Raw genomic sequence first — 72,089 nt, 5'->3', positions numbered from 1 at the left:
TTTTCGATCAATTTATACTTATAAGATTAATATTTACATAAATTAAACCTTACCAACATGATAAGAAATCTAAATTGTTGAGACTTATGTTTTTGAAAAGAGTTTTACACAACGTTTGACCGTCTAGTTGACCGATGATATCACGAACTATATAACATATGATAATTATACGTTTGTGTATATATATGTATATATACATATTTAACATGATCTAAGAATGTTGTAATACCTCATTTTTTATTAATAACAATAAGTTATAAGTATATTTTGAAACTAATAATTTAAGTTTTCAAAACAATAACCATACGTAACGTTATTTGACATAAATACTTATGACCTATAATGTTTATACATATATCGTATATGTAACGTATTTAATCACTTTTTAAGGACTTAAATACATAAAACAATATAAGTGTATTCACAAAAGATAGCTATATTTGAATCTTCGTTCCGTTTTCACAAGATTTCTATACGTATATCTAGAGTATATGTACTCGTATCATACCTAACCTCTATACGTATTTACAATTGGTATATACACATCAAATCACCACCAACCAGCCCTTGTTCATGCCTTATGTATAAGGTAATTACTTTTGTATGATTGTATGACTAATTAACAAGATTACAAGCTTGAAACTTGTCTTTGTCTCCCCCCCCATTCACGTTTTTAATGGGCTAGGAGTACTCCATTCTTGATTCATTTTTACTTCAATTTTCTAGCCAAACCACACACATACTTAGAAGCCTTAAACCCCTTAACCATCTCAGCTCACAACCATGAAGATCTAGTTTCAAAAATATCACTTAATCATCATAAGAAAACCCTTACAAAAACACTTCAAGAATCCTTCCAAGAACACAAGTTTACTTCCAATCTTTAATCCAACTTCACCACTCTTTTGATTCTAGGTTTTACTTCTCTTTTACAGCAACCTTGTCCAAGTAACTTGAGGTAGTAACTTTGTTCATAACCTTATTCGATTCATATATATATAGTTATCTTATTTTATGGTATAAAATTTTAACAACAAGAACATAGTTTGAATGTTTTCAAACTTGTTTGCAAACTAAATAGATCCTTCTAACTTAACTTTTAAAATACTTCAAGACCTGTAATATATCATAAATATATGCTAATTTAACAAGGTATAACTTGGTTTTTCAAAGAACACCTTAAAAACTGAATTTACGACGTCGGAGTGCAACCGGGGGCTGTTTTGGGTTGGATAATTAAAAACCATCTTGAACTTTGAATTGGAGGTTTATATTCTGGAAAAATGATATTTCTTATGAATATGTTAACACATAAAAATTTCATGATTTAACTCAAAGTATAAGTATTTTTAGAAAAATAATCATTTAATGTTGTTTACATAAGGGAAAATGATTAACTTCATAAGTTTCACCAAAATTTGACCTATGACCTGTGATTTTGAATACAAACTAAGGTATTTACAGTTCATATTCTTAAAGAAGGACTCGATCCAAGGAAGTGGCAAGTTGAATCAACGAAAACGGAGTTGTAACGAAGAAACTATGACTAAAACAAGATCGGATATCCAAAACTAGTTTAGCCACGGAAATAATTGGAGAAAAATTAAATAAATCACATCTTTCTAAAATAACATGATATTTTATATATATGTACTCATAATTTAATTTTATATATTTCAGGATCACCCGTAAACAACACGAGAAGAATAATCATAAGACCTCATGTACGTACGCAACACGTCATTTGACAACACCGGTACTTTATGTACGCAACACGTCATTTGATAACACGGTACCGTGGGTCAAGATTAATCCCAATCAATACGAATACGATGGAGGATTATATGGGGGTTTTATTTATTTATTAAACACCTAAATATGAACCATTAAAATTGAATTGCTAACTACGGACTAAGAAGACATTAAAAGTATTATAAGTATATATATGTGACGATTGTTTAAAATGAAAATATATTGATATATTATATATGGATAGGTTCGTGATATCAACCGGATACCAAGTCAAAATATATATATCTTCAAGGCAAAAGTGAGTATATAGTCCCACTTTTAAACTCTAAGTATTTCGGGATGAGAATACATGTATTTTATGTTTTACGTTATGGACACAAGTAACTGAAAAATATATTCTACGTTGAGTTGTACCACTGGCATACTTCCCTGTAGCTTGGTAACTACTATTTACAGCGGTATTGTAAACGCGAATCCTGTTGATAGATCTATCGGGCCTGACAACCCCAACCGGACTGGATGACCAGTATTCAACGGTTGCACAGTACTTCGTTTCATGACTACACTTGGTACGGTGTAGTAAGATTTCATAATAAAGGGAATATGCGACGTGATTAAATGTTAAGTATGGTTACCAAGTGCTCAACCACTTAGAATATTTTTATTAAAATGTTTACATATGAAATCTTGTGGTCTATATTTATATCGCTGCCGGCATTAAACCTATATCTCACCAACTTTATGTTGACGTTTTAAACATGTCTATTCTCAGGTGATAACTAAATGCTTCCTCTGCAACATGTTGAATTTAAGCAAGATCTTGTGTATGCATATTTGTGTCAAAAACAAAACTGCATATCCGAGGAGTTGTAATGTAAAATATGCTAGAAATCGTATTGTTATCATCACATGTAAAGTTTGTAAGTCTAAGATTATCGCTAAACGATAATCATCTTTATATTGTCTAAAGCTTGTATTATCATAAGAGTTATGGTTTGTAATGTAAAATAAATGCAGTTGTTCTTTTAAAAATGTCGCATATAGAGGTTAATACCTCGCAATGAAATCATACGTTATCTAACTTGTTCTTATGGTTAAGGACGGGTTTTGACAGTATTCGAGACCCAAGAGGCTTTGTTAATATCCCCTACTGTGTTGGTTTTTATTTATCTAAGATGGTTGAAGGAATACAGGAAAGGGGGATAATTGGAGGAGGTATTTTTGTTACTCTCATTGGAGAGTATTTAGGTGTAGATAAGGACCAAGGGGGTCCACTTTTGGAATGTAGGGAATAGGTTGAGCTTTTAGGATTGAGGGTTTATGCGGGTGCTAAGGTATTGAAGAGTAGACGCAACCAGGCAATACCCTATGTAGGTAGTCATCCGCAGGTAGAGAGAGGATCAGACGAGGAGATGGAGGAAGTAGATGACATTAGGGATGTCATTCGGGAGGCTATGACTGATGTCTACCAGCGTGTAGAGTAGGTAGATATGACAAACGCAGAGAGATTTCGTCGGATGGAGCAGTGGCAAGCCCGGAATGATTACGAGCATTCCAGGCAACGACAGCATGATAGATGGGACTATCATCAGTGTCAGATTATGAGCCGGCTGTCACCTCAGGATCACTACGTTCTGACCCGACCAGCTTACTATCCTCAACACCAGCCCGTGATGAGACCACCTTATACGCTCTACGACCCTAACCAGGCATATCAGTACACCTATCACCAACCATGGAACCCGGACGATGACATGAACTAGAACCCCTATCCATGATTGATATAGTTCCTGTTAGTAATTTTTATGATTGTTATCTTTTTATTATTTCTATTTATTTATGTTAAAACTTATGATATTGTGATACTTTTATTGTAACATTTAATATTTTTAATTGTTGTACTAATGTTTCATATTTGATTTGAAAGTGGGATTTTAAGTCCCATTTCAAATTACCATGCATGTTTATATTTGTATTGTATGTATATTGTCGATTGTACAAAACAAGATAAAACAACGCATTTTCAAATACTGGCATTAAGTTCAGCAAAAGCTAGTACTTTTGACGACAAAACGAAAAACAAATGTGATGTAACAACAAGACGGAATGAACAAATGATGTGCACCATTTATCATTCAACAAACAGACGCCAATATGTTTGGAAACTTTGGTAAAATTTAATCATTTTTCTACGCTAATCACCCTCAATAATTTAAATTGTTACCGATTTCTTGCAAATGAGGGCATTGCAAGATCTTAAGTGTGGGAAGGGGTTAAATTCTTTCGGATTTTTAAAATTTTTTATTTATACACTTGGTTACCATTAAAAATACTAGTAAAGCAGTAGTTGTATTAGAATCTAGTGCTCTCTGATAATAAAGAACAGCCCTAGTCTTATATACTGACTACCCAATTCTAGTAAAATTTTTCAAAATTTTCAATTAAATGAACTCAAAATCATGTTTATACATATTTATGAACAATAAAACTAGGTGTTAACACCGAAATTATTGTTACCTCGAAAAGGACATAAATTGAGAAACAAACCAAAATGTTAGAATTCATTTAAAATGGAATAGAGGACAATAAAAAGGCAAATAAAAGAAAATAAAAGCCAAGTGTGGGAAAAATTTACCAAGTTATTTTGAACATATATCACATATTTTTGTACAAATAACTGAAGATACTTTTGCTTTAGACTAAACTAAACAGTTTTACCCAATTTACTGTAATATATTTGAAAGAAAGATGGATCTACACGATGAATCAATTCCATCATTAAAAGGAAGTAAAGTCTTCCGCAAAAGAAACACGCTTCTTGATTTAGGTAATGAAGTTGTCGTCCAGACCAGCTGTAGGTTGACGAAAAATCTAGAAAAGTCATCTCTAAAATCAGCAGGAAATCCACGGACCTCAGCATCAAACAGGGTCACCAAGTGGTCGGACTTATCCTAACCATGAGAGGATCTGTCTTGTAAAATGGGGAGGACGCCGTGCAAATTAGCTGGATAAGACTAATGAATCAGATTCTCAGAAAGGATAATCTCCTTAAAAGATCAAAAATCAGCTTTTAAGACTGATATTACTCAATCCTAGAGATTGATCTTAAAGATTGAGAATTACAAACTCATGGAATTCGATGATATCTAAACTCGAGCTTGAACGAGAAAATATTTTGATCAAAATTACAAACCGATTTGTTTTCTGAAAACCCATTTTCAATGCGTTCATTACCATTGAACGTAAAATCCTAGGAATTCACCTGGAATTCATTAGGTCACCTGAACTAAATCGGGTGTCAACCGTAAGAACGGTGGTTGCATAGTATGGTCGAAGACAGGACCTTGTGCCAAACATAAAAACCATAAGGGTGAGCTTTACTATTGCTCCTACCAAGGATAGTAATTGCATCCGACACGTTATAGACCATAATTAAAAGCATGTCAGGGGACATTGCCTTAACAGTTGCTTGTTCAACGCTTTCCTTTACAACCGGACGGTAGTTTATTGAAAGGTAATATACGGAGCAAGTATACTGGACGTGTTGCTTTCCCAATACAAGGTTAGCAAGTGGGTGACACAAAACCACAAGTTTTGAGCTAAAATTTTCAAATCTGAAACCCACCAAGCCCACAAAAACAATTTGTAAACACCGGTGAAGGGTTATTCCGGAAAACTTATGTAGGGTAAAAGCTAGATTTAATTTTCAAAAGATCAAATATTTTCATAAAGATCCAATTTCCTAAAAGATCTAAATTTTATAGTCATGTGGGACTGTAAACCACATCGTTACCATCATTGTTCATAACCGCCGTATTAAAATCACTGATGTACAAAGTGTGAAGAATAAAGAAGTGATTCAAGTATGTTTTTATTTCAAGACTATATTGCTTGAGGACAAGCAATGCTCAAGTGTGGGAATATTTGATAATGCTAAAAACGAACATATATTTCATAGCATTATCCCTCAAGAAAGACAAGCTTTTAGTTGCAATTGTTCTATTTACAAATGATATTCGTTTAAATAATAAAAGGTGAAGACAAAAGACAGATTCGACGAATTGAAGATGCAAACGACCAAAAAGCTCAAAAGTACAAAATACAATCAAAGTGGTTCAAATTATTGATGAGAAACGTCTCAAAATTACAATAGTACAAGACGCGAAACGCAAAATACACGATATTAAATTGTACGCAAGGACGTTCGAAAATCCTGAACCGGGACCAAAGTCAACTCTCAACGCTCGACGCAACGGACTAAAAATTACAAGTCAACTATGCACACAAATATAATATAATATTTAAATAATTCTTATAATTATTTATATATTATATTTATTTATTAAAACGTCGACAAGCAAAGAAACAACGTCTTGTGAGCTGGAAAAAGGGGACATACGATCGCATGGCCTGGAAGGCAAAAAGCCATGCGATCGCATGGCAGTAGGTGACAGGCCTGATGCTATAAATTCGCGTATTTTGGCTCAGTTTTAAACATATATCCATCCATCTCTCTATCTATACACGTAAATATATATATATATTTTAATTTTAATTTTAATTTTAATTTTAATTTTAATTTTAATTTCTAATAATAAGGGTATGTTAACGAATGTTGTAAGGGTGTAAGTTGAAATTCTGTCCGTGTAACGCTACGCTATTTTTAATCACTGTAAGTTATGATTAATGTTATTTTTAATTTAATATCTCGTAGCTAAGTTATTATTATGCTTATTTAAGCCGAAGTAATCATGATGTTGGACTAAAATATTTAAAATTGGGTAATTGGGCTTTGTACCATAATTGGGGTTTGGACAAAAGAACGACACTTGTGGAAATTAGACTATGGGCTATTAATGGGCTTTATATTTGTTTAACTAAATGATAGTTTGTTAATTTAATGTAAAGATTTACAATTGGACATACCTATAAATAACCATATACACTCGATCGGACACGATGGGCGGGATATTTATATGTACGAATAATCGTTCATTTAACCGGACACGGGAATGGATTAATAGTTAATAGATTTATTAAAACATGGGTGAAATTATGTACAAGGACACTTGACATAATTGATAACAAAGTATTAAAACCTTGGGTTACACACAGTCGATATCCTGGTGTAATTATGAAACAAAGTATTAAGACCTTGTTACAGTTTAAGTCCCCAATTAGTTGGAATATTTGACTTCGGATATAATGATAATTTGACGAGGACACTCGCACTTTATATTTATGACTGATGGACTGTTATGGATAAAAATCAGACTGACATATTGAATAATCCAGGACAAAGGACAATTAACCCATGGGAATAAACTAAAAATCAACACGTCAAACACCATGATTACGGAAGTTTAAATAATCATAATTCCTTTATTTTCATATTTAATTGCACTTCTAATTATCGTACTTTTATTTATTGTCATTGTATTTAATTGCACTTTTAATTATCGTACTTTTTAATTATCACACTTTTATTTATCGCAATTTCATTGTTGTTATTTATTTTACGCTTTAAATTAAGTCTTTTATTTATTTAATATTTTACATTAGGTTTTAACTGCGACTAAAGTTTTAAAAATCGACAAACCGGTCATTAAACGGTAAAAACCCCCCTTTTTATAATAATAATATTACTTATATATATTTGTATTTTTATAAGATTAAAACTAATATAGCGTTAAGCTTGTTTAATTTTCCCTGTGGAACGAACAAGACTTACTAAAAACTACACTACTGTACGATTAGGTACACTGCCTATAAGTGTTGTAGCAAGGTTTAGGTATATCTATTCTATAAATAAATAAATAAATATCTTGTGTAAAATTGTATCGTATTTAATAGTATTTCGTCGTAAAAATAATACTATTTCCTAGTACACCTCGCACACATCAGATAGTTTCTGCTGAAGAATTATGTCTTGAGATTAAAAGCTTAAAACAAAAGATAATTCAACTGAAACAGGCTAACACACTTAAGCAATCGTCTAATGTTGAAACCAATGTGCTTGAATATATTGGTGGGATTACTAAGAAGGGGAAGGGAACAACGACATCTAAGGATGTAAAACCCATTACTATTCTTAAAAATCCTCTACGTTCTCAATTTGGCAATCTGTAGTGACCCGAACTTTTCCATGTTTATATATATTAATTGAGATTGATATTTACATGATTAAATGTTTCCAACATGTTAAGCAATCAAACTTGTTAAGACTTGATTAATTGAAAAATGTTTCATATAGACAATTGACCACCCAAGTTGACCGGTGATTCACGAACGTTAAAACTTGTAAAAACTATACAATGACATGTATATGGTTATATATATAGTTAACATGTTTTTATTATAAGTATGTATCTCATTAGGTATTTTAACAATGAGTTATATACATAAAAATGAGACTATTAATTTAAGAAACTCGAAAACGATATATATAACGATTATCGTTATAACAACGTCTTACTAGGTACATATGAATCATATTAAGATATTGATACACTTGGTTAATTATGTTAAATGATAAGTAAATATATTATTAAGTGTATTAACAATGAAATACATATGTAAAAATAAGACTACTAACTTAATGATTTCGAAACGAGACATATATGTAACGATTATCGTTGTAACGACATTTAACTGTATATACATCATACTAAGATATATTATATATCATAATATCATGATAATATAATAATTTAACATCTCATTTGTTATAATAAATAATGGGTTAACAACATTCAACAAGATCGTTAACCTAAAGGTTTCAAAACAACAATTACATGTAACGACTAACGATGACTTAACGACTCAGTTAAAATGTATATACATGTAGTGTTTTAATATGTATTCATACACTTTTGAAAGACTTCAAGACACTTATCAAAATACTTCTACTTAACAAAAATGCTTACAATTACATCCTCGTTCAGTTTCATCAACAATTCTACTCGTATGCACCCGTATTCGTACTCGTACAATACACAGCTTTTAGATGTATGTACTATTGGTATATACACTCCAATGATCAGCTCTTAGCAGCCCATGTGAGTCACCTAACACATGTGGGAACCATCATTTGGCAACTAGCATGAAATATCTCATAAAATTACAAAAATATGAGTAATCTTTCATGACTTATTTACATGAAAACAAAATTACATATCCTTTATATCTAATCCATACACCAACGACCAAAAACACCTACAAACACTTTCATTCTTCAATTTTCTTCATCTAATTGATCTCTCTCAAGTTCTATCTTCAAGTTCTAAGTGTTCTTCATAAATTCCAAAAGTTCTAGTTTCATAAAATCAAGAATACTTTCAAGTTTGCTAGCTCACTTCCAATCTTGTAAGGTGATCATCCAACCTCAAGAAATCTTTGTTTCTTACAGTAGGTTATCATTCTAATACAAGGTAATAATCATATTCAAACTTTGGTTCAATTTCTATAACTATAGAAATCTTATTTCAAGTGATGATCTTACTTGAACTTGTTTTCGTGTCATGATTCTGCTTCAAGAACTTCAAGCCATCCAAGGATCCGTTGAAGCTAGATCCATTTTTCTCTTTTCCAGTAGGTTTATCCAAGGAACTTAAGGTAGTAATGATGTTCATAACATCATTCAATTCATACATATAAAGCTATCTTATTCGAAGGTTTAAACTTGTAATCACTAGAACATAGTTTAGTTAATTCTAAACTTGTTCGCAAACAAAAGTTAATCCTTCTAACTTGACTTTTAAAATCAACTAAACACATGTTCTATATCTATATGATATGCTAACTTAATGATTTAAAACCTGGAAACACGAAAAACACCGTAAAACCAGATTTACGCCGTCGTAGTAACACCGCGGGCTGTTTTGGGTTAGTTAATTAAAAACTATGATAAACTTTGATTTAAAAGTTGTTATTCTGAGAAAATGATTTTTATTATGAACATGAAACTATATCCAAAAATTATGGTTAAACTCAAAGTGGAAGTATGTTTTCTAAAATGGTCATCTAGACGTCGTTCTTTCGACTGAAATGCCTACATTTACAAAAACGACTTGTAACTTATTTTTTTGACTATAAACCTATACTTTTCTGTTTAGATTCATAAAATTGAGTTCAATATGAAACCATAGCAATTTGATTCACTCAAAACGGATTTAAAATGAAGAAGTTATGGGTAAAACAAGATTGGATAATTTTTCTCATTTTAGCTTCGTGAAAATTGGTAACAAATCTATTCCAACCATAACTTAATCAACTTGTATTGTATATTATGTAATCTTGAGATACTATAGACACGTATACAATGTTTCGACCTATCATGTCGACACATCTATATATATTTCGGAACAACCATAGACACTCTATATGTGAATGTTGGAGTTAGCTATACAGGGTTGAGGTTGATTCCAAAATATATATAGTTTGAGTTGTGATCAATACTGAGATACGTATACACTGGGTCGTGGATTGATTCAAGATAATATTTATCGATTTATTTCTGTACATCTAACTGTGGACAACTAGTTGTAGGTTACTAACGAGGACAGCTGACTTAATAAACTTAAAACATCAAAATATATTAAAAGTGTTGTAAATATATTTTGAACATACTTTGATATATATGTATATATTGTTATAGGTTCGTGAATCAACCAGTGGCCAAGTCTTACTTCCCGACGAAGTAAAAATCTGTGAAAGTGAGTTATAGTCCCACTTTTAAAATCTAATATTTTTGGGATGAGAATACATGCAGGTTTTATAAATGATTTACAAAATAGACACAAGTACGTGAAACTACATTCTATGGTTGAATTATCGAAATCGAATATGCCCCTTTTTATTAAAGTCTGGTAATCTAAGAATTAGGGAACAGACACCCTAATTGACGCGAATCCTAAAGATAGATCTATTGGGCCTAACAAACCCCATCCAAAGTACCGGATGCTTTAGTACTTCGAAATTTATATCATATCCGAAGGGTGTCCCGGAATGATGGGGATATTCTTATATATGCATCTTGTTAATGTCGGTTACCAGGTGTTCACCATATGAATGATTTTTATATCTATGTATGGGATGTGTATTGAAATATGAAATCTTGTGGTCTATTATTATGATTTGATATATATAGGTTAAACCTATAACTCACCAACATTTTTGTTGACGTTTTAAGCATGTTTATTCTCAGGTGATTATTAAGAGCTTCCGCTGTCGCATACTTAAATAATGACGAGATTTGGAGTCCATGCTTGTATGATATTGTGTAAAAACTGCATTCAAGAAACTTATTTTGTTGTAACATATTTGTATTGTAAACCATTATGTAATGGTCGTGTGTAAACAGGATATTTTAGATTATCATTATTTGATAATCTACGTAAAGCTTTTTAAACCTTTATTGATGAAATAAAGGTTATGGTTTGTTTTAAAATGAATGCAGTCTTTGAAAAACGTCTCATATAGAGGTCAAAACCTCGCAACGAAATCAATTAATATGGAACGTTTTTAATCAATAAGAACGGGACATTTCAGTTGGTATCAGAGCGTTGGTCTTAGAGAACCAGAATTTTGCATTAGTGTGTCTTATCGAGTTTGTTAGGATGCATTAGTGAGTCTGGACTTCGACCGTGTTTACTTGAAAAATGATTGCTTAACAAATTTTGTTGGAAACTATATATTTTTAACATGTGAATATTATGTGATATATTAATCTCTTAACGCGTTTGATATTATGTGATAGATGTCTACCTCTAGAACAAGTCCCATTGACTCACCTAATAATAATGAAGAGTCAAATGTAAATTGGAATGATTCGTGGACGGATTCACAAGTTCCCGAAGAGGAACCGGAAGAAGAGTCAGAACCGGAAGAAGAATCGGAACCGAATGAAGAATCGGAACCGGATGAAGAAATAGAACCGGTGGGGGAAATAATAAAACGGTTAAGTAAAAGAAAATCCTCAACCAACCGACCAAGGTTAATTATGGTCAATGGTGTTTCCGCCAAGGAAGCAAAATATTGGGAGGATTACCAATTCTCCGATAAATCGGATTCCGACGAGAATTCCGATGATGTTATAGAAATTACCCCAACTGAATTTAAAAAGGCAAAAGAAAATAATAAGGGAAAGGGCATAAAAATAGAGAAATCTAATTCCAACCCCGATGAACTTTATATGTATCGTCAACCCCCGAAGTCCTTAAGTTGTAACAATGACCCGGGAACCTCTAAACCACCAGGTTTTTCTAAACCAATGTGGAAAATTACGGCTCGTATTAGGGGAACATCATATATCCCTAGAAACTTGGCAAAACGAACCAAAACCGAAGAAGAAGAAACAAGCGAGTCGGAATAAGATAGTTGTATTCGTGTGGTGTAATATATGTAATATAGTGTGCTTATGCTTTATGATATATGTAAAAATTGCTTGTATTAAATAAGTATTTTTTTTTATGAAGCTAACTCTTGTCTATTTTACAGTATAAAAACACAAAATGGATAGACAACCCAATATTTTAAGAGACCTACCCGGAGACATGATTGATGAAATCTTGTCTAGAGTCGGTCAGAATTCTTCGGCACAACTATTTAAGGCGAGATCAGTTTGTAAGACATTCGAAGAACGTTCCAAGAATGCCTTGGTTTATAAAAGGCTTTCGTTCGAAAGATGGGGGATATCACATTGGGAAATCCATAAGTTACGATGTGTTTACTTTGACGCATATATTGCGGGGAACCCAAATGCTATTTTACGCAATGGGTTAAGAAATTATTTTGACTCAATATATCCGAATATTGGACTTCGTGATTTAGAAAATGCGGCTAACATGCAACATAAAGAAGCATGTTATGCTTACGGATTAGTAATGTTCGCTTCTCACCAAAGTGAGAACAAGAACATCGGCCTACAACTATTAAACAAAACGTTCCACAAGTGACGGAGTCGGTAATTGGGGTAAGAAATGAGGTTTTTAGATTGTTACGGGACTGTTGGACATTACGTAACCCTCGTCCCTTTGACGACGTTACAACACGCTGTCTTATCAACGGCCATAACGGTTATGTTCCACAAGACCAAGGATAGGAAGTAGTCCTAGTAAAACCAGAATGCATGACTTGTTTCTGGACGTATGAATTACGTGTCTTTATTGCCTTTGCTGAACGAGTTGTGTACTAGCTAGCATTATCTTCACAACCATCTTGTATCAAATTTATTGTGTGCTATATTTCATGCTATATGTAAAATAAGCGGTATTGTAAGTTTGTAAAATATTGTGTAAAAGTTTGAACGCAAAATATTATTATAATTAGTTTTTCATATAGAATTGTAGTAGTTGAATTGTATATTAGCTACTAAGTATGAACTTAACGGGTAGGTACTACCCGAATTTAAACTTATAAAACGCTAATATGAAGAAAAAGCTTTTATAAATGAGTTCATATTATGCTACGAAATACTATTAACTACTCTTAATATTCTGTATGATTAACTTGTTCCATTTGACTATTTTGAAGGAAATGGCACCAACTACTCGACACACCGTGAATATGAATGAAGAGGAATTCCGTACTTTTCTAGCTTCAAACATAGCCGCAGTACAGGCTGCGCTACATACCAACAATAACCTTGGATCTAGCAGTACAGGAAATCGTGTAGGATGCACCTACAAAGAATTCACTGCCTGCAAACCTTTGGAATTTGATGGAACCGAAGGACCGATCGGATTGAAACGGTGGACCGAGAAGGTCGAATCGGTGTTTGCCATAAGTAAGTGTACTGAAGAGGACAAAGTAAAGTACGCTACGCATACCTTCACAGGTTCTGCGTTAACATGGTGGAATACCTATCTAGAGCAAGTGGGACAAGACGATGCGTACGCACTACCGTGGTCAACATTCAAGCACTTGATGAACGAGAAGTACCGTCCCAGAACCGAGGTCAATAAGCTCAAGACAGAACTTAGAGGGTTACGAACCCAAGGATTTGATATTACCACGTACGAAAGACGATTCACAGAATTGTGCCTATTATGTCCGGGAGCATTCGAAGATGAGGAAGAGAAGATCGACGCGTTTGTGAAAGGATTACCGGAAAGAATCCAAGAAGATATAAGTTCACACGAGCCCGCCTCCATACAACAGGCATGTAGAATGGCTCACAAACTAGTGAACCAGATTGAAGAAAGAATTAAAGAACAGACTGCTGAAGAGGCCAATGTGAAGCAAGTCAAAAGAAAGTGGGAGGAAAACGGTGATAAGAATCACCAATACAACAACAACAACAGTAATTACAACAATAATCGCAACAATTATCCCAACAATCGCAACATCAATCGCAACTACAACAAACGGCCCAACAACAACAACAACAACAACAACAACAATAACAACAACAGCAACTACAACAATCATCCCAACAACAATAATAACCGCAACAACAACAACAATCAGAAGCAGCTATGCCAAAGGTGTGAAAAGTATCACTCGGGGTTCTGCACCAAATTTTGCAACAAGTGTAAAAGAAATGGTCATAGCGCGGCGAAGTGTGAGGTCTACGGACCAGGGGTTAATAGAACGAAAGGAACAAATGGTGTCGGAACGAGTAATGGCGGAGCAAGTAGTGTCGGAGCAAGTTATGCCAATGTAGTTTGTTATAAATGTGGAAAACCGGGCCACATTATTAGAAATTGCCCGAACCAGGAGAACACGAATGGACAAGGCCGCGGAAGAGTTTTCAATATTAATGCGGCAGAGGCACAGGAAGACCCGGAGCTTGTTACGGGTACGTTTCTTATTGACAATAAATCTGCTTACGTTTTATTTGATTCGGGTGCGGATAGAAGCTATATGAGTAGAGATTTTTGTGCTAAATTAAGTTGTCCATTGACGCCTTTGGATAGTAAATTTTTACTCGAATTAGCAAATGGTAAATTAATTTCAGCAGATAATATATGTCGAAATCGAGAAATTAAACTGGTTAGCGAAACATTTAAGATTGATTTGATACCAGTAGAGTTAGGGAGTTTTGATGTGATAATCGGTATGGACTGGTTGAAAGAAGTGAAAGCAGAGATCGTTTGTTACAAAAATGCAATTCGCATTATACGAGAAAAAGGAAAACCCTTAATGGTGTACGGAGAAAAGGGCAACACGAAGCTACATCTTATTAGTAATTTGAAGGCACAAAAACTAATAAGAAAAGGTTGCTATGCTGTTCTAGCACACGTCGAGAAAGTACAAACTGAAGAAAAGAGCATCAATGATGTTCCCGTCGCAAAAGAATTTCCCGATGTATTTCCGAAAGAATTACCGGGATTACCCCCACATCGATCCGTTGAATTTCAAATAGATCTTGTACCAGGAACTGCACCAATAGCTCGTGCTCCTTACAGACTCGCACCCAGTGAGATGAAAGAACTGCAAAGCCAATTACAAGAACTTTTAGAGCGGGGTTTCATTCGACCAAGCACATCACCGTGGGGAGCTCCTGTTTTGTTTGTCAAGAAGAAAGATGGTACATTCAGGTTGTGTATCGACTACCGAGAGTTGAACAAACTTACCATCAAGAACCGCTACCCACTACCGAGAATAGACGACTTATTTGATCAACTACAAGGCTCGTCTGTTTATTCAAAGATTGACTTACGTTCCGGGTATCATCAAATGCGGGTGAAAGAAGATGATATTCCAAAGACTGCTTTCAGAACACGTTACGGTCATTACGAGTTTATGGTCATGCCGTTTGGTTTAACTAATGCACCAGCTGTGTTCATGGACCTTATGAACAGAGTGTGTGGACCATACCTTGACAAGTTTGTCATTGTTTTCATTGATGACATACTTATTTACTCAAAGAATGACCAAGAACACGGTGAACATTTGAGAAAGGTGTTAGAAGTATTGAGGAAGGAAGAATTGTACGCTAAGTTTTCAAAGTGTGCATTTTGGTTGGAAGAAGTTCAATTCCTCGGTCACTTAGTGAACAAAGAAGGTATTAAGGTGGATCCGGCAAAGATAGAAACTGTTGAAAAGTGGGAAACCCCGAAAACTCCGAAACACATACGCCAGTTTTTAGGACTAGCTGGTTACTACAGAAGGTTCATCCAAGACTTTTCCAGAATAGCAAAACCCTTGACTGCATTAACGCATAAAGGGAAGAAATTTGAATGGAATGATGAACAAGAGAAAGCGTTTCAGTTATTGAAGAAAAAGCTAACTACGGCACCTATATTGTCATTGCCTGAAGGGAATGATGATTTTGTGATTTATTGTGACGCATCAAAGCAAGGTCTCGGTTGTGTATTAATGCAACGAACGAAGGTGATTGCTTATGCGTCTAGACAATTGAAGATTCACGAACAAAATTATACGACGCATGATTTGGAATTAGGCGCGGTTGTTTTTGCATTAAAGACTTGGAGGCACTACTTATATGGGGTCAAAAGTATTATATATACCGACCATAAAAGTCTTCAACACATATTTAATCAGAAACAACTGAATATGAGGCAGCGTAGGTGGATTGAATTATTGAATGATTACGACTTTGAGATTCGTTACCACCCGGGGAAGGCAAATGTGGTAGCCGATGCCTTGAGCAGGAAGGACAGAGAACCCATTCGAGTAAAATCTATGAATATAATGATTCATAATAACCTTACTACTCAAATAAAGGAGGCGTAACAAGGAGTTTTAAAAGAGGGAAATTTAAAGGATGAAATACCCAAAGGATCGGAGAAACATCTTAATATTCGGGAAGACGGAACCCGGTATAGGGCTGAAAGGATTTGGGTACCAAAATTTGGAGATATGAGAGAAATGGTACTTAGAGAAGCTCATAAAACCAGATACTCAATACATCCTGGAACGGGGAAGATGTACAAGGATCTCAAGAAACATTTTTGGTGGCCGGGTATGAAAGCCGATGTTGCTAAATACGTAGGAGAATGTTTGACGTGTTCTAAGGTCAAAGCTGAGCATCAGAAACCATCAGGTCTACTTCAACAACCCAAAATCCCAGAATGGAAATGGGAAAACATTACCATGGATTTCATCACTAAATTGCCAAGGACTGCAAGTGGTTTTGATACTATTTGGGTAATAGTTGATCGTCTCACCAAATCAGCACACTTCCTGCCAATAAGAGAAGATGACAAGATGGAGAAGTTAGCACGACTGTATTTGAAGGAAGTCGTCTCCAGACATGGAATACCAATCTCTATTATCTCTGATAGGGATGGCAGATTTATTTCAAGATTCTGGCAGACATTACAGCAAGCATTAGGAACTCGTCTAGACATGAGTACTGCCTATCATCCACAAACTGATGGGCAGAGCGAAAGGACGATACAAACGCTTGAAGACATGCTACGAGCATGTGTTATTGATTTCGGAAACAGTTGGGATCGACATCTACCGTTAGCAGAATTTTCCTACAATAACAGCTACCATTCAAGCATTGAGATGGCGCCGTTTGAAGCACTTTATGGTAGAAAGTGCAGGTCTCCGATTTGTTGGAGTGAAGTGGGGGATAGACAGATTACGGGTCCGGAGATTATACAAGAAACTACCGAGAAGATCATCCAAATTCAACAACGGTTGAAAACCGCCCAAAGTCGACAAAAGAGCTACACTGACATTAAAAGAAAAGATATAGAATTTGAAATTGGAGAGATGGTCATGCTTAAAGTTGCACCTTGGAAAGGCGTTGTTCGATTTGGTAAACGAGGGAAATTAAATCCAAGGTATATTGGACCATTCAAGATTATTGATCGTGTCGGACCAGTAGCTTACCGACTTGAGTTACCTCAACAACTCGCGGCTGTACATAACACTTTCCACGTCTCGAATTTGAAGAAATGTTTTGCTAAAGAAGATCTCACTATTCCGTTAGATGAAATCCAAATCAACGAAAAACTTCAATTCATCGAAGAACCCGTCGAAATAATGGATCGTGAGGTTAAAAGACTTAAGCAAAACAAGATACCAATTGTTAAGGTTCGATGGAATGCTCGTAGAGGACCCGAGTTCACCTGGGAGCGTGAAGATCAGATGAAGAAGAAATACCCGCATCTATTTCCAGAAGATTCGTCAACACCTTCAACAGCTTAAAATTTCGGGACGAAATTTATTTAACGGGTAGGTACTGTAGTGACCCGAACTTTTCCATGTTTATATATATTAATTGAGATTGATATTTACATGATTAAATGTTTCCAACATGTTAAGCAATCAAACTTTTTAAGACTTGATTAATTGAAAAATGTTTCATATAGACAATTGACCACCCAAGTTGACCGGTGATTCACGAACGTTAAAACTTGTAAAAACTATACAATGACATATATATGGTTATATATATAGTTAACATGTTTTTATTATAAGTATGTATCTCATTAGGTATTTTAACAATGAGTTATATACATAAAAATGAGACTATTAATTTAAGAAACTCGAAAACGATATATATAACGATTATCGTTATAACAACGTCTTACTAGGTACATATGAATCATATTAAGATATTGATACACTTGGTTAATTATGTTAAATGATAAGTAAATATATTATTAAGTGTATTAACAATGAAATACATATGTAAAAATAAGACTACTAACTTAATGATTTCGAAACGAGACATATATGTAACGATTATCGTTGTAACGACATTTAACTGTATATACATCATACTAAGATATATTATATATCATAATATCATGATAATATAATAATTTAACATCTCATTTGTTATAATAAACAATGGGTTAACAACATTCAACAAGATCGTTAACCTAAAGGTTTCAAAACAACATTTACATGTAACGACTAACGATGACTTAACGACTCAGTTAAAATGTATATACATGTAGTGTTTTAATATGTATTCATACACTTTTGAAAGACTTCAAGACACTTATCAAAATACTTCTACTTAACAAAAATGCTTACAATTACATCCTCGTTCAGTTTCATCAACAATTCTACTCGTATGCACCCGTATTCGTACTCGTACAATACACAGCTTTTAGATGTATGTACTATTGGTATATACACTCCAATGATCAGCTCTTAGCAGCCCATGTGAGTCACCTAACACATGTGGGAACCATCATTTGGCAACTAGCATGAAATATCTCATAAAATTACAAAAATATGAGTAATCATTCATGACTTATTTACATGAAAACAAAATTACATATCCTTTATATCTAATCCATACACCAACGACCAAAAACACCTACAAACACTTTCATTCTTCAATTTTCTTCATCTAATTGATCTCTCTCAAGTTCTATCTTCAAGTTCTAAGTGTTCTTCATAAATTCCAAAAGTTCTAGTTTCATAAAATCAAGAATACTTTCAAGTTTGCTAGCTCACTTCCAATCTTGTAAGGTGATCATCCAACCTCAAGAAATCTTTGTTTCTTACAGTAGGTTATCATTCTAATACAAGGTAATAATCATATTCAAACTTTGGTTCAATTTCTATAACTATAGAAATCTTATTTCAAGTGATGATCTTACTTGAACTTGTTTTCGTGTCATGATTCTGCTTCAAGAACTTCGAGCCATCCAAGGATCCGTTGAAGCTAGATCCATTTTTCTCTTTTCCAGTAGGTTTATCCAAGGAACTTAAGGTAGTAATGATGTTCATAATATCATTCAATTCATACATATAAAGCTATCTTATTCGAAGGTTTAAACTTGTAATCACTAGAACATAGTTTAGTTAATTCTAAACTTGTTCGCAAACAAAAGTTAATCCTTCTAACTTGACTTTTAAAATCAACTAAACACATGTTCTATATCTATATGATATGCTAACTTAATGATTTAAAACCTGAAAACACGAAAAACACCGTAAAACCGGATTTACGCCGACGTAGTAACACCGCGGGCTGTTTTGGGTTAGTTAATTAAAAACTATGATAAACTTTGATTTAAAAGTTGTTATTCTGAGAAAATGATTTTTATTATGAACATGAAACTATATCCAAAAATTATGGTTAAACTCAAAGTGGAAGTATGTTTTCTAAAATGGTCATCTAGACGTCGTTCTTTCGACTGAAATGACTACCTTTACAAAAACGACTTGTAACTTATTTTTTCGACTATAAACATATACTTTTCTGTTTAGATTCATAAAATAGAGTTCAATATGAAACCATAGCAATTTGATTCACTCAAAACGGATTTAAAATGAAGAAGTTATGGGTAAAACAAGATTGGATAATTTTTCTCATTTTATCTACGTGAAAATTGGTAACAAATGTATTCCAACCATAACTTAATCAACTTGTATTGTATATTATGTAATCTTGAGATACCATAGACACGTATACAATGTTTCGACCTATCATGTCGACACATCTATATATATTTCGGAACAACCATAGACACTCTATATGTGAATGTTGGAGTTAGCTATACAGGGTTGAGGTTGATTCCAACATATATATAGTTTGAGTTGTGATCAATACTGAGATACGTATACACTGGGTCGTGGATTGATTCAAGATAATATTTATCGATTTATTTCTGTACATCTAACTGTGGACAACTAGTTGTAGGTTACTAACGAGGACAGCTGACTTAATAAACTTAAAACATCAAAATATATTAAAAGTGTTGTAAATATATTTTGAACATACTTTGATATATATGTATATATTGTTATAGGTTCGTGAATCAACCAGTGGCCAAGTCTTACTTCCCGACGAAGTAAAAATCTGTGAAAGTGAGTTATAGTCCCACTTTTAAAATCTAATATTTTTGGGATGAGAATACATGCAGGTTTTATAAATGATTTACAAAATAGACACAAGTACGTGAAACTACATTCTATGGTTGAATTATCGAAATCGAATATGCCCCTTTTTATTAAAGTCTGGTAATCTAAGAATTAGGGAACAGACACCCTAATTGACGCGAATCCTAAAGATAGATCTATTGGGCCTAACAAACCCCATCCAAAGTACCGGATGCTTTAGTACTTCGAAATTTATATCATATCCGAAGGGTGTCCCGGAATGATGGGGATATTCTTATATATGCATCTTGTTAATGTCGGTTACCAGGTGTTCACCATATGAATGATTTTTATCTCTATGTATGGGATGTGTATTGAAATATGAAATCTTGTGGTCTATTATTATGATTTGATATATATAGGTTAAACCTATAACTCACCAACATTTTTGTTGACGTTTTAAGCATGTTTATTCTCAGGTGATTATTATGAGCTTCCGCTGTCGCATACTTAAATAAGGACGAGATTTGGAGTCCATGCTTGTATGATATTGTGTAAAAACTGCATTCAAGAAACTTATTTTGTTGTAACATATTTGTATTGTAAACCATTATGTAATGGTCGTGTGTAAACAAGATATTTTAGATTATCATTATTTGATAATCTACGTAAAGCTTTTTAAACCTTTATTGATGAAATAAAGGTTATGGTTTGTTTTAAAATGAATGCAGTCTTTGAAAAACGTCTCATATAGAGGTCAAAACCTCGCAACGAAATCAATTAATATGGAACGTTTTTAATCAATAAGAACGGGACATTTCACAATCGTGGTTTAAAAGTTGTTTCTACAACTCAATTTGTTGTCAAAAAGGTTCATTCTCCCGATGGTTCTGTGTCAACTGAAAAGATTCCTATGATTCTAATGACAAAAACTTCAAAAGCGAGTCTTTTAACGACATCAGTTAAGTCCACACAACATACAAGTCCTAAACCTGATTTAAGTGAGTATGATGCAAAAGAGTGTAAAATCAAATTGGAAATTTTGCAAAATCAATCATCTCATGTGTCAACTGAAAAGTTTGGACGTCTAACTAACAAAGGTGTTTTTCGTGTCACAGGTCATAATCCAAACTTGAATTACAAATCTGTATGGGTTCCTAAGTCCACGACTAAGAAAGTAGCAACCAAACCAACGCAATCTGCTAGTCGGCCTAGGAAATCATCTCATGTTTTTCAATTTTCGTCTGTGAACAAAAACTTCTACTTGGAATAATTTGTGTGTTAAGACTTCTGATAACGATGTAAAACTTGATATTGCGTATGATGCTTCATGTAATGTGGTTTTAAATGATGCTTTATTGTCTAAACTACATGATGCTTTACGTGATTATCTTGTCATTGATCCAAAGTTTATTGTTGGTACTAACCGTAGAGGACCCAAGAAACTTTGGGTACCTAAACTCTAGGAAATTCACATTTACAGGGTTTCGACGTCTGTGTTTTGTATATCAATTCCGGTTATTCTCCACACATGACGGGCGATAAATCCTTGCTTGTCAACTTCATTGACAAATTCCTAGGAACGGTTACTTTTGGAAATGATGAAATTGCAGCGATAACGGGTTACGGAGATTATGTGCAAAATGGCATAACAATCAAACGGGTTTCATATGTTGAAGGTTTGGGGTGCAGTTTATTTAGTATGAGTCAATTTTGCGATGGAGATCTTAAAGTTCTGTTTGAACGTCGACAATGCTCGGTGCAATCCACCGAAGGAAATGATCTTCTTGTTGGTAAACGTTGTGCTTCACTATACACTATTGACCTCAATGATGCACCTTCTCATGCAACCATGTGTTTGGCTACTCGTTCTACCAAAGAAAATTCATGGTTATGGCATCATCGGATGTCACACCTGAATTACAAGGGTATCAATCGACTAGTCTCTAAAGACTTAGTTGATGGTATTCCAACCTTTCACTATGATAAGCATCATGTGTGTACATCATGTGCGATGGGTAAGCTGAAATGGACTAATCATCCGCTTAAGCAAAACCCTAGTACTTCATCGTCTTTGCAATTATTGCATATGGACTTATGTGGACCCATGCGTATTTCTAGCCTTGGTGGCAAGAAACATGTGCTTGTCATTGTCGATGACTATACCCGGTTTACATGGATTTTTCTTTTGCGAACTAAGTCAGAAACCCCCGCCATTATCATTGAGTTCATTAAAAAGACTCAACGCTCTTTTAACAAACATGTTAAGAGCATTAGAACTGATAATGGGACGGAATTTAGGAATACCCCGCTTGATAGTTATTTGAAAGACCAAGGCATTGAACATCAGTTCTCTGCTGCTCGGACCCCCCACAGAATAGAGTAGTTGAATGACGTAATCGTACGTTATGCGAAGCAGCTCGAACGATGCTTGCTTACTCCAAACTACCTCTAAAAATGTGGGGGGAGGCCATTTCAACTGCATGCTATACCCAAAATCTATGTATTGTTAATAAACGTTTTAATAAAACTCCATATGAGTTATTATATGGTAGATGCCCGAATGTCAAATATTTCCGTGTCTTTGGTTGTATATGCTATGTGCTTAACGATTTTTACAGCCTCGGAAAGTTTGATCCAAATGGCGATCAAGCCATATTTCTCGGTTATTCTTCGAACAAAGTTGCTTATCGGGTTTATCACAAACGGACAAAATCGATTAAAGAGAGCATAAATGTCAAGTTCGATGAATTTTCGGGAATGGCTTTTGAACAACTCAGTACAAAACCCGATCCTAACCTGGCTACTTCTTCCGCGCAAAACTCAATTTTCTCGACGAAGGATGTTCCTACGGTTACATCAGAGGAACTGGATATCTTGTTTGATAGTCTTTATGCTCCTCAATGGAATTCAAATGTTTAAGCCGTACCGGTTACACCGTCACAGTCAACTACTGTAGAGACTCAACAAAGTCTTTTTGATGAAGATACAACACCAACTGATTCACCTGTTGCTTCTTCATTCTCCCTATCACCTCCTGTTACTGATAATCTTGAACCCATTCAAGATTCATCAGTTGATACAACTCCAGCTGTTTCTCCAGATACTCAACTGAATCCATTAGATAATGTTACATCAGATGAAGCGGATCAAGGCTCAACGTCAACAATGGTTGATGTTTCAATGGATACCACTGATGTACAACCTCTTCCACAAAACCGATGGACTAAAATTCATCCAATAGATCTTATTATTGGTGATGCATCTGCTCCAGTCTCAACTCGAAGGGCTACTTGGAATATGTGTCTATACACTGCCTTTTTTAGTAAGATTGAACCAACAACAGTTGCTCAAGCTTTACTAGATCTGAACTGGGTGGTTGCAATGCAAGAAGAGATCAATCAATTTGAACGGTTGAAAGTATGGCGATTAGTTCCAAGACCAACGGGTCAACGACCAATAGGGGTTAAGTGGATTTTTAAGAACAAGAAGGATTCTGATGGAATTGTGGTTCGGAATAAGGCACGTCTTGTGGCCAAGAGATGTCGACAACAAGAGGGTATTGATTATGACGAAACGTTTGCTCTGGTTGCTAGGATTGAGGCTATTCGTCTTTTCCTTGCCTTTGCTTCTTTTATGAAGTTTACGGTGTTTCAAATGGATGTCAAAACTGCTTTTCTGAATGGTCATCTTCAAGAGGAAGTCTATGTCGATCAACCAGAAGGCTTTGTCGATCCCATTCATCCAAATCACGTATACTACTTGGAAAAGGCTTTGTATGGTCTGAAGCAAGCACCGCGTGCATGGTACGAGACCTTAACAAAGTATTTGCTGGACAATGACTTCTCTCGTGGAACGATTGATACAACGCTATTCATCCGTAAAAACCACGGTCACATTCTCTTGGTTCAAATTTACGTTGATGACATTATTTTTGGTTCCACGTCCCCGGCCTTATGCAAAGAATTTGGTGACCTTATGGCCAACAAATTCGAAATGAGCATGCTTGACCAGTTAAATTTCTTTTTGGGGTTACAAGTAAAACAATTACCAAACGGGATTTTTCTCAGTCAAACAAAGTATATCAATGATATGCTAAAACGTTTTAAAATGACTGCTTTAAAACCAATGACAACCCCAATGAGGACTTTACTGGATGCTGATACTAATGGAGAACCCTTTGATATTACGCTTTATCGAAGCATGGTTGGTTCTTTAATGTATCTGACTGCAAGTCGACCTGACATTACACTTGCTGTAACTGTCTGTGCCCGCTTTCAGTCAAACCCTAAGAAATCTCATTCCAAAGCGGTTGTTAGGATTTTTCAGTACCTTAAAGGTACACCTAACCTTGGGATCTGGTATCCTCATGGATCTGATTTCACTCTCACTGCTTACACTGATGCGGATCATGGCGGTTGCCATATTGATAGAAAAAGCACTTCTGGATCAATTCAGATGTTGGGGAATAGGCTAGTTGGTTGGTCATCCAAAAAGCAGAAATGTGTGTCTTTATCAACAGCTGAGTCTGAGTACATTGCTGCAGCTCATTGTTATTCACAAGTTTTATGGATGCAAATTCAACTTTCAGACTGTGGCTTTAAGTTTTCTAAGACCCCGATTTAATGTGATTCACAAAGTGCTATTGCAATAACAAGCAACCCGGTCCAGCATTCTAAGACTAAACACATAGATATTCGCTATCATTTCATTAAGGACCATGTAGAGAAAGGGGATGTAGAGTTATACTTTGTGCCTACCAAAGTGCAATTGGCTGACATGTTCACTAAGCCCTTAGATGAACTTAGGCTAAAGTTCTTGATCAAAGAGATTGGCATGGTAGAGTATAGTACTTGATATTTCTTAGATCTGTTGGGACTTATTCTTGAGATCTTGTGTTTAGGGGGAGTAGATACTTTCTAGGGGGAGCAACTACTTAAATATGCTTTGGATATCATCTTTTAAGGGGGAGCCTTTAGACTTATGATAACTTCCTAGATATAATTGTTCAGTAGTTACGAAAGGGGGAGGTAACTCATTGATATCATATTTCAAGGGGGAGTTAATTCATTTTCTTGGGAATTTTATCAAAATGCTGATTTACATTCTTGTATATCACATTTTGAGGGGGAGAAAAAGGGAGAAATGAGAAAATTACTAAAAAATATTGTTTTTCAAAAGTGAATTCATAAATTCTTTGTTTTATATCTGAAATAATTCACTAAGGCTTGTATACATCTCAGTATGCAACCCGTTTTAACAATTGGTATCACTGAAGATTTGTACTTTGTTTACAAATTCAAAGTTCTTTTAAGTACAAATCTTATTTTGAAAAATTCATAAAAATTGGAAAAGATAAAATCCAAAAATATTTGATTTTTACTGAATAAATGCTATTTTTAGCATTATACCGAATCTGACATCCAACAGTACAGATTCGGTAAGTTCAAAGTTTTCAAAAATTGTCTCAGAATTGTTTACCATGAAAAGATTGAAATGAATTTTAATAGAAAAAATCAATTTGTCAAGATTTTGAAGTTAAATTGATAAAGTTTTGAAAAGTGGACTGTATTCGGTAAAATAGGCCCATTCGGTCAAGCCCATTCGGTATTTTATCTTCGGTATCTATAAAAGGAGGGTCAAAGTCAAACTAACTCTCTTACTGTGCTTAATTACCTACCGAGTCTAATTGAACATACCGAATCTGCCTAATCTACCGAATCCGTTCTTCTGTTTCTTCAAATCTTTGGTATAATTTCATTTTAATCATTGCTTTAGATACATACGTGTAGATCTGAGATAATTAAATATTTTTTCAACCAGAAAAGATCAAAATAACTGGATTGTGACTCTCAATTTTGAAATTTTGTTGATTATACCGAGTCTGAGTCGTATTCTACTAATCTTTGATTAAACTCAATTGATTTGATTAATTAACATGAATTCTTGTCTACTCTGAGTTATATTAATTGATCTATCATTTGACCAAGTTTGATTACATGTTTAATTGATTTTTTGATGGATTCTGTATCTACTGAATATGTTCTGTCTACTGTACTGAGTATGTTCATACGATTAACATGTTGATCTGCTTCTAATTGAGTGGTTAATTGATTATGGTTGTGATTTTACATGATAGAATATGCATGTTTGAGTGACTTTATGTTAACTTTGGAGATACCGAATCTGTTCTTCTCTTGATACCGAGTCCGACTTTTGGTACCTTGAAACTTTCTGATTTTTATCTTCAAACACTTAACATGTTTATTTTATATCTTTCTGATCTGAAAACTCAAGCTTATTTGGTTACAGAATCTCAAGTTTTCATGTCTACCGAATCTGCTTGAATTGTGTTTAAAAATTGACTAAGTGTTGTTCTAATTCTTTGTGCTATATAATTGATTTTGCATGATGAATTTGTATTGTGATGAATATCATATGAATGTCATGATTGTTAATTACTTGTTCATATTTGAGAATAAAGGACTTTTATATCTTTGAAAAACCATAAAAATCATATAAAATATAAAAGATAAAACATATACAAAGGATTTCAAAGGCAAATAAGAATAGAGATATATGCTTTATGTTAAATATCTTGTGGTCTTCTATTTCTTATTTATACAGCTAAATGACGAACAATCACTTTATCAACTCTGAAACCAACATTCCCTGCAACTACTGGACTGCAATTCTAGAGAGGCACACTCTGTGGCCTGCTCTAAACTCTACAGTCAGTGTACCTGTAACAGATCTGGAGCTACTTAACAGAACAATTAGGTTTGTGGAAGCTACACAACCTACTGCTGAAAATCCAGAGGGAACACAAGCTCGTTTTGAATTTCAACTGCGAGGAGTTCAAGGGAGGAGGAGTATCACTAAGGCTGATTTCAGGAGGATATTCAGACTTCCTATTGTGCAGAATGCTCCTGCTTTTTCTGCTACTCAGCAAATGATGTCATCTGTCTTCGATCGTGGTTATGTTGGAGCCCGCAATGTTCCTCCGGCTAAGTTTCAGAAGAAATATCTGCACTCAAGGTGGTATGTGATCTTCTCAATCATCAACAGATGCTTGCTGATGACAAGGAGTGAATCTGACAGCCTGACTGTGCCTATGCTGAAGTTGTTCTACTCTTTCATAAGAGTAGAAGCTCCTGACTATGCAGAACTAATATGGGATTTGGTTCAAGCTCAAGTTGATAAGCCAAGGGGTTCATACATCCCTTGCGAAAGGTTTTTCTGTATCTTTATCCATGATGCTATAAATGCTTGCAGAAATGCAAATATATTTGTACCAGGTACACATGGATTACAGATGAAACAATTTGGGGAGTTGAAGATGAATACCCCGATGGTATCTGATAATCAATTCACTGCGCTGATTCCAAATTGGCTAGTGAGGCTAGCTGAACCCCAAGATGCTCGTATGCGTTCTTATTTTGAGGCTGTAGGAATACCTCTTCCGAACCCGGTACAACAAGAACAAGTTGAACCCGCCGCGGTTCCATCCCCAGAGGTTGTAGAGGAACCTGTAGTTCAACCAACCGGACTAGCTGATCCTCCACTTAGGGTGAACCTCAAACGATCAAGGGCAGCACACCAAGCTCAACCAGTGAGGATCAGGGAACCTAGTTCAACTAGGATTGAACCAACCCTTTGCACAACACCCGAAGTGAGCAGTGACACCGACACTTCAGCAACAGCATCTGAATCGTCTCCCGAACATTCTCCTAAGAGAACTCGATATGTGCCTGATGAGTTGATTCAGACTCCACCAACCTAATGAGTAACTAGATCTAGGACTTCGACACCTATCGTCCGCCAAACAGTTACTACAACCGTTGGTGATACAGACCAAGACCTAGAGCTAATTAGGTCACTCTCACCCATTTCCATATTACATCCAATAATAACAGTAAGCCCTACGCTAAATGAAGCGTAAGCTTCAGTAGGCAAGAGATCTAAATGCACGGATGGTAAAAAGACCACTAAGCCCATCCAATCTAAACAGGACTTAAGAATAAATCCTACAAAGCAAGATGCTTCGGCATCTAAGGAATAAAAGTCTTCCTCTGCAGTAAAGTCTGCGCTGACTCAATCGATTGAGGAAACTCAATCATTGAAGTCTAGAACGGCCGAAGGGGAGCTGAAAAATCTTGAAAAGGCACCCTGCGTATCGGCTGGAAATCCTCCTATGCCTCAACGTACAACAGGGTCTCGAGGTCTGGCTTATCTTAATGAGGGAGATCTGCCGTGTCCCATGGAAATGAGTCAACATGACAATCCTTTGGGATATTTATCAGACTTCCAGCAGACTGATCCCTTGGTTCATGAAAGTGATCCATTGGATCAAACCACTTCTCTTCCGGATTCTGAAACTCAGAGTTTGTAGGAAGAGTCTTTAACTGAAAGAGATTTGCCACCTCATGGTATATCAATGATTTCAGGAGTCGGAGATAGCAATATCTCTGCGAGAGCTAAACCGACTGGTAGTTCTGCTACTCTATCAGAGTTCCATGAGACTGAAGTCATGGAGGCGGATGCTTCGAAAGAAACTTCGCCGGTGACAACTCCGGTTGTTACCCAACCTCCATCAGAAGGGGATATCACGAATCTAACTAGTAGTATGTACAGCCCTACATATAAGAATAATGCCACATAATCATCCTTACCTGACCTCACGGTAACTCAAACACTTCCATCGACATCGCCTTCATCCGATACTGCTGATGCTGCTATTGTTCATGGTTACACCATTGTTTCACCAACTGGGTCACCTTCTCGAAATTTCAAATAGATATGGATTACAGTATCTCTCTGACAATGAGGTGGAGGAGCTCTATCTTACCGAGTTTGCTAAATGGACTGATCTTGATGAAGTTCGCGAGACTATGATGATTTATCCTGAGCAAGCAAGGATAGTGTATCCTTTCTCTCCATGCAAGTCACCTGGACCAATTCACATGCCTGATCATGATGATTTCGATCCCGACAATCTTCATGAGGGGGAGAATAGACAAAGTGGTCATCGGTCCAGTGGTTATGAAGCTGGTACATCTAGTCAACAGAAGGATAAAGATGTTGTTGATATATCTGATTCCAGTAGTGATGAAATTGAGGAAATCCAGTGTGAAAGTTTTCTAGATGAATCAGAAAGTCAGAGAGAGGGTGACTCAGGGAGGTTAATGATTATGGATACAGCTGATCAATCAGAGAATAAGTCATCTCAAGAGAATAATTAAAACTTTGACAACATTGAAGATATTTTGAAGGGGTCATCGAGTTTCGCCAATGAATTCAATAATCATCAATTTGTTAACTTGACATCTCCAACTGATGAATTTGGAATACACTTCGAAAAGGAGATTTTCTCTAATGGCAAAGAAGATACTACGACTCCTTCTGATTTGAATGTTCCATTTTAAACTGCAGAGATTGTTCTTGAGATTGATGCTGATTACCAACTAAGTGAGGATGAAGAGAAAAATATTCTTCGTTCACCATTCATTGAACAACAAGCGTATAGAATCTATGGTGATTCTGATCTCGTCCTTTCTGCATCAATGAGTGTTCTGGGTGCATGGAAATATCATAAGAAGCCAGAATATCTCAAAGCTTATCTAAGTGTTCGCAATAAATTCAAATTGAAGAATGAAGAGAAACTTCAAATTCAGCAGAATTCAGAGATCAAAAGCATAAATAATATTTTGATGATTAATAAGGATGATGTGAAGATGCCATTGTTTCAAGTTACAAGAATGGATGATGAGGATTATCAGTTTTCAGAAGTGGATTTTCATAAACTGAAGATGGACGACATTATTTTCATTTACAATTATTTGATTAACTTGAATGAATCTGCAACAACTTATCATGCTACTGCAATGAAGGCAGTCTACAGGTTTATTCTTGATTCGATGAGATGGATGTCTGTTCATGATTTTCAAATGGGATTGGAATCTGGACACAAAAAGCTCAGAATCAAATCGCCAAATCAAGTGATTGAAGAGCTCAGATATATGTCCTTACTTGAAGTGAGCGACTGTCCATATGGGTTTGCATTTGTCAATTCTCACTATACAAAGATCTTCACCAGAGTCTCAGATTTCAGAATATACTCAGACGGAACGTTGATGTATGCTTTCAAATACATGAGATGGAGACTGATCAATAGCTTCTATTCAACTGAAGATAATGAGATTGTCAAGTACATTCTCACAAGATTGAAAAGTCATCTCAAAACAAGAGTGAATATACGAAGATATGAGAATCTCAAGGGATTCAAATCTAAAGTTCACTTCAGAGGAACAAAGTTCCTTTAGATGTTTTTGATAGGATTATATTGTAAGGTTCACATTTAACACTAAGGGGGAGATTGTTAGGACCCCGAAGTTGTATAGTGTTAATGTGAATTAAGCTTAAATGAAGGTTCCTTAGAAGAGGGATATATAAGGAACCTAAGTAGTCCTAATTAGATAGCCATTGTATTGTAACTGAGTTCTAGAAGCTGTGGGATGTAATTTTACCGATTCTCTCTCATACCGTTCCTACATACCGAATCTCACTCTATCTTATCATTTCTCTCAATCTCATCATGATCTGACCTATCAGCCCACATGATAAAAATCTGGGTGACATGAATGTTAACATGGTTTCCCAGCCTACAGTAGATGTTGTGGTCAATGATTTTATTCAAGATATCCAAATCTAATCGGAGATCATTTCTGGTTAGTCCATTGGATAGGATTTCTGAGTGATTGGCATTAGGATTGCAAAGTAAGGTTAGCACTTCAGTAGCTTTAATAAACCCAGGAAAATGTTCTAGTTTGTGTCGTCTACTGTAGAACTAAATTCCTTCAGTGGGAACACCCAGAATTTCACCAAACGTACTGAGAGGATATTCCCACCACTTTTTGTTAAGATGAAATCTTATCATCTTAGTTTTTGTGTTGAAGCTAAAGTTGGCATAGAACTCTCTTATCAACTCAGGATATATAGGCCCATTGATTAGAACGAACGAACCTAGATCCCTCTGAAATAGCTTGTCAATTACTTCAGGGAATGCTTCAAGACTTATAATTCTTCCTTCTGCTATTGCTCTAGTTTTGAGCCATTTCTTGTTATATGTTGTGCGTTATCTTGCATCAGTTTTAGGATTATATCTATTCTCTCCTCCTCTAGATTGAGCATCTCGGGTCCTTGCATTTTCTACACAATGATACTTCAAATTAATTAAAGGTGTATAATTTCAATTGTAGACAACATGTTTTGTAAACTTTAATCATCATCAATACTTAGACATTTTGATGTTAACGTTCTTCACATTTTCACTCTTCATTAGTGTCAATGAGTTTGCAACTAGATTAAGATTTTCACAAAGTTCATATGTATTTTAGACTTTTGAAATCATCATCAACACATGTTTTGACATTCAACATTATTACACTCAATTAGCAACAATGTCATTCATATCATATGAACAATGCTTCTATGAAAATCTAACCTAGATGTATAATGAACCCTAGAATCGTTCAATGTTAAATCAATGCATAGATATACGATAATCATTACTACAATTGTTTCTAAATTGTTCTTTAAGAACAATTTCAATTGTTTGCATCAATTTAGGTTTTGATTCATTCTAGTTAGGGTTTCTTCATAACCCTAATTCATCATACAAACACAATTGAATATTAGGAAACAAGGATTAATCATACCGAATGTAGGAATTGAATTTGAAGGAATGCGCATTTTTCTTCGTGCGGTCGATCTCCTCAGCCGTGTGTAGGTGTGTGTGTTTTGAAGTGGGTTGAAAAGAAGTAAAAGTGAGGGTTTAGTTTAAATTAAAACTGAATCAGACCACGCACGGTCGAAGCACGGTTGACCGTAGTGTTAGCCGTGCTGAAATTTTTTCACGAACAGGACAGGAGTCTGCGGTCGAGTACACGGTCAGCCTGGTGCTACCGTGGATTCTTCTGATCACTCGTTTCTTCACTTCTTCTTTCTTTGAACCCGTTTTGACGATTCTTAGGTTCTATAGAATACTTGAGGACAAGTTTTCTTTTCCTAACATTGAATGATTACATCCTCCCGATATTTTAATCATCAATGACAAGTAATATACTATATATATATATATATATATATATATATATATATATATATATATATATATATATATATATATATATATATATATATATATATATATATATATATATATATATATATATATTCAATCACACATAGTATACACAAAACACATCAACCTAGTATTTAGCATGCAATACAGGTTTTCACATAAACAAACAATCCTAAGGCAAGTAAGCTTCCTACACTTAATCTTTTAAAATCATTTTTCAAAAACAATTTGCATTTGTAAGAAAAACCTTTCTTTTATACAAAGTCTTTTGAGAAGGTTATTCTCATTAGCATTTTAATCATTGATTTTGATTGATTTTAAGATTACCCAATCCTTGACTTATCCCTACCATGGAATTGCTAGCTTGGTCCATTTTTCCCATGTTTTCAATTTTCGTAATAATAGATAATGGACTTTGATTACAAGATTTGTGTTTGCTAGAGTCGTGACATACATTCATTTTATGTTTACCTCTTGATGAATTACAATTAGTTATCCTTTCAAGTTTTCTTTTCAAAGTGTTATTTTCATCAATTAAAACTTTGTTAAGTTATGTAACTTTGTGTAATTCTTTCTCCAAAAGTTTTACTTTGTCACGACTACTATCATACACAAATTTAATAGTCTTGTAATCATCTAACAATTCTTCATAATTAGAAGGATAGAGTACATGTACCTCATTGCAATCCATGCTTGAGACATCATCTTCTGTGAATGGAGATTCAACCTCTTCTTCACTTTGACCATCTGGATCCATGTCATTCCAAGAGCTCATGAAGCAAAAGTCTTCATTTTCATTCAACCCTTTTGCTTGAAAATCACCAACCTTTTCAAAACCCTTCTCTATTTCTTTACCCTTTAAACTCTTAGAGTTTAAATCTTCTTGAGAACATAGTGTGATGACCCGGGAATTTCCGACCAAATTTAAACTTGAATCTTATATGGTTTCGACACGATAAGCAAAGTCTATAATGTGAAATCTCAAAAACTTTGAAACTGTGTTCATGTATCCAATTACGTTTCGACTATTCCCAACGATTCACGAACAACTATATTTAACTTGATGTGCATATATAATATTATATATATAAATATAAGTATATGTAATAAATTAAAATAATAAAATACAATTTGATCATTAAGATTAAGTATATAAAATAATATACAAGATAATAAAGTGAGTTATAGTCTCACTTTTAAAATCTAATATTTTAGGATGAGAATACATGCAGTTTTATAAATGATTTACAAAATAGACACAAGTACATGAAACTATTTTCTATGGTTGAACGATCGAAGCCGCTTTTACTTGGTAACCTAAGAATTAGTAAACCAGTCTACTAATTGACGCGAATCCTAAAGATAGATCTATGGGCCCGACGAACCCCATCCAAAGTACCGGATGCTTTAGTACTTCGATGTTGTTTTTATCATGTCCGAAGGATTTCCCAGAATGATAGGGGATATTCTTATATGCATCTTGTTAATGTCGGTTACCAGCTGTTCAATCCATATGAATGATATTTTTGTCTCTATGCATGGGACGTATATTTATGAGAACTGAAAATGAAAATCTTGTGGTCTATTAAAATGATGGAAATGATTATTTATGTTAAACTAATGAACTCACCAACCTTTTGGTTGACACTTTAAAGCATGTTTATTCTCAGGTATGAAAGGAATCTTCCGCTGTGCATTTGCTCATATTAGAGATATTACTTGGAGTCATTCATGACATGTTTCAAAAGACGTTGCATTCGAGTCGTCGAGTTCATCAAGATTGTTATTAAGTCAATTATAGTTGGATATATTATAAAATGGTATGTATGCCGTCAACTTTCGATGTAATGAAAGATTGTCTTTTCAAAAACGAATGCAATGTTTGTAAAATGTATCATATAGAGGTCAAGTACCTCGCGATATAATCAACTATTGTGAATCGTTTATAATCGATATGGACTTCGTCCGGATGGATTAGGACGGGTCTCTACAGTTGGTATCAGAGCGGTGGTCTTAGTGAACCAGGTCTTGTATTAGTGTGTCTAACTGATAGTTGTTTAGATGCATTAGTGAGTCTGGACTTCGACCGTGTCTGCATGTAAAAAGTTTTGCTTATCATTTCTAGTCGGAAATCATCTGCTTATCATTCTTAGTCTAGACACATCTTACTGCATTGATTGCATGAATAGTGTATAGACAAAAATTCATATCTTATCATACCTACTAATCCATATCTTAGCATATCTGTCACTGTAGACTTTATCTGATACGTTTCCTTAATTTTCTCCGTAATTCACGGGATCTTTGGAAGTATGTATAGATATTCTATATATAATTAGAATATCATTCGATATTCGAAAATCATTTCATATCAAAACCCTTTAACTGATCGTGAGAGATGGATCCTACACCTAGCTTGGATTCCATTAGTTTCGGAAGCGATTTCGAGATGTATATTGAAGCTAACTCCGAAGTCAATGAACCAGAAGTGCCTCAACCATTTAGTTATTTTTCTATCTGGAGGAGATGGGGGTGGGTCCGAGACTTACTCACTCGATGGAGAAATGAAGAAGGCGAGCCCTACTGCGAACCAAACTTACCTCCTAACATCGGAGAAAACGATGTACTCACCGGTGAACCTATGCGCAACACTGTATTCACCCTTCTTACTAAAGTTTTCCACCTCGAAGGTCGCATTATTGAAATATCAGAAAATATTCAACCTCTACTTCCGAATACCAATCGAAGGGGAATATTAGAAGAAGTTAGGAAACTTCGAATTGATAATCAAGATCTATCGAATCAGATGAGTGGATGGATAGAAATGATAGAGGGTAGGATAGAAAACCTGACAAGAATGGTGTGTGATCTACAAGCTATACTTACTACACCAACATCATCACCAACCTCAGCACCAACAACACTTGTAGCACCGACAGCAACAGTACCACCATCAGCAGCATAACCAGTACCAACAACAACAACATCATCACACGTCTCAACCTCGCAATCTATACCTCAAGCATAATCATCGTTCTACGAATCGTTCTACATAAACTATCTTCGTCCTTCATGACGATTATGTAATCTCTAATGTTTTAGAGATTATGTATTCTAGTTCTAACGGTAAAACAAATGAGATTAATATTATATTAACTCATTAAATATGTATTACATCTGAAGAAATTATATGTGTATATATGTTTTCATAAAGATTGTAATTAAAAATTCTTTCGTACAAAATGTTAATGATGACAATATTTTAACGGGTAGGTAATACCCGAGGAATATTTAGATTTCACATTAATAAGTTACACTGTACATTCTTCGAATCTGATTCAACAGTCATTTACTATCCTACTTACATCCACAGATATATGAATCCGTTCACCACAGATTATCATTTTCATTCAATTTCATATTTGGATTTTGACCTATCAGAATCCGACAAGTGGCATAATGATGAAAATATTGGACAAAATAAAATTTGTTAGAAACAAACAAATTAACTATGAGAAATTTTGTTACGAATCCACGCTAACGAAATCCTAGCTAACTGTTCCTAGCTAACTGTTAATTCCTTATTACATTTTAATTATCGCAATTTATTTATCGCAATTTAATTATCGCAATTTTATTTATTGTCATTTAATTTCTGTTATTTACTTTACGCATTTTATTTATCGTCATTTAATTTCTGTATTTATTTTACGCACTTTAAATATCGGGACACGTATACAAGGTTTTGACATATCATATCGACGCATATATATATTATTTGGAATAACCATAGACACTCTATATGCAGTAATGATCGAGTTCTCTATACAGGATTGAGGTTGATTCTATAATAATATATATACTTTGAGTTGTGATCGAGTCTGAGACATGTACACGGGTCACGATACGTATTAATTAATTCGAATATTATATATTAAACTATATATGAATTATTGGATTGTACTGTGGACTATCGACTGTGGACTAATAACATTGGACAATTAAAATGAATTATAATATTGATTATAATATATGAAACTAAACAATTCTTCAAGTTTGCCACTTGATTTCATCTTAAACCTCATTTGTATCTTGACGATTACAATCTGAGTTCAAACCTTTCATGATTCTTGAAAACATCTCAAATGGGAGGATGAACCAACCGCACTTCATCTACGGGAGAAAAGATTGATGCATTTAGTTATGCATCTGAAAACTCTCGGAAACTGAGTAAATGTTTAACACGTAGTTGTGCTAATTCCTTTAGTGTTATTATTACCCAAAATAACTTGGTAATTCCTTTCAAAGTAGCAAATTTTGTCACAGCTCCAGCAAATCAACTTTGACTTTTCGTTCAAAACAACCTTATTATCACCTTGATTTATATGTATGCTCTTTTATTGTTACCTGAGAATCTTTTATACTCCACCATATTACCATCAGCGTTTAATCATCTAAAAACACAATTCTCCTGAAACCACCTCGGATTGATAACCGATGATTCAAATATCGTAGCATTAAATGCAGAGGAAACAGAAAAATTGTAGATGGTCTAAACTGCCAAAAGTTTGATGATAAAGAAGGGAGTGTTAGGAACGCTCGATAGAAAATTTGGTACTAAAAAACGGATTGAGCTAACCACGAAGGAGACCAAGACCAAATACAAGGACCATACCATATATTCAAAGAATCCAGGTAATTCTGGATTCGATGAAACCTCCAACGAATATCTTGCTCTGTACTCATGTTAAAATCTTGCGGAAAATCTTTCTTCATCAACCGTTGAACTTAGAATTCCAAAATATCATCATAAATATCTTCGATATTTCTGAAGATATTTTCATAAATATTCTCGTTCGATATCATTTATCGCTTCGTGCTATCTGTATTACATCAGAAAGGAAACTGTTTTAGTTTCTAAACTCTGAAAGATTCGAATTTAAAATATGAATGTTTTTGAAGTAGTGTTGGGAACTGATGCATGAGTTAGTATAATATAATGACACTTGATCAACGTGATTATATTACAGTAAGTCATGCTGAGTTTCTAAATGGGACATGATGATTCACAGATTATAACGTCATCATGTGCCATGTTACACGACTTTTACATTTTATCTGATATATAAACATATCAAGAACAAATTTTCTTGATAGTTCTATCTTTCTCGGATATTCTGGTAATTTGACGAATCAAGATCATGCTATTACCATTTCTTTCTTAGAACATTAACTATGTTCATTTCGAAATTCATATCTATGAATTCTGGACCATTGTTCGCTTGACTTGAAGTCGGGAAGAGAAAACAAAAGCATAGAGCTTTGAAATATAAGGGAGAATATAAAGCCCGATAACAACACATAAATTACAAACCGTGTATATCAATGTTTATCGCAACATAAAGACACGGGAGAATTAAAAACATTATAATCTCAAGGGCGAAGTAGAAGAAAGCAGATTCCTCTGGTGGAAGTTGGAAAAGGAGAATGATTGTCGTGATAGTAAGGATGAGGACAAGGATCAGAACTGGATTAAGCATTTTCAGAATCTTTTGGATGTATGAAACAAGAAGGAAAGTACAGGAATGGTGAGAATAATGGAACGGAAGAGCTTAATTTATAATGGAAATATCAGGCGGAGTAATCTAAGCAGATCAACGTATTTAATTATAAAGATCTTAATTTCCTTATTCGTCGAAGAATCAAATCTTTTAGATTTCGAAGATTTTCTTTAAATCACTTGAATTCCGGAATTCAACCAAGGCAACGTCAAAAGTTAAAACGAAACTTCATTTATTCATTTCATTCTTTTGTGATAGCTTCATTCGTGCTATTCGAATAATCGAATTATTTCATCTGTATTATTCAATAATGATAAAACTCTATTTATCAGCTCATATTCGTCAAGGAAACATATTTATTGTTAGCTATGAAGACCTCACTCAAATTTCGGGACGAAATTTCTTTAACGGGTAGGTACTGTGATGACCCGGGAATTTCCGACCAAATTTAAACTTGAATCTTATATGGTTTCGACACGATAAGAAAAGTCTATAATGTGAAATCTCAAAAACTTTGAAACTGTGTTCATGTATCCAATTACGTTTCGACTATTCCCAACGATTCACGAACAACTATATTTAACTTGATGTGCATATATAATATTATATATATAAATATAAGTATATGTAATAAATTAAAATAATAAAATACAATTTGATCATTAAGATTAAGTATATAAAATAATATACAAGATAATAAAGTGAGTTATAGTCCCACTTTTAAAATCTAATATTTTGGGATTGGAATACATGCAGTTTTATAAATGATTTACAAAATAGACACAAGTACATGAAACTACTTTCTATGGTTGAACGATTGAAGCCGAATATGCCCCTTTTACTTGGCAACCTAAGAATTAGTAAACCAGTCTACTAATTGACGCGAATCCTAAAGATAGATCTATGGGCCCGACGAACCCCATCCAAAGTACCTGATGCTTTAGTACTTCGATGTTTTTTTTATCATGTCCGAAGGATTTCCTAGAATGATAGGGGATATTCTTATATGCATCTTGTTAATGTCGGTTACCAGGTGTTCAATCCATATGAATGATATTTTTGTCTCTATGCATGGGACGTATATTTATGAGAACTGAAAATGAAAATCTTGTGGTCTATTAAAATGATGGAAATGATTATTTATGTTAAACTAATGAACTCACCAACCTTTTGGTTGACACTTTAAAGCATGTTTATTCTGAGGTATGAAAGGAATCTTCCGCTGTGCATTTGCTCATATTAGAGATATTACTTGGAGTCATTCATGACATGTTTCAAAAGACGTTGCATTCGAGTCGTCGAGTTCATCAAGATTGTTATTAAGTCAATTATAGTTGGATATATTATAAAATGATATGCATGCCGTCAACTTTCGATGTAATGAAAGATTGTCTTTTCAAAAACGAATGCAATGTTTGTAAAATGTTTCATATAGAGGTCAAGTACCTAGCGATGTAATCAACTGTTGTGAATCGTTTATAATCGATATGGACTTCGTCCGGATGGATTAGGACGGGTCTCTACACATAGTGAGTCTCAACACTCTTTTGCACTTTCACATGAGATTATCTTTAATCTTTCTTCACTAGGAAGAATTCCATGAAGTAGTGAAATTGCATCAAATTGTTTCAAAACATCATTGTTTTGAAATGTTGACTTCACTAGTCTTGAACTAGCTTGTGGTACAAAGTCTCCTACTTTGATTATTCTCCACAAGTAGTAATCCTTAGATTTGAGATAAGACTCAAATCTTAATTTCCATACATCAATATTCATCTTAACAAAGATTGGTGCTTCTTTCACCAATTCTTCCAAATATCCCATCGTTTAAGTTGATCCGAGAATCGTTGACTCAAGTTTCTGCACAAAATGAATTTTGACGCTTTCGCGATCGTTTATAGCGCAATGATTTGATCAACCGCTCTGATACCAATTGTAAGACACTAGAGGGGGGGGGGGGGTGAATAGTTACTTAATACATTTTTAACAAATTTTCGATTGATCACCAAATTCGATTTTACTTTTATCAACTAACTCAACTCAAACTTGATGTGTGTAGTGTATATGTTCAAAATGATAAATGAAGTAATGTAAAGAACATAGACACAAGGATTTATAGTGGTTCGGGTGGATGTTAACTAATCCACCTTAATCCACTCACCGATTACACTAATCGGGATTTGTTGCTTCACTAAGCACTTTTCTCCAAACCCGGTGGAGATCCGATTTACAAGTCTTCAATCTTCTTTAGTAGACAACAAACCTAATCTTTATATCCCTTTGAAAGATCAACTCTAACCTAGATCAACTTGTCTTCACCTTTGACAAGTATTAATCTCCAAATAAGATTAATCAACTTCCTAAGTCCCTTTAAGGAAGTAGATCACCAAGATAGCATATGCTTCTACTAATTGAAGTTACAAGACTCATACACTCGGCAATGATGATCCTAACACAATACTAGGACACACATTACATTAAGTAAACTCACAAGAAAAATGATTTTGATTAGTAAGTTTACAACAACCCAATTCTATATCTATAAGATCATAGAATCTTCTCTTGCTTGATCACATTTGAGTAGTAATTGATGCACTTGTGATCACTGGAGATAAGCCTTTTAAATGTGCAAGAGGGTCAGCTTCAAATGCACTTAAATGTTTGCCTTTTATAGTGGGATTCAAAAAGTAGCCGTTGACACATGGTTGCCTGCACAGTCGACCGTGCGTGCTCCTGTCCAAAATTGGTATCCGTTGTATAGCCGTCTGACTCAGATTTGAACACCACATTTTGGCACCTTTACTCCTTCTAGCACCTGTAAAAGAAACCAAACATCCTATACAAGTACTATATGCATTAAGTGTGTGAGATTTGGTCTTATTGCTTGAAAGTGACTAATCATTCCAAAAGTGGCAAACCCAACATTCTTGGAGAAGTGTCTTGATTGATATTTAGGGAAATTTCAGATTGGTCAAGACTTAGTTAGTCACTTTAATGCTCTTGATTCAATTCTAAAGACTAGTCACTATATCATTAACTTCCTAGTTCCAATTAATCACAAGTCATGTTTCATTTGAGTTTAGTTAGGGATTAATTGAATAATGTCTCTATAAGATAATCATGAAGTATGTAGAGACATTAAGGTTAAGTTATTCTTGATCAAGCAATCACACTTAGTTAATTAAGTTGACAAGTTTATGAGTATTAAGCATATTAGCAAGTAGCAAGTAATACTCACATAGCAAGAGATAGTTATTCTAAGATCAATCATATAGATACTTGTACAACTTATAATTCAAGCACTTAATAAGTATAGTGTGCAATATAGCACATCACATGATTAATGTGTAAGCACACATTAATATCCAACACATGCACAATGGAAGAGCAATCTCTAGTTGGGACTTGGTGACCATCCTAAATGTATCTAAGTGTGTTTTAGGATTACAAGTCATTTCTAGTTTAACATTGAGATCATTGTTCTTCATTTAGCCTTAATTAATCACTAAGTCATTTCAAAAAGCAATCATTGTTCTAGTGACATTGGCTTAAGTGTGTTGATACTTGATGATCATACTAAGAATATCTAGATAAGAATTAAGATCACAAGTTGTTGATTAACACTTATGTGTTATGCCTAATCTTGGTTAATTTGTCATTAAGATGTCATTAGGCGTAATTAATCACAATTAGTGTTGTTATCACCAAAACTCAATTGAGTATGGAGAGGGCATCTATTCTAAGCATGTTTAGAAAGGTTTCATGAATTATAGATGTCGGGAACTAGTCAAACATTATTTGGTCAAAAACGGAGACAGAAGAAACCGCGTTCGCACTGCGGTTGACCGTGGTGGCGACCGTGCAACTTGTTTTCACAAAACTGTGTTGCAATTCAGTTTGGGGTTTCACGGTTGACTATGCGGTCGACCGTACCTCAACCGTGTGTTTGCCTGAACTTTTAATTTCATTCTTTAACCTATGTTTGACTTGGTCGTTTGCAAGATAAAGTATGGATTAGTGACCTTGCGTGTTTTATGTTAAGATGTCAGTCATCACTTATGCGTATGTGTGTGTGTCATCATCAAAACATATTCTTTGGTTAATTACACTTTGGTTAATCATACTTAAGTTTATCGTTTAGTGTATTAACCCGCATTCAACCAACAATATCATCATGTAGTTTTTACAAGTTTTTAACGTTCGTGAATCGCCGGTTAACTTGGGTGGTCAATTGTCTACATAAACTCATTTCAATAAAATCAAGTCTTAACAAGTTTGATTGCTTAACATGTTGAAAACATTTAATCATGTAAATATCAAATTCATTTAATATATAAACATGGAAAAGTTCGGGTCACTACACAATCCATATACAATCAAGACGAGGGATAACAATGATAAAGAAAGCAATATGTAGATCGTCACATTTTATTTACAGACTACTAAACATGTTTTACAATATTATAACTATTGTGAAAGTCGTTTGAATGGCTAATAAGACCACTCTCTATGGCTTCATCATAGGGAGCCATATGGATCGTCTTGTTAAATTTGCTTCCATCATGGCTTTAACTAGTAAAATGGGCACGCGAGATGCCGCGGGGCCTTTGGGTTTATAGAAGTAAAAACCTTTTGGTACGGGTGTTTTTAGATACACGTAGTTAGTACCTAGTGTACGTAATGACCTATGTGTTTTTAACGCCAGGAAGATTGAGTAAAAAAAATAGCGGAAATATCGATATGATGTAGTAAGTTTGGGTAATTAATTAGAGGCGTGTGTATGTATTGAATATAGTCCGAGGTATTTAGCATTTTTTTTAGAAGTGTCCGTTTCGCGTATAGTTAGTTCCGTTGTGTTCGTTAGATTTTTTTGAGTTGAACGGTGAGTTCGAAAAAATTTAACGCGGGACGAGTGGAAAGATATGTCCCGTTGAAAATCTGAGTGAAGTTTGTTTAAGTTTTTTAATTAAAATATTAATTTTACACTTTATACCCCTGTTTTGAGGGTTTGGTTGCAAGTTGGCACATTTTTTTGGGGGGTGTTTTGTTTTTTTTTTCCCCTTTTTTCCCGACCAAGAATTTGGGGGGAGTTGGGGCAAACGGCCAAAAGTTTGGTGTTGATTAGTATATAATGGGAATGGGAATGGGAATGGGAATGGGAATGGGAATGGGAATGCCACAATCAAAACAGTTGCGACAGTTTTAACTCGCTTCAATTTAAGCTAGTTTGATTGATAATTTATTTATTATTATTACTATTATTTTTTAAGATAGTTTGATTTCCAGTATAAATAAAGCTGAACTTAATTCAACCCATTCCTAAGTACATTGGTAAAATCATATCCTAATCATCTGTATTTATGTCATTAATTCTCTGTTCTTAAACTCGATTCCAAGAACATAAGAAGAAAGCCACAAGCTTTCAACAAATCCAAAAAAGGTTAGAGACATGGCAACACCATGTAGCCATGTAGGTTCCAGTTAATTCAAGAAAATACGCTACGAATACTTAACTATTATACGAGTACATGTTACAGCTTTTTGCTCACTGCATGCAACCATCACTAAGAACTCCAGACATAGACATGGCCTCCACTTGTTGCCCCTGCAAGCATCCCGGGTTTAAAGGGATGAACATCAAAACGACATGGAATTGCAGACATGTGAGGACTCTCAAGAGTAGTAACAAGTCTTCTATCCTCTGTGGATATAACATCAACTCTCATTTTCAAGTTTCCAACAAAGATATAAGAATCATCCCACCCCCATACACCTCTGGTTTCCAAAAAAAAAAAAAAAAAAAAAAAGGAATACCACGATAAGAGTGTATACATGATATAATTAACTCAAATGCTATCATGCAACAAAAAAAGAAGAGATGAAAAAAATCAGCAACTCCTATAACTTTATTATACATTTGACATTGAGAAAAGAATAAATTAAAAGCATTCTTTATGGCCTGTTTACTTTCCACTTATTGATTTAGTTTCTGTACAACTCTAAATTCAGTAAGTAAAATTGTTGTTTCTTTGTCGCTTAATCTAAAAATTAGTTTGTTTTTAGGAGACATAGAATCAGACACCATTTCCATTAAAAGGCGAATGGAAACAGGACTTCATAAATAAAAAAAAAGTAAACAGCCCCTAAGACATGCACTCTCATACTAAGCGAAAATCAACTCGTTTAGGTTGTTGAGTTGAACCACGGTAATAGCTTTATCTCTTTTTCTAAAACTCCATAAAAAAATCATAAGTAAAAAATTTTATACTTCAAAAATACCCAAACGGCCGAAACTTATAAAACTGAATGTCAACAGAACTTTGTGAAATGAAAATGTACAGATGCTTACTTGAATGTAGAACGCCATGAGCACGTTTGATTATTATGATTTATCATGAACTCATCTTCATAATTCACACCGCTTAGCACTCCAATCTTGTCATCAAGACTAGATAAAGACATTTCAGGATTAAAACAGTTCAGCTAAGTCATTGATATTCATATAAACTTCATCAAATTCATATAAACTTGAATAAAATAATGAATTGTACCTTGTTGTAGCAAGAAGGCTTCCTGAAGGAGAGAAGTATGCAGATTGCACAGACCTATTATGCCTAATCAACTTAAGAGGTTTGGTCTTACTCTTACCAAGTTTTCTCAAATCCCAAATGCACGCAGTTTTATCTGCCGAACTTGTCACCATCAAATTAAGATTTTCTGAATTAAAATCAATTGTATTAACCTTCAGTTCATGCAAGTCCCCTGAAAATGATAACTTCCCGGACCTCTCATCCCAAATACTAACTAATCCATGACTCCCAAGATATAAAGAGTTGACATCATCACATCGTTGAGACATCGAAAAAATTGTATAGTCAGATGTATATGCTAGACCAAATGTCTCCTTTTCAATATCTAATGACCGAACTCGACCATCATAGCAGCTTGTTATTATCTGCATTAAGTTACATTTACACCAGCCTTTGTAATAAATACATATATATCTTCCCTTTAAACCAAAAGGTTTTTAGCACATAAAAAATGTTTCAGTCATAAATATAGTTATCAAGTTCAAAGATTACTTGAAGGAAATTTTTTTAATTTTAGAAGGGATATAAAAAGTACCTTGTTCAATGAAAACGGTTGAATCACGATTGATGAAACATGCGCAGCATGAGGATGATATACGTAAATACCATCGCCATCCTCATTATCTGAATCCACATTCCAAAAACCTACATCTCCGAATTTGTCGCCTACTACAACCATTCTCAAATCTTCAGATGGAAAAAACTTAACACTTGTTATTCTGTTTGGAACAACACGAGCAATGTCCTCTGGTGCCAACACCATCGAATCCAAATCAATTGAAGCCCTAACCCTAGACTTCTTCACACAATCATTATCATCATCATCTTCTTTAACTTGTGATTGCTTACAGACACTCAAAATCTTATTTACTAGTAATTCATCAGAAACGGAACAAGTACTCAAATCCCTCATAGAAATCGGTCCCAATTCACGTGGGGACCTATTAGGAATAATTTTTGATTTTAGGGTTTTTGAATTCTTAGGGTTATCCTTAAAATCATCTTTTAACCCTCGTGACTCTGGAGCTTTTCCTTGACTTCTAAGCGATTTACGGATAACGATTGGGGTTTCAGATTCCAATTTCTTATCTGAACTAATTTTATATGAGCTAGCCTCTACTCTGTTCAATCACCATCAACATTATTAACAAAATCAGCATAGATACTAACCCACACAATTACTTAAAAATGTATTATTTACATACACATACGCATAAGTAATTGTACATCATAAAATGGAAGAAATGAACCTGTGGCGTTTGAAGGAGGCGGATAGATCAGAAAGTTTCGATTTGATGTTGAGTGAAGCGAGCAAATCTTCATTGCGTTTGATATTTTCGAGGCGTTTGCGTTCGTAATCGGTGAGACTTACAGTCGCCATTATGTAGTTTTAGAGAGGGAAATTGAAAGACAACAATGGGGATTTAAATATACAGTAGCAGTAGCAGAAGAAATGGTGAAGGGCGACAGGAAAGGGAAAACGGCGGGAAAAATGATTCGGGTCAAAATGAACGGGTCAAGTTATAATTCGGTGATTGGCTGATTTATTTATTTAAGCAGATTTGTTTAGTTTTATTCACCCCCTCTAAATTGTCTTACTTTTCAAAAACCATCTGTATAAAAAATTCTAGCTGATAAGTGATAACCGGCTGATAACAAGTTATTAAAGTTACAACTTTAAGTCTTTATTTATCTAAACATGGTTTTAAGAGCTTTCTTTAAAAAAAAAATTAGGCACGAATATAATGTTTTTACATTAATGATCACCTACTTATAGATGAGAATTCTTAAAGAAGACGGTGGTCGATACCGGAGACTTCACTTTGCGGGATCATGTTGAAAAGTGTGCTCCTACCGATATTTGGAGTGGTTTTTTCAATGGTTTGGCGAAGAGGAGCTTAATACCTCATTCGCCGGGTACACTTGTTGGTAGCGATTCTTCTAATGTGTTGACATTTTCGTTCACTTCTTGTTCGGAAAAAGGTACCATTCGCGATAAGGTTGACGAAAAGGTAGTTAAATCTGGTCCCAAAGGTCGATAAGGCTTCTCCAAGGCCGATTGGCTCGCACTTTGTGGGTATTAGTTTGTGCGCTTATTGTTTCTTACTGTTAGTCTTTGTTTAATTGTGGTTGGTTTGAGAGTCTGTTGTCGCTTTGTTTATTTATTCTTCGTTTCAGGGTCGGTTTGTTTGGCCCGGTAAGGCTCGTTTATAGATAGCGTTATCTAGTCGTTTTAGGTAGTTTTGTTTTCAAGGTACGAGCCTTCATGTTTTCCATGTTGTATGTGTTGTTGGCGTCATTCATTTTTCGATGAAAGCGTCTCGTTATAAAAGTTTACGTTTTTTCGCAAAAAAAAAAAAAAAAAAAAAAAAAAAAAAAAAAAGATGAGGATTCTTAACAAACTCAATGTATTAACGAAACAAGAGTAATGAATACCATAAAGTGGGTCAACTTTTTGTCTTCTGTTAAAATCAATTTTCTCGCTATTCACTATTGCTAAAGTACATTTCTTACTCGTTGTTACTATTGCTAAAATACATTTCTTACTCGGTCTTTTGTCTTGTTCACTATTCACTATTACTATAATATGATATTTCTTATTCATTGTTAATATAGTACTCTGAAGATTTGTCTCTTGTCAGTGTAATCATGTCAATACCCAGAGGTGTCTTTGAGCATAGGCAAGATAGACAACCGTCTAAGGCACGGGCGTGCCTATATGGTTCTGACCGGTAGCACGTGCGACCACTGAAATACACGATATAGTGGGTAAAAATTTGAAGTTTTCATTAGTGACACCAGTGGACAAGAGCGGATTTACCTTGGGACACCATAGATCAGCTGCCATAATGACTAAATTTGTTTTTCATAGATTATTATAGGTGATTATAATGAATGAAATATACTAGTTACTCATCTCATTTGAAGATTTATAAATAGATTCAACGATTCTCTCTCCGTACACAAAACATCACAAAATTCACAAACCACTTCCACCCCCAAACACAACCCTAATTATGGTAATAATGCATCTCCCAAACACAAATCAATCACCAACCCATCAATATCACCTTCCAATTCACCACCTCCATTAACACATTCCTTCGCTGAGGCACTCGTGGGACCCAGCCCGTTGAAAAAACAGTCTATTCCGTTACCAGATGAACAAAATCAGACGGATCAAAAACAGAGTGCGAAGGGATCAAAACATGACGCGTCTATCGCTACAGTGTATGTGGGAAAAATTAGCAGAAGTATAAACCCCATGGTTATTAGTAACGCATTCAGGAGTTTTGGGTGGATACAAAACATAGCCTGGAGAAGTGGTCGTAATTTCGCCTTTATCAGATTTGAGAACAATGTGCAGGCTTCGAAGGCTGTACAATACATGAACGGTAGAACTCTTTTGGGCAATAAGATAAGAGTTAACTTCGCAAAGTTTGATAAAGGTCCAGCTTGGGGGAATGACAATCATCAACACTCTCACAGAAACCATCAGTTTCACAGTAAACCAGAGAAGGAAAGTTATGGTAACAGTGTATCTTTACAAGTAAACGAAGAGGTTAAGGAGGGGTTAGATAGAATGGTAATGATAACTGATAAAGTGGAGTTTTTCACTACCAAATTGACAAAATGGCTTATCAACAGAAAAATCAAGATTGATAAATGTTCGTTGTGGGGCAAATATGGTTGTTTGGTAACGTGTGCAGATAGAGAGAGCTTCAACAGAGCTTGTCATGGTAGTAAACAATGTTATAAGGAGAAGGCATTCTTAAGAGTTTGCCCAATGGTTGATAAAAAAAGGTAAATACTCGAGGCACACTTGGATCGAAATCAAAGGTACTCCAGTTGAGTATGCTTGTATGGAGAGTGCTATGGCTGCTGCTAAAGAGATAGGAGAAGTCTTGTATTATTCAAAATCATCTTACCATTTAATCCAAGCAGAATCATTATTTATGTTTATGGAGGAGTTTGATATGAAGCGTATTGATAAATGGGTTAAAACCTAATTGACAAACAAAGATTCAATTAATGTTTGGGACCAAGAAGTCGATTGTATTTCTCTCATGATGATCACATTGATGAAGAAGGAAACTCTAATTTCATTAATGGGGTTAATAGGAGGATACAGAAAAGAGGTAACGAGAAAGAAAAGGTGGAATCAAGTCTACCGGAAAAACCACCTTCACCATTCCAATTTCACCAGAAAAGTGTCCAAACACACCGGTAACGGTTGCTTGTGGGGTCAATACCAACGGTTTAAATTTGGGTACACGTGTCATCAGTATGGATACATTGTTTGAGTTAATAGATAAGAACAAAGCATCTAATTCAAACTTAAAATTCGGATGTTTACGCAAAATACAAAGGGAGTGTTCTGAAAACAAAAGCGGTTTCTGTACCTACAAAGGTTGTGAAGCAGAGCTTGTTTAGAGATAAATTTTCAAGCATTAACAAAGTTAACCTTGAAAGCACTTTCATATGTATTCCTACCGAGGATAGGATACAAAAGGAGCAAGGCACGGTTTGTCCCCCAAAAACAAACAATATGTGTTCTCAGTCCAATTTAATGACAAATGGGCCTATTAGTGACAAGCCCAATACAAGAAAAATGTCCCAGAAGACTAGCGAATTCGATGTTGATCGACCAGATGATTCCACCTTCTTTCATTCAGCACGCTTTTCTCATGAAACTCTAAATCAAAATCGATGCCCCACTATTGAATGTAGATCCTCATGTGCTCTCTCAAAAAGAATAAATAACAGTAAGGCCAAAGGTAATTATAATAGAGATGCTGGAACTACTTTTCATCGTAGTCCTGGTAAAACAAACAAAAAGAAGAACAAGACAAGAGAGTTGGCTGAGAATTTAGAGGATGGTGAAATTGTGGTTACAGAAGATGTCAATTTACAAGAGATTCAAGAAGATGAGTCTGAAGAGGACACGCCTAAACCTGTGAAAGTTTATGGTAAGCTTATTAATTATTCTGACCCGGATTACAGTAAGCAAGCAAAAGAAAAGTTTGGTAATTTTTTTTGGAGGGAATGTTCAATAGTAGCGAACGTCCCAACAAACATAAATAATGAAAACCGCAACATGGAACACTTGGGGGCTTGGAAATAAAAATAAAGGGAAAGATGTGTTTAATTTCATTAATAAGTTTCAAATTCCATCTGTTAGTCAGTGATCCAATATTAATATTCAAATGTTAACCACTTTGTTTTGATGATGACACCAAGTCTTGTGTGCTTAAACCACATATTGAACAACACAAGTTCACAAGCCTACACTATCTCTAGCAAAAGACCAATACATAAATGATTAACTTGGTAAAAACTGATATGCGGCTGCACCACGGTCGACCGCGGGTCTGACCGTAGATGTCATGTTCCAACGGCTGCACCATTTTACAAAACTGTTGATCTAAGGTCAACCTCACGGTCGACCGTGGATCGACCGCAGTTTTCACTGTAACCAAATTCAATCACTTTGAGTTAGACCACTTTGAGGCATCTATAATTTACAAAATATTTTTAAACATACTTATAATAGTGGCCTTCTTTGATTTCAAAAGAGTTTTGAACCAAAAGATGTTAATCTTGATTAATCACACCTAATGACACCTTAATGACAATTTAACTTGAAATAAGATTAAACACACAAGTGTTATATCTTTTTATACTATTACATAATGTTATTTAAACATACTAATAATGGTCATTAAAGTCCCAATTAAAGAGGTGATCTCCCATTAGTTTTAAGTACCATTATATGTATGTAAATGTAATTAGTTCAAGCTAGTCAAGGTTGTAACAAGGATCATTAAGTTCCAACTAGATTCAAACTAGTTCATTTGAGATGTAACAATGTTCCAAAGAGAAAGATACATCCATCAAAGAAAAGACAAGTTGGTGAAGACATGGGTATGAGGTTTGGAATGTAGTGATGTATCTTTGTGATTAGTGCAACCAGTCAAAGTGTTCTCAAACTAGTTCAATGGAGTTGTAACAAGGATCCAATGGGCAAGATAATTCCATCAAAGATGAAGACAAGGGTTTAAAGATTTGGGGAACGAAGTTTGGATGCTAGTGGTTTGTCAAGGGACAAAAATCTGCATTTTCCTTATTAGAAAATCAATGACAATGGTCAAGGACATTGGACTTTCCTCTTTAGCTAGCACATGTCAACCGCCATGCATATGTCCAAGATCAAAGGGGTAATGGAGTTAACTTCTAGGTGTATTAAACATATTTTAAAGGCTCTATATTGGGTAAAGAAGCCAAAAATTCAAAGAAAAAGGAGCTCCAACGGATATGTTGAAATGCTGACAGAAGTTGTACGGTCACCTGCAAGGTCGACTGTGCTTCGACCGCAGTTTTGTCTGTCAATTTTTTCTTGAAATATAAATACACCTCTTTGCCAAGCTAGAAGACCACCTCTTTCCAACATTCTTTCAAAGTCATATCAACTTATCTCCCAAGCCTCAAGCAAAAATTTATGGAGAGATTATAAGAGAGAAAGAGAGATTCTACTTACACTAAGTAGAATTGTAATGTAAACTTTATGGTTAACATTTCTATCTTTAAGTTTACATTGTGAGATACTTCCTTGGGGGATTAAGGAAGTTAAATGGTTCTTGCGATAGGAAACATCTATCTTACTTAATGATTCAACTTCCTTAAAGGGATCTAGGAAGTTGATTAATTTCATTGAGAATTAATACTTGTCCAATGTAAAGACAAGTTTGATCTAAGTAAGGTTGGTGTGACCTATTAAAGAACTATGAATGATTGTAAGCTTAGCTATAAGTTTACTTGTGAGCTATCTTCTTAAAGGGATCTAGAAGGTAGTTGTGATTTCACTAGGTTAGAGCATTAGGATCTTGTGGTAAGAGCTTTTGGTGATTGTGAATTCTTCAAAGGGACGTAAGGGTTCATAAGTAGTGGCTTATCGAGGAGCTAGTGTTGTATCTGGACACTCCACCGGATTTGGAGTATCATAGTGAAGAAAACTCTCAATTCGTAGAATTGGGGAGTAGATTAAGGTGGATTAGTTAACATCCACCCGAACCACTATAAATCCTTGTGTTTGTGCATTTTACTTTATTTCATATATAGTCTAACAAACACAAGCATACTATTTTGTTAAAACTAGTTCTTTGGACTTGAAAACAATATCATTGTTTAACACAACATCCACGGTCGCATGTACGGTCGACCGTAGGATATCCTAAACCGGAGAAGTTTTAACAAATCAATTTTTGGAACTATTCACCCCCTCTAGTTCCTACAATTGGTATTAGAGCGGTTGCTCGAATCTTTGCTCTAAAAACGTTTTTGCTTGAGTCAAAAAAATCATTTTGTGCAAAAACCCGAGTCAAAGATGTTGGAACTAAACTCTACTTGTTTGGAGAACGCAAAAGAGATCTTGGATGAGTTAGTCTTGAATCACGATGAAAATTTACATATGAGAAGCAACTTCAAGACACTTGCGGTATGTGAAGTCAAGGATCGAACCCGAATGCTCAAACCTACATCCAATTACATTGAGGGAAAATACCACCATTCACATGGTGTGGTAAGTTTACTTGTTTTTAGTATATTTAATATTTGTGTCCTCTAAATGTTGTAATAATTAACAAAACCATGATTGAAAAGAAAAGCTTGAACAAAGAAATATTTAAAAAAAAAATAGAATTTAATCCCACTATGGGATCTCAACCATCCCACTATGGGATCCTGTTATGTTCAAATTTTTGTAAAATCACACCCGATTCCATTTAAATATGTAAAGAAAATTGTTGAGACAAAATCACAACTATAAGTACACAATAGAAGCACCTTGAAACTTGTCATGAAACTTAGGTCAATGCAACGTATAGGATAATTGAAATTACTTGTGCCTTGAATCCTTGCATGAGTTATTGCTTGATGTGTGCTTGATTAGTTGATCTTACATGCTAGAATACTTAGATTGTCACACAACTTAGAGCCTTAATTGATAGATATAATATGTAAGATTAGACTCTGACCATCTAAATAAGTGTTCTCGAATAGAAAGTTACTTAGGAGTAATTATAACTTGAATATCACTTGCTTGTGACTATTTTGAAAAAGAAAAAGAATTACCTTTCTTCGAAAATGATAAAAAGTGGTGATATAGTAGAAGTGATTTTTAAAGTCAAATATTTCAAATGATAAACCAATACTTCGCTATAAAAGACACCTTGAGTAATCCTATCACATGATTTTCGAAAACACACTTCATAAAACTCAAAATAGTGCCAAACTAGTCGGCGGTTGAGCCTACGGTCGACCGTGGATCGACCGCATAGGCTCTGATCAAAATGTGCTTTTTCAATTTTAAGATCGGCCATGATTTGATACTTTTAGATGTTGATTCTTTGTAAATTGGTTATAACATTAGTTTTACATTGTTTATTGAAAAGATCTAAACACTTGTTAAATGTAAAGCTATTTATTGTCATCAAATGACACTTGTTTATATAAATGATAGTGATTCCCAAACAACTATAAGTGTACACGATAAATTATTCTCACTCAAGACATGAACTTGGTTTATCAAATCTTATAATACAAACATGTCTAAAAGGATAAACTCTAGTGTTTGAGAAAGGTACTAAAATGGGTTGGGGCGAGAGTATTTAATGCTAACAACCCCGGACCCAACAAACATTGGGTACCACCTTTTGTCTTTCTAACAAGTTGTAGGTTTGTTAACAAGTGTGGTGGAAGACGATGTAATCATAAGTACTCAAAACACATGTCCATGATAAATATGTCACCCCGAGCACAAAGAACATGATGACGTGATGGACATATTTGAAGTACCATTATCGGTAGAGGTAACATCTCTTGCAAGTAAATGTGCTACTTGAGTTTTAGCTTGCTATGTGCATATATCTTAACATGCTAGTTAGGTCACAACTTATTTGAAAGTAGAAACATGTTATGTATACAATTAGGTAGAATGTCTTATATGCTTACAAGTGAAATTGGTGAAAAGATAAGAACATGTCAATATATGCGTTGCATCAATACATGTTTTTAATTTGATGGCATATAAGATTAGATCACACGACCATGAAACTAATCATTAGAGATCTACCTAAAAGTAATATATAATGATCACTAAGTGAGCTAAAGTGTTAAAAAGATCATTCTCATTAGTTTGCTTCAACAAAGTAAATATTTGATAAACAATGATAACAAAGAGAATCATGTTAAACAAATCTTAAAAGACATCAATAGGAGTCAAATTAGATTTGAAGTGTGTAGTCTAAGTTCTTCGTTTTCTAGGTATATTATAGATTTCCAAAATTCAACTTTGTAGTCTTAGTAAAGCGGTTGTATATAATTTCCATCATCTATGCTTAAGGAGATATATTCGTGATGATAGAACTCATTCTAGGCTCATACCTAAATTACAAAAAGAAAATGATATTATTCTTGTCTAAATTGCTAGAGTAGTAATTAATAAAATTGTTAGTGTTTGTTGAGTTCTTAAAATGTCTAAAACACACTTAGACATATTAGGACAGATGATTCTAAATCTTTGAGGTTATAAAGCTTTAAGAATAATTCATGCTCTGAATTTTTAAACTAGAATTAGGTCTGCGCCAAACTAACACCTAGAAAAAACAAGTAAAATGAAAAGTTTCACTAACCTTTTAGATAAGTGCTAAGTCATTAGACACACTTTTGGAAATCAATGCTAGATTATCATTCAAAGATGTATGTGTACGTCTCTAGGATAGTCTTTAGAAATCAAACCCTAACTAGGTCGTCCGAGTAGCCTTAAGGAATAATTAAACATACATGAAAAGGCTATATCTTTGCGTCGTGAAAGTCTTGATAAACTTAGGACATACTTGCTTGATCATGTGTGTGAAATGGTAAAAGTTGGCAATACATTATTAGCTAAGGAACATAAGAATAAAATGTTAATAGATGTTCATGACTTGGTTATTGATCCAATTAACCATTTTCCTTGTAAAAAGCTCTTTGAACTCACGGATGATAAGTTTAAAACATACTTGATAGAGAAACTTGAATGCTTTATTGTATGCTTTACACTCTAGGCTTAACTCTAGGCTTCCGCTCATTATACAATAGGTGTAAACTGCATAATCTTTCACTTTATCTCTCACATGTGCCATATATATGTTCATTACTTGTATAAGTATGTGTTCAACATCTACCTGCCATATTTGGATGCTTATATGTTCTTATATATGCAAATCTATTTGTCATACTCGCATGCTCACACGATCTTCATGCTTGACAACTTGAGTTATCTCTTTCAAAGCTATGTTTCTTGAAATCACTTTGAAAGATGTTACCCTACACACTTAAGGATCATCAATGTACTAACTGAATTTTATTTGTGAGGACATTGTGCTTAATATTTGCTACATCCAACATGCCATATATTTTTCATCATGCTTATGTGCTTACATGCTTATGACTTATTAACATGTTGAAAAATTGTGCTTGATGTTTTTGTGCTCATAGAACACTCCAAATGGTTAACATTATTCATAGTCAAGTTAACATATGTTGACATGATGATAATTGTCTTAGATCATAATTGTTGAATGCTTGATAATCGATATTAGTTTGCTTGCCATGAACCCTGTGATTTCTTGTTATGTTATATCATTTAAGAGCACTATGGGGCTATATTCTAAAAGATAACTAAATAAGTAGTGATTTAACGTATATCGTATTTTGATATGAATTGAGAGTTAAATGCCTTCCCGGTCTAGTTATTTAGGTTATGAATATGCTCACCAAAATTCATGGTATGGAACATGCCTCTATTTGATTATCATGATTACTTACTTGCTATGCATGATTGTTACTTGTAGTGTGAATTCTAATTGAGCTTATTATGCACGATGGCTTGTTTTGATGTGAAATATGCTTACTATATTTATTCTTGAGTTCTATGTATGCATATATTTCTAACAATGCTTGTGAGACTTCAAACGCACTATTATGCTCATCACCCAAGCAAAGGAAAGTCCAAATATGTCACACTTTTGAGCCATTAAAAGGATCTTTAGAGAAATCTAAAGAGTTCTATGCATCATGAACATCATGTGCTCTGAAGATTCGGATATGATGGATAGCTACTATTTAAAAGAATGGTGTATGTGCATTAGTTGGTTTATGCATAACCTCTTGACTCTCAAAAGAACAAACACTTGTAGCTCTCTCTACTACCAAAGTCGAGTATATATCATTTGAAATATCATGTCCTCAAGGCTTATGGATGAAACAAACTTTCCTCGATTAAGGTACCACTTCTTCCGAAACTCATATATGTGTGCATCCTCTTGCTAAAATTTGGACTAGTCAACCTAATAAGTCATTATTTGAACTCCAATTTAGCTTTGATCATTACAAGTAAAATATTACCATGCTCTATATGTTTAGGTTATATATATGTTCATCACTAAGAATACAAAGAGATATGCTCTTAGTTGAATAACCTGAAACTTAGTGTATGATTTTTCAGTGATAACTTATCATGTGGATAACGTTTCAACTTATCATATATGCCTTATTGATCATGCTATGCTTATGATATGTGCCATATGTATGCCATGCATGTGTTCTTACATGATTGTTGAAACTACTATGTTAGTATCTATAGTATTGCATGATATGATTACGTGTGATTATCTTACTTATTTGCCATGCTATGTTATGCTTGTGTTTTAACATGCTTGTTTGAACTTCTCTAATGCTCTAGCATATAAGCTTATAAATACGATTGTTATGCATGATTGTTTACTTGAAAATTGATCTAATGTATATATTAGCTTTTGCATGCTACTCTCACTTATGTTTCCATATTGTGCCATGTGAAAAATGTATACCATGCTATGCTATATGGTTTTACATGCTTGCTTAAACCTACTTGCTTCTATACATGCATGAAATTGGTAGAACTAGTGGGACTAATGTTGGTACTTAATGATAATGTTGCATGATATACTAAGGCTTCTGCTCACTACATGTTATATCACACATTCATGCTATACTATTCATTAACTCTGATATACACTTTTGATTTTACATGCTCTCTAACGATCACATATATTGGTCAAAGTTCTCACTCCACTATATTTGTTATCTATGACACACAATGATTCTTATGCTTGCTATATATGATTATGTGTGTGCACTAACTCTTGATTGAAGGTTTATCCAGCTCGTTGAGTTCATATCACTCCTTAATTGATATTATGTCTTATGTGTGGACTAATCCTCTTTTCTATGAGTCTTATATTGCACATTTCAAGGGGGAGCTATATCATCTACCGCTATGTAAGATTCAAGGGGGAGCATTACTCTAGGGCGCGCTTAGTTCCAGGGGGAGCTAACCTTTTTGCTTATACAAAAGGGGGAGAAAGTGTGGTAAGTGATGTTAACACATGTGTTGTATTATACGCTTAAGCACACTTACATATGTTTTTCATCATCAAAAAGGGGGAGAATGTTGGTTACTGATCCAATATTAATATTCAAATGTTAACCACTTTGTTTTGATGATGACACCAAGTCTTGTGTGCTTAAACCACGTATTGAACAACACAAGTTCACAAGCCTACACTATCTCTAGCAAAAGACCAATACATAAATGATTAACTTGGTAAAAACTGATATGCAGCTGCACCACGATCGACCGCGGGTCTGACCGTAGATGTCATGTTCCAACGGCTGTACCATTTTACAAAACTGTTGATCTACGGTTAACCTCACGGTCGACCGTGGATCAACCGTAGTTTTCACTGTAACCAAATTCAACCACTTTGAGTTAGACCACTTTGAGGCATCTATAATTTACAAAACCTTTTTAAACATACTTATAATAGTGGCCTTCTTTGATTTCAAAAGAGTTTTGAACCAAAAGATGTAATCTTGATTAATCACACCTAATGACACCTTAATGACAATTTAACTTGAAATAAGATTAAACACACAAGTGTTATATCTTTTTATACTATTATATAATGTTATTTAAACATACTAATAATGGTCATTAAAGTCTCAATTAAAGAGGTGATCTCCCATTAGTTTTAAGTACCATTGTATGTATGTAAATGTAATTAGTTCAAGCTAGTCAAGGTTGTAACAAGGATCATTAAGTTCCAACTAGATTCAAACTAGTTCATTTGAGATGTAACAATGTTCCAAAGAGAAAGATACATCCATCAAAGAAAAGACAAGTTGGTGAAGACATGGGTATGAGGTTTGGAATGTAGTGATGTATCTTTGTGATTAGTGCAACCAGTCAAAGTGTTCTCAAACTAGTTCAATGGAGTTGTAACAAGGATCCAATGGGCAAGATAATTCCATCAAAGATGAAGACAAGGGTTTAAAGATTTGGGGAACGAAGTTTGGATGCTAGTGGTTTGTCAAGGGACAAAAATCTGCATTTTCCTTATTAGAAAATCAATGACAATGGTCAAGGACATTGGACTTTCCTCTTTAGCTAGCACATGTCAACCTCCATGCATATGTCCAAGATCAAAGGGGTAATGGAGTTAACTTCTAGGTGTATTAAACATATTTTAAAGGCTCTATATTGGGTAAAGAAGCCAAAAATTCAAAGAAAAAGGAGCTCCAATGGATATGTTGAAATGCTGACAGAAGTTGTACGGTCACCTGCAAGTTGGACCGTGCTTCGACCGCAGTTTTGTCTGTCAATTTTTTCTTGAAATATAAATACACCTCTTTGCCAAACTAGAAGACCACCTCTTTCCAACATTCTTTCAAAGTCATATCAACTTATCTCCCAAGCCTCAAGCAAAAATTTATGGAGAGATTATAAGAGAGAAAGAGAGATTCTACTTACACTAAGTAGAATTGTAATGTAAACTTTATGGTTAACATTTCTATCTTTAAGTTTACATTGTGAGATACTTCCTTGGGGGATTAAGGAAGTTAAATGGTTCTTGCGATAGGAAACATCTATCTTACTTAATGATTCAACTTCCTTAAAGGGATCTAGGAAGTTGATTAATTTCATTGAGAATTAATACTTGTCCAATGTAAAGACAAGTTTGATCTAAGTAAGGTTGGTGTGACCTATTAAAGAACTATGAATGATTGTAAGCTTAGCTATAAGTTTACTTGTGAGCTATCTTCTTAAAGGGATCTAGAAGGTAGTTGTGATTTCACTAGGTTAGAGCATTAGGATCTTGTGGTAAGAGCTTTTGGTGATTGTGAATTCTTCAAAGGGACGTAAGGGTTCATAAGTAGCGGCTTATCGAAGAGCTAGTGTTGTATCCGGACACTCCACCGGGTTTGGAGTATCATAGTGAAGAAAACTCTCAATTCGTAGAATTGGAAAGTGGATTAGTTAACATCCACCCGAACCACTATAAATCCTTGTGTTTGTGCATTTTACTTTATTTCATATATAGTCTAACAAGCACAAGCATACTATTTTATTAAAACTAGTTCCTTGGACTTGAAAACAATATCATTGTCGAACACAACATCCACGGTCGATCGTAGGATATCCTAAACCGGAAAAGTTTTAACAAATCGATTTTTGGAACTATTCACCCCCCCTCTAGTTCCTACACCATCTATGACGATTCATGAAATAATGGTTGAGAATGTACCGGCTAAATAAATTTTGAAGTTTAGGCATTGTCTTCGTGATGGGGTTGACGATAAATGTGCAAGGTGTTTAGTCTTTGTGGAATCGCTTGAACATCTATTGTTACATTGTTCTTGAGCTAGCAATGTGTGGTTGGCTCTTCTAGATTGGTGGAAAGTGTATTGGGTTATGTCGGCTTCCATTAATTCTTTCTCATTTGAGTGCTTCAATGGTTTAGGGATTAAGGCTAAAAAGGCTTGGAGATTTATCGCTCCGGCAACATATTGGTTTATTTGGCTTGCAAGAAATGATTTGGTGTTCAATGGGGTTTCCATTTCGTATAGGGCAATTGTTGATAGAGTTGTCCTTAAAGTTTTTCAATGGATGGTGAATGAAAAAAGATGGAAAGTCACCAATTTTATGTATGGAAGACACCACCTTGGACCCTATGTTGATTGTGCTTTCAGGTTATTCTTACAAGAGGACTCAATTTTCTTCTAGAAGTATCAAAAGTCGCTGATGTTACAAGTATTAGTTGAGTCGTTAGCTTCTGTTAGTTATATGACATTGTATATGTAATGTTTATTTTTTGGATTATGGGCTTTAGAGGTTACAACCCTTTCATTATGTAATGTTGTTATGAGTTTTCACTTTTTTTTGTGAATAATCAATATATTTCAACTTTTGCACAAAAAAAAAAAAAAAAAAAAAAAAAAAAAGGGGCGAAGAAGATAGAAAATGGGGAAAGATATGATAAAAAGGAATGGTTAGGAGTAGGACACGTGAACTTCTATATTAGTTACTGTTTTAATTTTTTCACACGTAGATTTTAAATTTTTTTATTATTTTATATTCTCCGTTGAAACTTAACTTTAAATTTACCAAAATATGTTAAATCATATGTTTACAACGGTATCATGTTGATATACACATATCGTAACTTTATTAACATTATACCAATTTTACATACATTTTTTCATTTTTTTTAATCAAAATTTAGGAACTATGCTATAGTTAATCAGTGTATGAGTGTGTTGGCCCAGATTTTTATTTATTTATTATTATTTTTTTTTTGCAATTTTTATACTCTTTCGTCCCATATTAATACAATATTTAATTTTTGGATTTCCCAAATTAATAGTATATGCCTAAGATATAATTCATTCGTCTCAATTTAACACTGTAATCCATAGATAAAAAACATACAATTTAAAAAAAGTTATTATATTTTATTTTTTGTTATAAAGTTCTATCATTTACATTTTACCTAGTTTTATCAATAACATAAAAAAAAATTTTATCTTATTATTTTTATTTACTTAAAAAAGCTAACTAATAATTTGAGAAAATCCAAAAATAAATACTGGCCCAAAAATTAGTATCAACCTATTAATTTGTTTCAATATAAAAGTTTTCGATTTACAATAAACTAAGCTGTAACAACCCTGATTTTTTTCTTTACTTCCGTTGACTTTCCGTTAGTTTATTTAACGGTGATTATTTAACTTTTATGTGTTTATGTGTAATAAATGCATACTTGATCTTCGGAGGGTTACAATAATTAATATGTGTTGATATTAATTCAAATAAATATTTCGGATAATGAAATACGATAAAAATGATACGATTTTGATAACGGCTTTTTGAGCAACGAAACGCTCGGGTTTATTTTAATAATTAATTTTATTAATTATTAACTTTTTAAAATATTTAATTTATTGGGTTTTTAATAAATTAAGCGATTGGTTGCGTTTAACGATCGGGTTAGCGTTCCGGGCCTTCGGTACGACTAAACAACACTTAAAACGGACCACGATTACAAGGATTTGGACAACACGAGCCCGGGAATACTTCCCATGTGGGCCACGGCTGAACTCCCCCTCCCCACCCTTATTTTGTTAATTTTTGTAACTTTAGGGACTTATTTGTATTTTATGATAATTAAACCTTAATATAAATTAGAGTGTAAACTTAAATTTAGCAGAACCCCTCACTTATACTCAAAATAATCGACTGCCTCTCCCTCCCTGGCTCTCTTTCACGTCGACCATCACCACCATCATCATACCATTCAATTTTCACTTTTTGATAAAACCTTGAACACGAAAGTTGCAATTCTCGATCTCCTCTACGCGTTGGTATAAACAATTTTGTGATCTAAGGTATAATTACATGTACCCTAATTCTTAAAATCTGATTTTTATAAGAGTTTCATAGTTATGTTGTCAATTGCTCAAGTCTATACGCGTACGTTTTAATCGTTATCGTTATTTTGATTGTTTGATGCGCTAGGGTTTAAAAACGAATTTGTTATTGTTTGATCAGAAAAATTAAGTTTTTCAAATGTTAATTATTATGTTATAATCAGATTCCTTGCGAAAAACTATTGAGTTTAGGCTTTGGATTCGCTTGATTTCGTTTCCGTATGATTAAGTTATGTCAATTTGAATTATCGTTGTGTTTTTGTTGCTTGATCAGAAATCTGGTATTTATAGACAACGAATTAGCATGTGAGACTTATACCAATGGAAATATAATTTAAAAACACTCAATTTAGACTAGAATATCATGTCGTTTGCTTAAGTATAGCTCGAGTTATGCTAGAATTATTGTAAAAGTAGTTTTATACAGCACTTGCATGAAAATAACCTTGTATGATAAAATGTGTTAACTATGTGATTAAAGCTTTGCATATTTGTAAAGTAGACAAAAAGTACTTCATCTTTCATGTGGATATCATAGGCTAATTGTATCTAGATCTTCGGATAATCGCGTGCGAATGTGACTAACTAAATGAGAATCGAATCTGTAAGTTGCTCACGGTTTTGTACTCTGTGGATTGTGTGAATTTCATGAGCATGTATGCTTCTGGAAAATGAAACTTAACATTATATGTGACTTACTGTTAGTTTATGTCAATCTCTGAAACCTTATGCATTGGGCACAATAGAGCCATACTTTATGTGAATTCTGATTTGAGCTGAAAACTGAATGTTCAACTTGCACGAATAAACTGTACAAATTGGCTAAACAAAAGTTGCTAGATTTTTGATATGTGTTACGTTGATTTGTCCTTGAAGTATGTCCACTGGTCTTGTATCAATTGCATGTTCCTAACTCCGGTTATAGCCAAAATGAAATCAGTGCGCGGTCAGAAACTGACTTGGCAAACCCCAAATGTATCCCTTCTGATTCCTAACTTTTAATTGTCGTATGAGTCCCTGGCTGGACTTTCTGGAATCTATTTTAAGTATATTTTTGATCTCGAGTTTATCATGTTTACTTGAATTTTTTACTATGAGATAATGTGCTAAGTATGCTACATGTTCATGAACTTTGTGCATAACGATAAACTGAAATTGTGAAAATGATCATTCATGACCTAAAACGTATTGTTTGACTTAGGTTTGACATGTTGACCAATATTTGACATGGACCTACTGATGTTGACTTTATTTGACCACATTGACCAAGTTTGACTTTCAGTTTGACTTCGGTTGACTTTGTTTGACTTGCGTGAATTACTTGACTATATGTTGACTTTTACTTTGAAAAGCGTCGATTCGAGCAATAAGACAACGTACACTATGAAACTACACTTATTTAAGATACATATATTGACCAACCTAAATACGTATACTTAGGTTGCATTACTCGAGTCTAAACCGTACAAGTCGTTTGTCTTTCATTTCGAGCTTTATTCAAAGGTGAGTCTACATTCCCGCTTTTTACATGTTTTCAGGGATGAGAATACACGCTATTATATTTACATTTTCAAATACTTTTGTATTGACATGAGTACTACATATATGCATATTGAGTTTGTTCAAAAAGCCTCTAGCTTGAATACTTTTAATACCATCGGTGTAAGCACAATTTAGATGGACGGATCCGTTAGGTTGACAACCTCACCCGCTATAAAAACTGTGGTGCATTTATTTTGAACATTAAATACATTTGAATAAGTGTATAACATTTTACGAGGTAAGGAGGGTATAGTGGCTTCTATACTCGGGTCATTGCTAGTATTCAGGTGCTCAGTTTCGTGGTCAAGGAAACTAAACTATTTTTCTGATAACCATTTTTCAGATACTGTTATATTTTTAACCTGTAGATTCACCAACATTATTTGTTGACCTGTTTTTGCATGTTTTTATTCTCAGGTATTAATTGATTCCGCTGTAGAATATTGCCGTTACGTAGAAGTCAAGCCAAGCACTGGGACCAGAGTTAACATTCCGTTAAAGGGATTTTTGACGGGGTGTTACATATGGTATCAGAGCCTTGGCTATAGGGAACTAGGATACATTAGTGTGTCTAACCGTAGGGCGCATTAGTGAAGTCTAGTCTATAGCCGTGTGTCTTGGACGACTTTTATGCATCATACTTGCACTGTTTGTGACACCATGCTACATGTAGGGCTACACATCACATCACAAACATATACACCTTATACCAATACGATACAGACTTAGACTAAATAATGTATCACGAATCGCATACGTAAACACGACGCGAGACTTAAATGAATTAAGTTGACTACGCTATCTTGAACTTATGGAGTGATGTCGAATGGAAATGTGAGATAGCGTAATGTAATGACCGGGATTACATTACGGTAACTCATATAGAAGTTCCGACATCGCAAAATAAGGAATTGGGGCCGAGTCAAGTAGCTTACTTGGATAATCAACGTTTAGAAAACAAACTGTGTAATCTTAAATGTGAGTTGAAACTTACACTGTGCAAATTAATTGTATTATAACTTGTAATCTTGACCCAACTCATCACTGCTCGACACTGTCCACCACCACCGATCACTACTTGTCACTACAAGGACACTACTTGAACACACTCGTCATTTCATACCACTATTCAGTACTGTTTATCGCTGTTAACTACTACTCAACACCGCCTCTCACTGCTAGTCACGACTGAACACTACTTCTCACTGCTTGTCATTACTAAATAGTACTTACTACTACCCCTTGCTACTTGCTACTACTCAATACTACTCATTACTGCTTACTACTACTAAGCGATACTCGACATTACCAACACCTCCTCATTTTACTACTCGCTAATGTGCATCACAACTTATTTTTGATACATCTTTAGAGGAGGAGTTCCTGGTAATAGCCCGCACAATACATAGTAGATATTGTATACTCGATTTTCAACTTACCTATCATTCAGCAACCCGCCGTTCATGATTTTGTTTCCAAACACTAGCCTACCGACTGATGACTATTATGCCTTATTGTGTGCATTAGAATACATGTATATATACTTATGATGCGAGCATGCTTGATAATGCTAAAAACGAACATATATTTCATAGCATTATTCCTCAAGAAAGACAAGCTTTTAGTTACAATTGTTCTATTTACAAGTGTTATTCGTTTAAATAATAAAAGGTGAAGACAAAAGACAGATTCGACGATTTGAAGACGCAAACGACTAAAAAGCTCAAAAGTACAAAATACAATCAAAGTGGTTCCAATTATTGATGAGAAACGTCTCAAAATTACAAGAGTACAAGAAGCGAAACGCAAAATACAAGATATTAAATTGTACGCAAGGACGTTCGAAAATCCAGAACCGGGACCAAAGTCAACTCTCAACGCTCGACACAACGGACTAAAAATTACAAGTCAACTATGCACATAAATATAATATAATATTTAAATAATTCTTATAATTATTTATATATTATATTTATTTATTAAAACGTCGACAAACAAGAAAACAAAGAATTGTGAGCTGTTACCTACCACCATGCGATCGCATGGCCTGTAGGCATATTTGCCATGCAATCGCATGGCCCTGAAATCCAGGCCACATTGCTATAAAAAGGCAGTTTGTCGAACGAAATAAAAATATATATCCATCCATCTCTCTATCTATAAACGTATATATATATATATATATATATATATATATATATATATATATATATATATATATATATATATATATATATTTTAATTTTAAATTCTAATAATAAGGGTATGTTAGCGAATGTTGTAAGGGTGTAAGTCGAAATTATGTCCGTGTAACGCTACGCTATTTTTAATCACTGTAAGTTATGGTTAATGTTATTTTTAATTTAATGTCTCGTAGCTAAGTTATTATTATGCTTATTTAAGACGAAGTAATCATGATGTTGGGCTAAATTATTAAGATTGGGTAATTGGGCTTTGTACCATAATTGGGGTTTGGACAAAAGAACGACACTTGTGGAAATTAGACTATGGGCTATTAATGGGCTTTATATTTGTTTAACTAAATGATAGTTTGTTAATTTAATGTGAAGATTTACAATTGGACGTACCTATAAATAACCATATACACTCGATCGGATACGATGGGCGGGATATTTATATGTACGAATAATCGTTCATTTAACCGGACACGAGAATGGATTAATAGTTAATGGAATTATTAAAACAAGGGTGAAATTATGTACAAGGACACTTGGCGTAATTGTTAACAAAGTATTAAACCTTGGGTTACACGCAGTCGATATCCTGGTGTAATTATTAAACAAAGTATTAAATCCTTGTTACAGTTTAAGTCCCCAATTAGTTGGAATATTTGACTTCGGATATAAGGATAATTTGACGAGGACACTCGCACTTTATATTTATGATCGATGGACTGTTATGGACAAAAACCAGACGGACATATTGAATAATCCAGGATAAATGACAATTAACACATGGGAATAAACTAAAAATCAACACGTCAAACATCATGATTACGGAAGTTTAAATAAGCATAATTCTTTTATTTCATATTTAATTGCACTTCTAATTATCGCACTTTTATTTATTGTCATTGTATTTAATTGTACTTTTTAATTATCGCACTTTTATTTATCACAATTTCTTTATCGTTATTTACTTTACGCTTTAAATTAATTTATATTTATTTTTAATATTTTACATTAGGTTTTAACTGCGACTAAAATTTTAAAATCGACAAACCGGTCATTAAACGGTAAAAACCCTCTTTTTATAATAATAATATTACTTATATATATATTTGTATTTTTATAAGATTAAAATTAATATAGAGTTAAGCTTGTTTAATTTTCCCTGTGGAACGAACCGGACTTACTAAAAACTACACTACTGTACGATTAGGTACACTGCCTATAAATGTTGTAGCAAGGTTTAGGTATATCCATTCTATAAATAAATAAATATCTTGTGTAAAATTGTATCATATTAAATAGTATTTTCTAATAAAAATAATACTATTTCCTAGTACACCTCGCACACATCAAGTATTTTTGGCACCGCTGCCGGGGAACACATAAACGCCGGAAGCGCAACGCTATAAGAAAAACAAAAATTTATTAATTTTTAGTTTACTTTTATAAAAATACGCTTTTGTAAAAATACGTTTTTGTACGAAAATATAAAAAGAAAAACAAAATTTATATATTTTTAAGAGTTTGTTAAATATTTAAGTTCTATAAAGTTTCTTTATTTTTATTTTTAGTTTTTAAAAATATAAGTTTTATCTAAATATATTATATAAATATCTAAAACTGAAACCGAAAAAAAAAAAAAAAAAAACATTCGGCCCGATCACTGTAGCAGCCCATATACAGGCCTGGTACCCGAGTCCATGCGATCGCATGGCAAAACAACTAACACCTCATGCGATCGCATGAGGTGAGTTGACATGTCTGGTAACCTCAGCCGCCAGTTTAGGGTTAATAATAATTATTATTATTATTTAATTTAAACCCTAATTAGGGTTAGATTAATTAATTAGTTAATTTAGTTTTTATTTAATTTGTATTTTAAGTTTAATTAGTGTAATTAAATTATAAAATTAATAGTTTTATAAAATAAATAATATAAAAATAATATTTTTATAAAAATTGTACTTTTTACAACTTTAAGTTTATTTTTTTTATTTTGTACCTTTTTAATCGTTTATTCGTAATATTTGTATTTTTTCGCTCGTATTTAGTTTCAAGTCATAGTTTTTGCCATAGTTATTTTTACTTCTAGATTTTTAGGCTTTGCCATGGAATCCCTTAAGTGCTTTTTCTTTAGACTAAGATTTAAGTGCTTTAGAATTTTGCGACGCCGTTTTTATATTTTAGTACATTTTTAAGTTATTGTCATTTGGGATATAGAATTTCTTTTAAGCTTTAATATTTTTAGACGCAACTTTTAATTTTTAGTTTTTAGTTCCTTTTTAAGTTTCGACGCGCTACATTCTTATTTTTATTTTTCGACTTTTTATTTTTCGACGTTTTTCGACGCGCTCTTTTTTCTTTCTTATTTCTCGACAATCTAGTTTTTAGGACATAGAATTTTTCTATTTCTTCTCTAAATTTCTTTAAATTTCAACGAAAAATTATTTTAAGTGGTTAAATTGATAGACATCAAAATTTTCTGGTTCGTAGTAATAGTTGGATTTGTACGTGGACCGGGTTATTGGAGCCAAACAGTACTCAATTATATTGAGACCAAACGAATCCTGCCCCTCTGTTGCATCTTTTGGCTATTCGAAACGTGGGCAAAATCAGAAAAGTCTATTAATTTGATAACTTATATAATTTTTTTTATAACTAATAGGATATTCAGTGAATGCACCGAGCAAAACGTTCACCACCTTTCATACGTTCACCACCTGTAACTCGATCAAGACATCTAGCAAATATTGTCGCCGTTGATTTTTCTTTAGAATCGTCATCTAGTCGACCAAGTACTCCAATTCAAATTTCCGATAATCCATTTTTTGAACCTGACATTACCATTGAGAATCCGGAGGATATTCAGGGACAATTCATAGATCTTGAACCACTAATCTTTCCTCCGGAACCACCAATCATTCAAATAGAGAATGTTGAGGAACCAACCATTAAATCAGAATCCTCTAGTGATTCAGATTCAACAAATTCAATAATGGAGAATCTGGAACCTCTAAGTATGGAAGACCGAATGCGAGCTAAACGCACTGGCCAAGGTCACGCAATTACTCAACCAGACATTAATGCTCCAGATTATGAAATCAAAGGACAAATCCTACACATGGTAACTAATCGATGCCAATTTAGTGGTGCGCCGAAGAAAGATCCAAATGAACATCTTCGTACATTTAATAGGATCTGTACTTTATTTAAAATTCGAGAAGTTGAGGATGAACAGATATATCTCATGTTATTTCCCTGGACTTTAAAGGGAGAAACCAAAGATTGGTTAGAATCGTTACCTGAAGGAGCGATTGATACATGGGACGTCTTAGTTAAAAAATTTCTTAAACAATTCTTTCCGGCATCTAAAGCCATAAGACTTCAAGGAGAAATTGTTACGTTCACACAGAAGCCAAACGAAACTCTATATGAGGCTTGGACAAGATTTGGAAAGTTATTAAGAGGATGTCCGCAACATGGTTTAGACACCTTTCAAATAGTACAAATATTCTACCAAGGATGCGACATCACTACAAGAAAAGACATCGATATAGCAGCTGGTGGTTCCATTATGAAGAAAACAGCAACTGATGCTTACAAAATTATTGATAACACTGCATCCCACTCACATGAGTGGCACCAAGAAAAAGATATCGTTAGATCATCTAAAGCAGCTAGAGCCGATTCTAGCCATGACTTAGATTTCATTTCCGCAAAGATAGATGCTGTCGAGAGATGAATGGAAAAGATGACTAAAGATATTCACTCAATACGAATTAGTTGTGAGCAGTGTGGAGGACCACATTTAACAAAATATTGTCTTAGTATTGAACTAACAATGGAACAAAGAGAGAATGTTTCATATCTAAACCAAAGGCCTGGAAATAATTATCAGAATAATTATCAACCGCCAAGACCAAACTACAATCAAAACCAGAATTATAACCGAAATGTGCCATACAACAACCAACAAGGTCCTGGCAATCAACAAGTATCAAATAATACTTATAATCAGCAAAGACCTATTTTTCAAAACAAACCACCACAAACCGATGATAAAAAGCCAAATTTAGAAGACATGATGTCGAAGCTAGTTGAATCTCAAACTCAATTTTTCACATCTCAGAAACAAACGAATGAACAAAATGCTCAAGCATTTAGAAATCAACAAGCTTCTATTCAAAATTTGGAACAAGAAGTAAGTAACCTAGCAAGGTTAATAAGTGAAAGAAAACCGGGAAGTCTACCTAGTGATACAAATGGTAACCCCCGGAATGAAACAGCTAAAGCCATTACCACAAGAAGTGGTATTACACTTAAACCACCTGAAATACCTGTAATTTATGATGAAGCTATTCCTACTCCACAAGAACCACAATCTGAACAAGATAAGGAAAAAGAACCGGTAGTTGAAAAGGTTAATGAAGATAACACAGTTAAGGCTAAACCTTATGTTAAACCATACCAACCACCACTTCCTTACCCGAGTAAAATGAGAAAAGAGAGACTTGAAGCCGAGCAATCCAAATTCTTGGATATGTTTAAACAGATAAATGTCAATCTTCCTTTCATTGATGTGATTTCAGGAATGCCTAGATATGCTAAATTTCTGAAAGATCTAATCACAAATAGAAAGAAAATGGAAGAACTCTCGGCTGTTACTATGAATGCTAATTGTTCTGCAGTACTGTTGAATAAGATACCAGAAAAACTATCTGATCCAGGAAGTTTCACAATTCCATGTTTTCTGGATAGTCTTAGTTCAATAGAAGCATTGGCAGACTTAGGTGCTAGTATAAATCTAATGCCGTATTCACTATACGCTAAACTAGACCTTGGAGAATTGAAACCAACACGAATAAGTATACAACTAGCTGATAGATCATTAAAATATCCTAGAGGGATAATGGAGAACATGCTAGTTAAAGTTGGTACTTTAGTATTTCCAGTAGATTTTGTTATTCTGGACATGGAAGAAGATTCTCAAGTTCCTCTCATATTAGGAAGACCATTCTTAAACACGGATAAAGCAATGATAGACGTGTTCGGTAAGAAATTGACCCTAAGTATAGAGGACGAGAGTGTTACCTTTTCTGTTGATAGAGCAATGCAACAACTGCAATCTGCAGATGATACATGTTATTACATTCAAACTATAGATTCACATGCAAAATTGTTAGAAGAATTTCCAGAATTACAAGGAACAGGAGAATGTTCTTTAGGAGAAGGAACTGAACCAATTGATGAAACTGAAATGTTAGCTACACTTATGGCTAATGGATATGAACCAACAACAGAAGAAATTCAAATGTTAAAAGAGGAAGACAGATATCGATATAAATCATCGATAGAAGAACCACCGACATTAGAGTTAAAGCTACTTCTAAACCATTTGGAATACGCTTATTTACATGGTGAATCTGAATTACCTGTAATCATATCGTCTTCTCTTACTGAAAATGAAAAATCTCAACTCATTTCTGTGCTAAAAGCTCATAAACCAGCTATTGCATGGAAGATTCATGACATTAAAGGAATAAGTCCTTCGTATTGCACACATAAAATCCTTATGGAAGAAGGTCATAAAACGTATGTGCAACGCGAAAGAAGACTAAATCCTAATATGCAAGATATTGTTAAGAAAGAAATTATTAAATTGCTAGATGCAGGTTTAATTTATCCAATTTCTGATAGTCCATGGGTAAGCCCAGTTCAATGCGTGCCTAAGAAGGGTGGCATGACTGTCATCACAAATGAAAAAAAATGAGCTTATTCCTACTAGGACTGTAACATGATGGCATGATTGTATTGATTATAGAAAATTGAATGACGCCACCAGAAAAGATCACTTTCCTTTACCTTTCATTGATCAAATGTTGGAAAGATTAGCCGGAAATAGTTACTATTGTTTTCTTGATGGTTTTTCCGGATACTTTCAAATTCCAATAGCACCCGAGGACCAAGAGAAAACCATAATCACGTGCCCTTATGGTACTTTTGCTTACAAACGCATGCAATTTGAACTTTGCAACGCCCCTGTAACCTTTCAAAGGTGCATGATGGCGATTTTTCACGACATGATAGAAGAATGCATGGAAGTTTTCATGGATGACTTTTCAGTCATCGGTGATACCTTTGAAACATGTCTAGTTAATCTTGAACGAATGCTTATGAGATGCGAACAATCAAATCTAGTTCTTAATTGGGAGAAATGCCATTTCATGATTAAAGAAGGCATCGTTCTTGGACATAAATTTTCAAAGGAAGGAATTGAAGTAAATAGAGCTAAAGTAGATGTAATTTCTAAACTTCCACATCCCACCAATGTTAGAGGAGTTAGGAGTTTTCTAGGGCATGCAGGTTTTTACCGACGTTTCATAAAAGATTTTTCTAAAATTGCCACTCCTATGAATAAACTCCTAGAAAAGGATGCTCCATTCATCTTTTCAGATGAATGTATCAAATCTTTTAATATTCTTAAAGAAAAACTCACTAATGCGCCGATCATGATAACTCCAAATTGGAATCTACCGTTTGAACTTATGTGCGATGCAAGTGACTTTGCAATAGGAGCCGTTTTAGGACAAAGGATTGAAAAACGATTTCAACCAATATATTATGCTAGTAAGACGTTACAAGGAGCATAAACGAACTATACAACTACTGAAAAAGAACTCCTTGCTATTGTCTTTGC

The 72,089-nt window shown here is 34.3% G+C and overlaps 1 protein-coding gene across 1 annotated transcript; it reads right to left on the bottom strand.

Moving 5' to 3' along the window:
• Positions 1–43,784: 43,784 nt before the first annotated feature.
• Positions 43,785–46,191, bottom strand: LOC139853696 (uncharacterized). The gene is made up of 5 exons (XM_071843064.1): positions 46,061–46,191; positions 45,346–45,931; positions 44,772–45,175; positions 44,570–44,668; positions 43,785–43,995 (listed from the first exon to the last, which is right to left on the bottom strand). The coding sequence occupies exons 1-5, from the start codon at positions 46,189–46,191 to the stop codon at positions 43,785–43,787; spliced, it is 1,431 nt and encodes a 476-aa protein (XP_071699165.1).
• Between the last annotated feature and the right edge of the window lie 25,898 nt (positions 46,192–72,089).

The sequence above is a fragment of the Rutidosis leptorrhynchoides genome, chromosome 6 (assembly GCF_046630445.1).
Source record: "Rutidosis leptorrhynchoides isolate AG116_Rl617_1_P2 chromosome 6, CSIRO_AGI_Rlap_v1, whole genome shotgun sequence".
NCBI classification, from domain to species: domain Eukaryota; kingdom Viridiplantae; phylum Streptophyta; class Magnoliopsida; order Asterales; family Asteraceae; genus Rutidosis; species Rutidosis leptorrhynchoides.
Note: the sequence above shows the minus strand (reverse complement) of the source record. Positions and strands in the feature narration are given on the sequence as shown.

Coding starts and splice junctions, on each gene's coding strand:
- LOC139853696 (XM_071843064.1), bottom strand. CDS start 46,191: ATGGCGACTGTAAGTCTCACCGATTACGAACGCAAACGCCTCGAAAAT. Junction 45,932..46,060: donor GCCTCCTTCAAACGCCACAG/GTTCATTTCTTC, acceptor GTGATTGAACAG/AGTAGAGGCTAGCTCATATA. Junction 43,996..44,569: donor TCATGGCGTTCTACATTCAA/GTAAGCATCTGT, acceptor TTTGGAAACCAG/AGGTGTATGGGGGTGGGATG.